General features: G+C 57.2%; 1 protein-coding gene across 13 annotated transcripts; it reads left to right on the top strand.

Annotated features, from left to right (window-relative positions):
- The first annotated feature begins 1,014 nt into the window (after window positions 1-1,014).
- On the top strand, window positions 1,015-49,105 carry ACOX3 (acyl-CoA oxidase 3, pristanoyl). 13 transcript variants are annotated; one of them, XM_030876810.2, is made up of 18 exons: window positions 1,015-1,111; window positions 8,068-8,223; window positions 8,534-8,764; window positions 9,628-9,702; window positions 10,196-10,285; window positions 12,675-12,818; window positions 17,538-17,626; window positions 22,977-23,073; window positions 24,903-25,085; window positions 26,756-26,878; window positions 28,399-28,519; window positions 30,582-30,704; window positions 30,946-31,059; window positions 35,740-35,855; window positions 41,241-41,415; window positions 42,548-42,615; window positions 45,135-45,221; window positions 48,373-49,105. In XM_030876810.2, the coding sequence occupies exons 1-18, from the start codon at window positions 1,094-1,096 to the stop codon at window positions 48,490-48,492; spliced, it is 2,130 nt and encodes a 709-aa protein (XP_030732670.1). In that variant the 5' UTR covers window positions 1,015-1,093; the 3' UTR covers window positions 48,493-49,105. The 13 variants fall into 13 exon arrangements, 12 of the variants coding, with proteins under 12 accessions (XP_030732670.1, XP_060154900.1, XP_030732672.2 ...); XM_060298917.1 differs by having other exon boundaries at window positions 8,590-8,764; XM_030876812.2 differs by having other exon boundaries at window positions 1,057-1,297.
- Window positions 49,106-69,334: the final 20,229 nt, after the last annotated feature.

A 69,334-nucleotide genomic window follows, 5' to 3' on the forward strand; every position in this document is an offset into this window, starting at 1 on the left:
GCCTGTAACATTTGCCACGAAGATCAAAGCTTCGGCGCTTTCTGTGTGCATCTCATACAAAACCATATTGAATTGCATAACTCTTTCCCAATACCGTTCTCAGCTGCCTACTACTTGATGTAGATTTACTACGGGGAAGGAGGTTGGTACTTGTGGTCCTGGCAGAGCTGTGACAGGACCATACTTGGTACCAAATCATCACGGCCCATCCCAACCCAGTGACCTGGTGACTCCTTTCCAACCACTCTTCTCTGGATCCTGAACTGGTAAGGGAGGTTGTGGTTGTGGGAGAGAAAGGAGGAAGGGGATAAGGAGAGACAAGTGGCCAGAGTTTTGGAGGAGACTTTAGTGTTAACAATGTGTTCAAATAATTGCAGTTACCAACAATGGCCAACAGAGCAAATGACTCAAAATGAGCAGGGAATGGGTGTGCCTAACAGGGTGGAGTGGGACAGATGTCAAAAGGACAAGAGTGGGCGGATGGGGACTGACGGCAGAGCCCCAGCAGAGGACAGCCAGATCATCGTCAGCTGAGTTACCGAAAGAGCTTGCACCCCGCCCTACTGCTCACACCAGCTCCTGGCAGCTTTACCAGGAAGTAGCTAAGAAAACATATGCAAGACAGAACTCCCTTTCTCTTCCCCCAGGTGGCTCCTCCTATGTCGGTCTCCATGACATCTCTACCTACCCAGCAAAACAACCCTGAGTAGTGTGTGAACCCTTCTTCTCTCCCCACCTCGCCACCGCCCAAAAAGTCATTATGTCCACCCAATTCTACCTAGAGATGTCCAAAGCACGTTCCCTGCCAAACGCACGTCAAGCAGTGTCCTAAAACCAGAGAGGGAACAGAATCCCCGGGATTCTTCTGCAGGAAGGTCCACTGGGAAGATCGCCAGGGACCGTCGGAGGAAAGTGCCCCGCCTGCGCGCAGCCTCAGCGGCCTCTGCGCACGGACGCGTCCTGCGTTTCCCGGGCGACGGGGCGGGCGGCGCGGTGAGATGACGTCAGGGGCGGGGGAGGAGAACCGGAGCGGTGCGGAAGGCAGGGCCTGTCTGCGGCTGCGCGCGCTCTTCTTCGTCTGGGACTTCGGTCTATGTCCCGGGGACGAGCGGTGAGCGTCTTCTGTGTGCGCTGGGCGGTGCGAGGACTCGCGAGCCGGAGGGCCTGGCGCGTTCCGAAGGTCCAGCCCGCCTTAGCCCGGGAGCGTGGGGGCGGCACGTGCAAAGGTCCGGGGGCAAACGTGTGTCCCGCGCGGGATTGCTGGGCGCAGAGGCTGCAAGGGCCGGCGGCCGGGCGGGTAACTGCGCGAGACGTTTTGAGGAGTTACGACATTGTCCCCTGAGGTCACCTAAAGGGAGAATGATCGGATCCGCATGGTAGGGCCATCTCTGAAATTGTCTGCAAGCGGCTGTTGCCACAATAATGGTATGGACATTCCATGCCGGGAACTGCTCCAAGTGCCCCCGTGAATGGCAACAGCCTGCAGACTGGATACAGGACTAGCCTTACCGTGTTGTCATCACCCCCGAGAGGTGACGTGACTTTGCCAAATTCGCCCAACGCGTAAGCTCGACAGTTGGGATCTGACACCAGGCGTCTGGCTTCAGATCCTCGTATGTAACAGCTGAACCATCATGCAGTACTGTTGGTGACCTCAGGCGGCATTTTGCTGCTTAGAATCCTGGCATTTGGGGTGGGATGTGCCTGATGACAGCGTTAAGACCTTGGGCAATTTACTCCACTCTGACAAGCTGCGGTTTCCTCATGTGTAAAGTGAGAGTACTGATTATACTGGGGTTGCCAGCACCGTGGAGATCAACTATTCAGTCTCTGTTAGCAACGTGTGAGATTAACACACCCACCCACACGCAATGTTTGCTCAATAATTGGAGGTTATTATGATAGATGTAATAGGAGCAACGAGAAACGAAAGGGTTCGGTTGGCATTAAAGAGGTGCATTGGGGGGTGGGGGGGAGGAAGGCTTGGAAACTAATTGGACTATGGGGCACAAAGAAGGGAATTCCAGGATGACACTTGGGTTTATAGATCAACTAACCCTTGGGCCACTGGCAGCAAAGAACTGGCCCTGCAGGGGGACAGGTAGAGCCGGGGGCTGAGGGTGAGTTCCATGCCGAATATTCAGAGTTTGAGGACCTCTGGAACGTGAGAGGAGAGGGGTGTCCAGGAAGCTGCCAGTGAGCACATGGGGCTGGAGGTGTGGAGTTGGGAGCCCTTGGTGAATTAAGTCAGTGTAAACGGATGAGATGATGCAGGGCGAGAGTGGCTGAGGCCTAGTCTGCAAGGAGACAGAAGAGGAGCTGCAGAGGCAGGAGAAGTGTGGTGTTCTGGACCAACCAAGGGGTGGGGCCACCTGCAGGGAAGTCCAGAAAGATACAAAGTTCCCTTGGACTTTGTAGCTTGTGTTTGGGGGCACTTGGTCTCTGCCAAGAGCCGTGCCTTACTTTTTATTTTATTTTAAATTTAACCTGTTTATTGAGCTATAACTCATTGTACAATTCACCCATCTAAAGTGTACAGATCAGTGGTTTTCCCTATCCTATATTCACAGAGTTGTGCAACCAACCCCACTGTTTAATTCCAGGACATGTTCATCAGTCCAAAAGAAACCTTGGACACATTAGTTGTCACAATCCTTATCTTCCCACCTCCCCAGCTCCTGGCAGCTGCTAACCTTCTTTCTGTCTCTCTCTTTTTACCCTATCTGATCATTTCACTTAAATGGGATCATGCGGTCTGTCATCTTTCAAGTCTCACTTCTTTCCCTCAGCATCATGTTTTCAAGGTTCGTCTACATTGTAGCATATGCCAGTACTGCCTTCCTTTTTGTGGCAAATCACATTTCATTGTACGGAGAGACTACATCTTATTGATGAACATATGGGTTGTTTCTACTTTGGGGTTATTATACATGCTGCTATGAATATTCTTTGGATATTTATTTTCATTTCTCTTGGCTATATTCCTAGAAGCGGAATTGCCGGGTCATGTGGTAACAGTATACTTAAGGTTTTGAAAGATGACCAAATTTTCCAAAGTCACTGCACCATTTTACATTCCCACCAGCAATGTATAAGGGTTCCGGTTTCTCCGCATCCTCATCAACACTTGTTATTATCTATCTTTCTGATGCATGGCCATCCTAGGGTATGCAAAGTGGTATCTTATTTTGGTTTTGATTTGCATTTCCCTGATGGCTAATGCGGTTGAGAGTCTTTTCATGAACTTGTTGGCCATTCGTATATCTTTGGAGAAATGTCTATCTGAGCCATTTAAATTGGGTTATTTGGCTTTATTATTAAGTTTTAAGATTCTTCGTGTAGCCTGGGTACAAGTCCCTTATCGATATATGATTTTCAGATCTCTTCCCCCATTCTCTGGGTTGTCATTTCCCTTTTAAAAAAAAAATTTTTATTGGAGTATAGTTGATTTGCAATGTTGTGTTAGCTTCAGGTGTACAGCAAAGTGAATCAGTTGTATATATAGCCACTCTTTTTTTTTTTTTAAGATACTTTTCCCATATAGGCCATTACAGAGTATTGAGTAGAGTTCCCTGTGCTATACAGCAGGTTCTTACAGGTTATCTATTTTATATATAGTAGTGTGTATGTGTCACTCCCAGTCTTCCAGTTTATCCCTCCCTCCCCCTTGCCCCCAGTAACATAAGTTTGTTTTCTACATCCGTGGCTCTACTTCTGTTTTGTAAATAAGTTCATTTGTACCCTTTTTTTTAGATTCCACATATAAGCAATATCATATGATATTTGTCTTTCTGTGTCTGACTGACTTCACTCAGTATGACAATCTCTAGGTCCTTCCACGTTGCTGCAAATGGCATTATTTTGTTCTTTTTTATGGCTGAGTAATATTCCATTGTATCTATGTGCCACATCTTCTTTATCCGTTCTTCTGTTGATGGACATTTAGGTTGCTTTCATGTCCTGGCTATTGTAAATAGTGCCGCAATGAACATTGGGGTGCGTGTATCTTTTTGAATTATGGTTTTCTCCGGGTATATGCCCAGGAGTGGGATTCCTGGATCATACGGCAACTCTGTTAGTTTTCTAAGGAACCTCCATACTGTTTTCCATAGTGGCTGTGATAGTGACCAGGGTTCTTGGCCTTCCCCAACCAATAGAAATTAATCAGAGGCCAGACAAGAAATTCAAACAAGGCTTTATTGGGACCCCTGCTGCAGCAGAGGGGAGCAAAAAACAGGTACCCTTGCTGGCTCGCTCCCTGAGGGGGTGCGAGCTGCGTCCTTATATGGGGTGAGGGTAGGGGTGTGTACAGGGGTTGAGCCGGAGGGGTGGCTTAGGAGGTTTGCCCACCCCTTAGGGGGGTTTGAGCGCAGGGGGCGTGCTCGGTGCCCTGCTTTTGCTCTCACCACCCTGCTTTTGCTCCCGGCTCTTCAGAAGTGGCATTTGAGTTTTTTGGTCTTTTGTATATTTTGTCCAGAATTTGCCCCAACTGCCCATGCATGCAGTTATTTTTAGTCCCGTATAGTTTCTTTGTCTTTTGTTGCTCAAGGAGAGGTGTGTCCATGTGTAAGCACTGCAGCAAAGGGTCCCAGGTCCCAGGCCTGTCTCAGCTGTACCAGTTTACATTCCTACCCACAGCTCAGGAGGGGTCCCTTTTCTCCACACCCTCTCCAGCATTTATTGTTTGTAGATGTTTTGATGACGGCCGTGCTGACCGGTGTGAGGTGACACCTCATTGTAGTTTTGATTTGCCACTTTCTTGATGGTGTCCTTTGCAGCAAAACATTTTCATTTTGATGAAGTCCAATATGTATATTTTTTCTTATGTTGCCTGTGCTTTTGGTATCATCTTTAAGAAGGCTTTGCCTACCTTGAAATTATAAAGATTTACTCTTATATATATTTCTGAGTTTATAGTTGTAGCTTTTACATTTAGATCTGTGATCCATTCTGAGTTAATTTTTGTGTATGTGTGTGGCAAGAGCTCAACTTCATTCCTTTGCATGTGGTTACTCAGCTGCCCCAGCCCCATTTGAGAAAAGACTGTTTTTCTCTGTTGAATTGTCTTGGCACCCTTCTCAAAAAGCAATTGACCCTACATGTTAAGGTTTATTGCTGGACTCTCAATCCTATTCCATTGATAAATATGTCTATCTTTATGCCGGTACCACAGTGTCTTCATTATCGTCACTTTGTAGCAAATTTTGAAATCAAGAAGAAGCGTGAACCTTCCAACTTTGTTTTTCAAGGTGTTTTTGTCTATTCTGAGTTCCTTACACTTCCATATGAATTTTAGGGTCAGCTTTTTAATTCTTGCAAAACAAGCCAGCTAGAATTTTGACTGGGATGACACTGAATCTGTAGATGAGTTGGGGAATATTGGTATTTTAACAATATTAAGTCTTCTGATCCGTTAACAAGGGGTACAAGACTTCCGCCACCAGGGCAGTCTTATTTAGGTCTTAGATTTCTTTCAAAAATGTTTTATAGTTTTCAGAGTACAAGTTTTGCACTTCTTTTGTTGAATTTATTTCCAAGTATTTTATCATATTTAATGCTGTTGTTGATGGAATTGTTTTCTTAATTTCATTTTTGAGTTGTTCGTTGCTAGTATATAGAAACCAGTTGACTTTTTTTTTTAATATTTATTTATTATTTATTTAGGCTGCGCCAGGTCTCAGTTGCAGCACACAGGCTCTTTAGTTGTTGCATGTGGGTTTCTTAGTTACGGCATGCATGCGGGATCTAGTTCCCCGACCAGGGATCGAACTCAGGCCCTCAGCATTGGGAGCATGGAATCTCACCCACTGGACCACCAGGAAAGTCCCGAAACCAGTTGACTTTTGCTTACTGACCTTGTACCCTGCAAACTGGCTGAACTGATATTATTAATTCTAACCATTTTTTGGAATTTCTGTATACAAAGTCATGTCATCTACAGATAGAGATAGGTTTCTAATCTGGATGCCTTTCGTTTCATTTCTTGCCTAATTACATCGACTAGCACGTCCAGTATAGTGTTGACTAGAAGAGTTAGGGGACATCCTTGTCTCGTTCCTGATCTTAGGGGAAAGGCATTCAGTCTTTCATATTTAAGTACAATGATAGCTATGGGGTTTTCGTAGATGCCTTTTATCAGATTAAATAGCTTTTAGCAAACTATTTCTAGTTTATTGAGTTTTTATCATGAAAGGGTGTTCACTTTTGTCAAATGCTTTTTCTGCAACTGTTGATATGACCATGTGTTTTTTGTCCTCTATTCTGTGGATATGGTGTATTACATGAATTGATTTTCAAATGTTGAATCAGCCTTACATTCCTAGTATAAATTTCACTTGGTCATGGTGTACAATCTTTTCTGTATGTTGCTGGATTTAGTTTGCAAGATTTATTGAGGACTTCTGCTATATTCACGAGGGGTGTTGGTGTGTAGTTTTCTTGTGATGTCTTTGGTTTTGGTTTCAAGGGAATACTGGCTTAATGGAACAATTTACAGACATGTTCCTTCCTCTTTTTTTTGCGGGGGGTGGGAAATGGGGGGAAGGGTTTGTAGATTACTGGTATTCTTCTTCAAATGTTTGGTAGAATTCACACCTGAAGGCCTCTGGCTTTTCTTTGTGTGTCGTTTATGGATTCCTAATTCAATCTCTTTACTTGTTATAGGTCTATTCACATTTTCTGTTTCTTTATGAGTCAGTTTTGGTAGATTGTGTCTCTTGAGGGATTTGTCCATTTTATGGAGTGTACCGGACTTGTTGGCATTCAGTGGTTCATAGGATTCCCTTAGAATCCTTTTTATTTCTTTAAGGTCGGTAGTCATAGCCCCTCCCTGGTTCCTGAAGTGAGTAATTTGTGTTTTCCCTCTTTTTTAACTGGGTCAATCAAGCTAAAAGTTTTTTGTCAGTCTGTTCAAAGAACCAACTTCTGTTTTTGTTGATTTTCTCTTTTCTATTCCATACTTTGGGCTCTAATCTTTTATCTTCTTCCTTTCTGCTTGCTCTAGGTTTAGTCTGTGGTTTTCCCCAGCATCTTAAAGCGGTGCCTGAAGAGCTTGCCTTGGGCTCAGACTCTGGGTTCAGGTCCCTTCTCTACCACTTCTCAGCGGTGGGGGTTCCCAAAAGACAGCAAGCCTCCCTGAGCTGGGGTTCCTGCATCTTTCGAGAGGGCCAGTAGTACTTGGCTCACAGTTTGGGGGCCGTGTAAGCTGCAGTCTGTCGAGGCATCATCCCTGACACACAAGTGGGCGGTCAGATGTGCCCCTTCCCATCTTTTCCTCTGTCACACACACAGAAGACAGAGGTGCTTCACCAGTAGAGACCACTTTCCCATTGTGTATCAGCAACCTTGACCGTCATACTCAGAGTCCGACATCCTAGACTATTCTAATGTTTAACTAGAAGGACTTAAAGGTTCCCTTGGGCCTTAGAGAGTTGAGCTGGGGACTCTGCTCTCCTGGTGGCCCTCTAGGTCTGTGTTCACAAGCGTCTCCCATCCCTGGCTTCATTGGCCCAGGCACTGTGGAAGAGGAGCCAGTCTGCTCAGAAAATTCCAGATCGAACCTTTGGTCAAGAGAGCTGGGTTGCTCTGTTAGTAGAAGCCAGACATCCCCCATCCAGACTCTGGGCAGGCATCCCCCGTCCAGGCTCTGGGCGGGCATCCCCCGTCCAGGTGGGCTCAAGGGGACCCTAAGGGTGTGGCCAGAGTGCAGTGGCCAGCGCTGGCTCGACTCCAGGGCGAGGCTTCCTGGGCCACCGGTCTAGATGGCCCGGCGGGGGCAAGGTGTCTTCAGGCCAGGCTGTAGCACACAGAGCCCTGGACCCTGGTGCTTCACAGCGCCGGCCCTGGGCTGCCCTTTGCCCCCGTCCAACGCCTCATCACCTTGGTTCAGGAATAGAAACGCAGAGCGCTCACCTCCTCTCCGGGAGGATGGCCGTCAGCTCTGTGGCCCCCGCCGGCTGTCCCTTCACAGTCAGAGCTCGTTTGCCCTTCACAGCCTGCTGCACACGTGCCGTTGTTGGTGATGGTGTGAGTAGGACACGAGCTGACTTGGTTCATGTGTCTGTGCAGGTGGCGGGAGCGATGGCGCCCCTTGGGGAAGGGAGCGATGACCCTGTGCTGCCAGACCTGCCCCGGGGGCCCCTGCATGCGGCCCGCGCCCGCGCCTCCTTCCCCTGGAAGGAACTGGCGCTGTTCTGGGAAGGGCCGGACATGCTGCGCTTCAAGGTGAGGCTGGGCTGGGCGGCGCCGGGGGACCCTCGCGGTCGGGCAGGGTCTGCTGGGTGGCTGGGTCCTCGGCAGAAAGGTGGGGCGGGCCCTCGGGGAATCATAGGGAGCCGGGAATGCATGAACACAGAGGCCTGGGGCCCTCCGCTCTCCCCTGGGAAGGACTCTCATCTCTGTCCCTGCATTTCTGGGTTACACTGCACGTCTGAGGCCATGAGACATGGCCACGAGAAATCCACATAAGCCAGAGCATAGCGACATTCCATACTTTACCTCCAAATCAGCCATTCCGCGCCCCCTGCGTTTCCAGAAAAACATCTTCTTGGCGCTGGAGAACGACCCCCTCTTCGCCCATCCCCCCGACAGTCTCTCGCTGGAGAAGTACCGGGAGCTGAACTTCCTGCGCTGCAAGCGGGTCTTCGAATACGACTTCCTCCGCGTGGAGGACTTGCTGGGGAGCCCGCTGAGGGTCCTGGCGCTGATCCAGTGCCTGGGCATGTACGACTGGTCCCTGGCCACCAAGTTCTTCCTGCACACGCTGGTGAGTCGGCCCCGGGAGAGGAGAGGAGAGGTCTCACCCCGCACCCCCGGGGCCACGACGGCTCTCTGTCCACTGGACCTAAAACACACTCAGCCTGTGAGAGGGAGACAGGTGCCTTTGTGGGTTCGTGGTTGTCAGCGTTTGCCTGCTTCTAAAGTTTTGGGAGATCTGTGCGTTGGGGAAATATTCATTTAAAGAGATTTCTAGGAAATAAGATAGGAAGCAAAAGCAGAGATGAGAATGTGGGGGCAGATCTTGTGACTTTTAGTGAGAAGGCCAATGTTTTTTCAGCCATTTATGCAAATATTTACGCGTTAAGTCCTTGGATAAAGTGCAGTGCTGTGAAGTTACAGCCCCATAGGAACAGGAGCGTTGGGAATTTTGCTTTATACCAAAAAAGAAAGAAAGGGAGGGAGAGAGAGAGAGAAAGAAAGGGGAGGGGGGAGAGAAAGTAGGTCAAAGGTGAAGCCTGTGTTTCTGCCTCAAATACATGGGTAGAGCTGAACTTGAGAAGGCGGCCTCATCCACGTGCTGTGTGAAGGAAAGGTGGGCTCACTCTGCCCTTCCTGCACCCTCATCCCTCATCCAAGCCCCATCTCCTTGCTGTTCATGGACCCTCACAGTTCAGTGTAACTCACGTAAACTGCTTGGGACAAGGACCCAGGTCTCGCCACTCCACGAGCTCAAGGCTGTGTCTCAGGGGACCCTGGACCTTGGACACCAGTGCCCTTACCTCTGGGAACCTGATGACCTCGCTGTGGGATGCTGTGGTGCTGAGGGACCATGGTAGGGTGGGTGTGAAGTCCCAGGGCGGCGGCACTCATTAGCTTCCACCTTTTTACATCATGGTGTTCTGTTTTCAGACCTTTGGATCAGCGATCTACAGCTCTGGTTCTGAAAGGCATTTCAAATATCTTCCAAAGATCTTCAATATGGAGGTCAGTTGAGGGTCGTGGTAAGTCGTGAGCTCAAGTCCTGTTCCCTGTTCCCCTTAGAGGTTTGTGGAAAGGGCAGCTTGCAGCAGGGGGTAGGGATGCTCCTCTTATCTCATGATGTTTTTAGGCTTTTCACCAAACAGCTAAGGCTGTTGTTTACCAAACTGGGGTGTGCCACATCCCCAGCATTATAGGAATTTAGGTTTTCATTATCGAGGTAAAGCCTTCCGTTCTCTTCTGCTGCCCGGGAGCCATTCTTGCCACCGTGCTGACTTAGCGAGGCCGCCGTCAGCTCTTCCAACCTGCTGTTCTCACAGGCGGGAGCTGTGGCCGGCGGCCGGCACGGCAGGACGGCTCAGTAAGGTCACTGGTTGTTAGATAGGAAATGGAGATTCGGGGCTTTGATGGGGGGTTTAGGCCGTAAGGGAAAGGGTGTTGGCAGGGCCCCTCCACGAAGGGGACCCTCGCCTTACATCATTTTCTGTTTCCACATTAGATTTTTGGATGTTTTGCTCTGACTGAAGTGAGTCACGGGAGTAATACCAAGGCCATGCGGACGACCGCACACTACGACCCCACCACTGAGGTAGGTGATACCCGCCCGTCTGTCTCTGGGCTTCGAGCACATGAAACGTGGTGTTGTCATGTAATGAGACCAGGAAACCCGTCTTTTTACGTGAGTGCACACTGAGATCTGTCACGCAGAACACTGGAGCTTAGGAGAGAAAGGCTGTGAGATGTGAAACCCAGTCCCACCCGGAAATCTGTCCTGGTTTGCATTTGGGTGGCATTTGAATGTGGTGAAAGCACGAGCTACCATTTGGTACAATTTATTTCTTTGTTTACCAGGTTTGGTGTTTGATTTGTAAACCGTTCAGTCTGCTCCTGCTTTGTAGAACAAACAGTAAAGAAGATTCCCTGTGACCCTTGTCCCTCTCTAGCTGTCTGTCTGCATCCCCTGCCTGTGGCCAGGCTCTTTTGGGCAGTGGCCCGGCCCCTCCGGTCCTGGCGCTCCTCCTGCATTCGTGGATTCTCGTGGCACATGTCCGGGCGACCCTGGCCGTCCTTGCTGTCAGAGGGCGCGTGCTCTAGAGGAGGCGAGCCTGTGAACAGATGGGGTCGTGGTGTGTGGGGCGGACGGCAGTGAGGGAGGTGGAGAGGACGGGGCGTGCGGGGGATCTGTGACCTCTGCTGCTCGCGTCCTGCGGCCCCTCTCCCATCACTGGTGTCGGGCCCCTTTGCCCCCATGTCTCCCAGAGGCCCGCATCCTTCTACCACTTTCTCACGGTGCTGGGATCTGGGACCCTTTGGCCTTCACCCGCCCAGTTGGTCGTGTGGTTCGGCAGAGCCCTGTGCAGCAGAGTGAAGCCGTGTCCCGTGCGTCTGCTCAGCACGCGGCCATCATTCATGGGACAGCGCCGGCCGAGTGTGGGCTGTGTGCCTGCCGTGCTGCAGGCTGGGGGCTCGAGGATGAACCCGAGGAGCCCCCGGCAGAGCAGGGAGAGTGGAGCAGTGGACGGGGGTCACAGTGGGCGCCCGCAGGCTGCCGGGCGGTGCCTGGGAGCAGAGCCGAGGGTCAGCCATGCTTTCGGGGCTGAGAGCAGGCCACGTGGCCTCTTGGGTTCTTACCCGTCATTTAAGCCACGACATACCTTTGTCTGCACCCAGGTCTTTCTGGCTCTCGGCCTTCTCTTTCCTTGGCTCCCGTGCCCCTGGGCTCTCGGTGTAGGGGGAAAGGGGGGCTTCCAGCTCTGGCGCAGAGAGGTCAGTGCCTGGTGGCCTGGTGGCCTGGGTGGAACGCGGACAAGCAGTTGTTTTTGACCCCGTTCCTCTTGGCGTTTGTCCTTAAGTGCAGATCGGTCAAGATTAGGATACCCGAGCCTCCCACGGGCCGCGGGTTGTGTTGGTCTAGACAACGGGTATTTGTTGAGCACCTACTGTGCGCTAGAAGCTGCGGTGAGGGCCTGGACTCACAGCGGCGAGCAGGCCGGTGGGACTCTTATGCTTGAGGGGAGACGCCGATGGTCACCGGCGTGGAGAAGCTGGATGTGCCAGGGTTGTGGAGACGCGGGGGCAGGGGGGGGTGAGGAGAGAGTGTGGAGGGTGCGGGGAAGGTGTCTGTATATTATCTCATGCAGTAGCACACGTACAGTTTATAAAATCATACACACCGCCGGTTACAGAAGGGAATTCTCCCTGTGAGCCCTGCAAGAACAAGGGAAGCGGAACTGGAACCGGCCTCCAGGGGCCTCGGGAATTTATGCAGAGGTGACACGCTCTCCGCTGCCCGCAGGCGCGGTCCGTCCAGTGACCAGGACGCCCTCTCCTTGGAGTGTTTCCCGGGCCCTCCATTGGGGCGCCTCCTGGGGGCAGCCCCCAGCCCTGCTTTCCTCTTGCTCTCGTGCTCTGTCCTGCCTCCCCAAGGCCCCGGCTGTGTCCTCGGAGGACCTGTCCCCTCCTGTCTGCTCCTTCTTTAATTCCTGTGCTTGTCTGCCTCGTGCTCCTGGGCTCGTGGGGTGTCATCCCCCCGTCATCTCTCCCAGCCTGTAGGTGGGAGAGACAGGGCGAGCAGAGGGACAGAACGTCGTGAATCAGAGGTGGATGAGGGGTCAGGCAGGCGTGAGGCAGAGGAGGGGACCCGTGCCTCCTCCCAAAGGCCGTGTTCAGGGGGGGCTTGCTGGGAAGGTAAACGCTGTCGGGCGTTGGCAGCTTCCAAGGTATTTTGCTTATATTTTATTGTTCGACATAATGGTCATCGTTTTCCATAGGAAGGTGCTTCTTTAAGCCGTAAGACCCAGGACGTGCTCTGTGTAAAAGCAGGGCGACCTGTGCCACGCAGGAGATGACCTGCAGCCTCTTCTTACTCCTGCCTCAAGAGATTTTGAACAGAGAAAATCGAGTGTGTCAAAGACAGAAAGAAATTCCATGTATTCCCCAGTCTCCAGCTGTAACTTTAATCTTTTTCCCTCGTGCAGGAACTCATCATACATTCCCCTGACTTCGAAGCCGCCAAGTTCTGGGTTGGCAATCTGGGCAAGACGGCTACGCACGCGGTGGTGTTTGCCCAGCTGTACACGCCGGGGGGCCAGTGCCACGGGCTGCACCCCTTTGTCGTGCAGGTAAGGGCAGGTGTTACCCAGGGGGTGTCTGGCCAGTCTGGAGACATTTTCATCACAGCTGGGGACGGGGTGCTTCTGGCATCTGGGGTCCAGACCAAGGGTGCCTTAAACACGCTGTAGTACACACGACAGCCCTGCTGCCAACCCCCACCAGAAGCCTGACCCGCCCCAAATGTCAGTGTGCAGCCGCTGAGAAACCCTGAGCCCAGGATCAGCTGGCGGGGGGATCTCCATCCTCCTGGGGGCCACACTGGCATGGTGGGACGCCTGTCCCCATCCCCCAGGCTCTGGTAGCTGGTCTCAGGGGCTCCAGGAGTCCCGACGTGAAGTCTGACTTGGGGGCTTTCATGTAGCCCCTTCCTGGGTCACAAACGGAGCTTTGGCCATCGGGGGTGCCTGGGATGGCCGGCCTGTTTCCCGCTGCCAAGGGCGGCTGCAGTGTCCCTAGACTTGGAGCTCTGGGAGGTTCTCCAGGACCTTTCTCTCTGGGCTGACTGGATACTGAATGACACCCTGCTTCCCCCACCCCCAGACCCATTCTGACATTTCTTATTCTCAAAGACTTTTCTGACGGGGACGGTGCTCTCATGAGAGAAGAAAATCATCATTTTTTTTTAAATTGAGCTGAAATTCATGTAACATGCAATTAACCATTTTATTTATTTTTAAATTAAATTAATTTATTTTCTTGGCCTCGCTGTGTGGCTTGCGGGATCTTAGGTCCCCGACCAGGGATTGAACCCCGGCCCACGGCAGTGAAAGCGCAGAGTCTGAACCACTGGACCACCAGGGAATTACCAAAATTAACCATTTTAAAGAGAACAATTTAGTGGCATTTAGGGAATTCACGATGTTGTATCTCTCTAGTTTCAGAGCGTTTCCTTTCTAGAAGGAACCCCGCGCTCATTCAGCACCGCCTCCCTGCCCCCCTCCCCAGCTCCGGCAGCCAGTGGTCTGCTTCCTGTCTCTATGCATCTCCCTCTCCGGGATGTTTCATATAAAACGCATCACGCGTTGTGTGACCTTTTGTGTCTGACTTCTTTCTCTTCACGTGTTTTTGAAGTTCCTCCACGTTGCAGCCTGTCCCAGAACCCCCTTCCTTTTCGAGCCTGAATGGTCCATTATGTGGACGGTCCACAGTCTGTGTATGCATTCGTCCGTTGATGGATGTTGGGTGGTTTCACCTTTTGGCTGTTGGGAGTAATGTCACTGTCAACATTCATGAGCAGTGCCTGTTTGCACACCAGTCTTCAGTTCTTCGGGGTATGTACCTAGGCGTGGAATTGCTGGGTCGTATGGTCATTCTGTGTTCAATTTTTTGTAGAATCCCGTACTAGTTTCCACCATTTTACATCCCCACCTGCAATGCCGAGGGCTCCAGTTTCTTCACAGCCTCACCAACACTTGTTATTTTCCTTTTTCCCCCCATAACCACCCTAGTGGGTACGAAGCAGTATCTGGTTGTGATTTTGATTTGCATTTTCTTAATAACCAACAATGTGGAACATATTTTCCTGCGCCATTTGCGTATCTTCTTTGTCAAAATGTCTATTCAAATCCTTTGCCCTGTGGAACCAAGCAGGGACTGAGAAAGCAAAGGCTGTTTGCTCAGAGCTGGCTGAGCCGGGGATCAGCCTTCGTCAGTGTTATTGGCAGAGACCCAGAGGCAGGCAGAGGCATGGGCGAGCTTCCCAGTGGAGAACAGGGGGCTCAGGGTGCCCTGCTGGGGGCTGGGGGCCTGGGGGTGGTCTTCAGGGTGACTGAAGGGGGGGCATCCCGGGTGACTGGTCAGAGGGCAGGCGGGGCCTTCTGCGGTTGGTCCCGAGTCGGAGGCAGGACGACGATTAGGGAGGCCGTCAGTATTGATCGAGTCCTGGCCGATTGTCCAGCGGTGGCTGTTTGGCCTCCTGGCTTGTCACTAGAGACAGCAGTCTGCCCTCCTGCAGGTCCGACTCCCAGCAGACTGGCTCCCGGGGCTGGCGGCTGCAGCCCGAGGGTCAGAGCCCTGCTTTCGCACGTGGTCTGGTCATCGTCCAGTTGTAGTATGTTCAGACCCTCAGTTCCTTTCTTAATCGGACTGTTTGTGATTTTTGGCGAGTCGCAAGGGTTCTTTATATATTCTGCATACTAAGCCTTATCAGATGGTTGGTGGGCGAATATTTCCTCCTGTTCTAAAACTGTCTTCACTTTCTCGATAACGTCCTCTGTGCACAAGGGCTTGAATTTTGACGACGTCCAGTTGACCCATTTCCCTTTGGTGCTCATGTCCTTATTTTTCAATTTGCAATGAACCCCTGCAGACCAGGTGTAGTTTTTGATACCTAAGGCAACCATACACTGTTTCTGGAGTATAGATTTGTACCCGAAGTGAACTTCTTATGGAAATCGGACTTGAACGCAACGTCTTTCAGTGTCTCCGGCTCTTAGATTGTAGAGCCATGGTGTTCTGGATTCTGTTACACGTTGTGCTTTAAACACTCAGTAGGATGTTGCGGGCCTCCATCTGACATATCCTCTCTGTGTACTTAGTGCATATCCAGGGCAGGCTCGAGGGCGGCATGAATCCTGCCCTCGTGGAGTTTACCGTCTACTCAGAAAGAGAGGTTGAAATAAGTCATCACAAAACTATTTAATTAGAATGTGCTATGTGCCACAGGTCATTAGCTGATGAGTGGAGGGGTATAATTTTTTTTATTGGAAAATTCAACACGATTAGTTTAATACAGTGTAGTGGCTACCGCTATTTAGGTACCAATACTTCTTTTCCTTTAATTAAAAAATTTTTGTGGTTTTTTTTTATTGAGGTATACTTGATTTACAACGTTATTTTAGTTTCAGGTGTACGATACAGTGATTCAAAATTTTTATAGTTTTTACTCCATTTAAAGTTATTATTAAATATTGGCCACATTCCCTGTGCTGTACCACGTATCCTTGTAGCTTATTTACTTTACACGTAGCAGTGTGTATCTACCAGAGGGCATAATTCATTGCAGGTTTGTTATATCACATCAGGTGGACAGTCTCCAAATATTATGGGAAATGTTATACGTAAATTGATACAATTTAATACTTTTGAGAAGAGGAGACCATTAACTTAATTCTGGTTTTGACTTTAGTGAGCGTCCTTTCCTTGATTTGAGAGGTTAACGTGAAGTTTGTAAGGACGATGTTATCATTTCTTTCTAGATGAACTGAAAACTGGCATTAGCAGTGTTTTTCTGTTTGATTACTTGAAAAATCACTAACTGTTTTATATATCTCTTCTCCTCTCCATCTTTTTTGTTTTGTTTTTGTTTGTTTTTTTTTGTGGTACACGGGCGTCTCACTGTTGTGGCCTCTCCCGCTGCAGAGCACAGGCTCCGGACGCGCAGGCTCAGCGGCCATGGCTCATGGGCCCAGCCGCTCCGCGGCATGTGGGATCTTCCCGGACTGGGTCACGAACCCGTGTCCCCTGCATCGGCAGGCGGACTCTCTACCACTGCACCACCAGGGAAGCCCTCCATCTTTTTTTAAAAACTATTTTTTTCTATTTCATAAGGATTTCAAGAGTTTTTATCTGAATCTTCACTGAGCCTTATTGTTTGTCACTAGCTTTCAATTTTATTTTATCAGTATTATAAAGTTCAACTAAATTAGCTAACTTCTCCACTGAAAGAAAGAAAAACTAGCAATTCATACAAATAGCTAAATTTCTAATAGTACAAATTCAGTAGTTCTTTAACACGGAGTTTTTTTTCAGCCTCCGTGCCGTTGACATTCGGGGCTGGATAATTCCATGCTGCGGGACCACCCTGTGCCCTGTAGGATGTTTAGTAGCATCGCTGGCCTCTGCCCACTGGATGCCTATAGTACCCGCCACTTATGACGACCCAAAATATCAACAGCCATCGGCAGATGACCCTGGGAGGGGAGGGTGGCGCAGTCACGCCTGGTAGGAATCACTAAAGGTCTTTGAGAACGAAACTCCATACTGTCCGCTTAGACCGCACGAAGCGAGGACCAGGGAGCCCGCTGTCTCTGTGTGTGTTAGTAAGTATATCTACTGGAAGCTCATTTGGGGGAGCAGAGATTTACAAAAGTAATCCACAGCAAGTATGTGCACAACCATTTTGTCATTTCATGAAAAGCCAGTGGAAAGTCCTCCATCGAAAACGTGACTGGGAGATACCTGGCCGCCTCCAGGCAGCACGTACTAATCAGCTCCTCCGTCAGTGTCCTGGGGCCACCATAACCAAACAAAGCACCACACACTGGGGGCCTGGAACCACAGAAATTTACTCTCCACAGTCTGGAGGCCAGAGGTCTGAAATCAAGGTGTCAGAAAGGCCACGCTCCCCCCGGAGGCTCCATGGGAGGGTCCTTCCTATCTCTTCCAGCTTCTGGTGACCCCAGAGTTCCCGGGCTGTGGTCGCTTCCCTCCCGTCTCTGCTTCCATCTGCACGTGGCCCCCCTCTCTCCATGCCCTCTCCTCCTCTGACTCTTGGAGGACAGCGGTCATTGGATTCAGGGCCCACCCAGGTAACCCAGAGTGACCTCACCTCCAGATCCTTAATGATATCTGCAAGGACCCTGTCTCCCAACAAGGTCACATGTTTGGAGGACACTTCAACCCACGGCAGCTACACAGAGGGAGCCTGTGGCTTGGTCCCTGGGGGTTTTGAACATTTTCATCTTGATTCTCGTGTGGTCATCAGAGTTGCCATCTGTGGTTTGCAGATTCGGGACCCGAAGACCCTTCTTCCCATGCCAGGGGTGATGGTTGGCGACATCGGAAGGAAGCTTGGACAGAACGGTCTGGACAACGGGTGAGCGCGCACCTTGTACTTGACGGTCGCTCCTCCAGGGGTCATTCCTCAAGGCTGCCTGCTCAGCACGTCCCCCCTGTGAGCCCACCGGCTCCCTCAGTGCTGTCCCCGTGCCCTCCCAGGCTCCTGCGGGATGTGCCTTACCTCTGCACTTGAGATCATGTTGGGAAGGGCCGGGTCCTGTTTGTACTCCAACCTCAGGAGACATAAGTGGCCCCAAGTGCAGAGCACACAGGCTTCTCCCCGGCAGGTGGCCGCTTCAGCTCTCAGGCCAGGCTCAGGCTGGACACCCGTATCCCGTGGGGCCTCAGCCTGTGACCTGGGCCTGCTCCCCGTCCTGGAGCTCAGGCACCCAACAGGTGTCCACGCTGGTTCTGGGGACAGAGCCGGGTGCCGGGTAGCGGGGGCAGAGTGGCCTGAGATGAGACCTGGGCTTGGGGAGCTGGAGGGGGGCGGGTGGGCAGGGGAGCCACGTCAGGAAGGGCCTTGGAGTCTCCCTGAGGGATTCCCGGGCTCATTCATGGCATGAGTTTTGGAAGCAGATCTGGGTTCAAATCCTGGGTCCACCTCTGCCTCTTTGTGTTATCTTGACCAGCTTTCTTGGCCCTCTCCTCCTCTGTAAGGTGGGCATGATGTCCCCAAGCCGGGCCCTCTCGTAGCCCTGCCTGGGGGCCTTTGCTACCTGTCAGTGCTCTTATCACCTGCGCCTGCGGGCGGGACTCACGTGCCGTCTCCCGGAAAGCCTGGCTGCGCCCTCCTGTTCTCCTGAGACGCTTTCTACCTGGGGGGGAAGCACAGCCGGGGGTTCCTTAGTCGTGCACCTCACGCTGCGTCTCGGGAACGTTTGCATACCTGCCGCTTTGTCGGGGGGCAGAGAACAGAGGAGCCCGCCTCGCTGTAGTTGGAGCCCGCTGCTTATCCTGACCCCGGTCATTCTGAGTGTAAGTCAGGAGCAGCAACTCATCTCCGAGACAGAAGCTGGGCCAGGTGGTCTCCCACCACCCTAAGCGTGGAGAAACCTCCTTTCAGCTGTCCCCCCTCCCCAGAGGTAGGGGAGCTGGGGGCACAGAGAGTGTCTCAAACCTCTGCTTGGACCCTCAGAACAGGTGGGGCCCCAGCCTGTACCAGAGAGGGCGGGAGAACCATCGATTTTCACTCTGTGTAGCTGGAGGAGAAAACGGAAGGATGTTGCTAAAAAGTGAAACCAGAAACACACACACACAGCCCTTCTAACCTATACCTGTCTAGAGCTTTGAGTGCCTCTCTCGCTGGCCTGTGAAAAGAGCCTGTTAATTAATGCTGGAGCCTGGGGTGGGGGGAGGAGGGTGTCAGTTCCCTTCCATCACTGCTCTGTGCGGGTGCATGGGGCCCCCCCGGCAGGGATGGGTCATGTGGCCTGTGGTCCTTGGGGCAGGGGAAGCTCTGCAGCCCTCAGGGCGAGGCCGCCACGCGGCTTGGAGTGTTTGAGAAGATGGACCCGATCTGGCCGAGGTGAGTCAGCGTCAAAGAGGACCATGCGGGAGGTGGAGGTGGAAGGCCCCGTCTTGCTCTGGGCCCTGAGCACGAGCGTCCTTTATTAGATCCACGCGTCCCATTGTGGGACCCGGAAAATGCGTGTACGGTGACTCCATTTGTGGAAGGGTCTGTGCTCACACATAAGGCCGGGCAGGTGTGTCTCCAGGCGCCTGGCGGTGGGAAATGACCCTCCAGCTGTGAACAAGTGCTGCTGGGTCACTGCTGTCCAAGGAAGGCCTTGGGTGAGGTCACAGATCTCCAGTCCCCATTCATTTGCTTTTACAAGTTAGAACCTTTAACACTGTTTTGGGACATCCGTGAAAAACTCTGCCCTTGGTCCTCCAAATCAAGTCCCGTTTTATTTATTTTTATTTATTTATTTTATGTTTTAACATCTTTATTGGAGTATAATTGCTTTACAGTGGTGTGTTAGTTTCGTTTCAGAGACTGTTAGTCCCGTTTTAGAGACTGAGTATTTGTTTCTTATTGCGATGGTCCCAGGGAGTCACACCAACGTAGCAAAGGCCCTCCTAAATAAACATGTCGCGTCCGAGGGGCAAAGCTCTTCTGAGACTCAGCAGTGCCAGCCCGGTGCCGCCAGGGGGCAGCATGGCGACTACCCTGAAGCCGGCTCAGAGCGGCCCCCCCAAACCAGAGTCGCCGTTCCCATGGGGCCACTTGGAGGCCAGCAGACAGGACGTGGAAGCAGCCGTACCCTGCGCCTTTGAAAGTTCAGTGGTGCCTGGGGTCCCTCGGCCGCTGGGCTGGGGCTGGGATGTGGGCCAGGGGCGGTGACGCAGGCAGTGCCCGCCCCGCCAGAAACGCAGCTGTCCCTGCCAGCTTCGGGGCGCACGCCCAGCAGAGGGCGCGCGGGTCTGAATCCCTGGCTTTCCTTGTTTGCAGGCCACTTGCAGAGCAGGGTCGGGATTGAGATCTTTTATTTTGAAAAAGTGGTCAACAGTTCATAGGTAGGTCACAAGGATTCGTGAGTCTGTGGGAAGACTGTGTAGAAATCAGAGGCAGACGTAAATTGCACGGATTACTTTTAGCCAAATAACTCTAAAAGCAAATCAGTAGAGATCCCTCCAGTGAACTGTTGGGCCTCACCTTCAAGGTGGGCTGCGGGCATCCTCACACTTGCTCAGAGGTGAGGCGGGGAAGCGTCTCCAGAGCGGCTGGGAGGACGTCCCATGAGGCTCTGGGGCCCATGTGGGGCTGGGGCAGCAGTGAGAGGCCCCAGGAGTAAGGAGGCCACCGGGACGTGGAACGGGTGGCCCAGGAGGAAGGGGGTGCGGGGCCTGGGGCAGGGTCTGCCGCCCGCAAGCCCCCCAGCCCTGCCGTATGCTCACGCTATCGTGTCACACGCACACCCCGCGTCAGATACGACCTGTGCGGCCCCCCGCCCCCTGCCCTCGGGGACACTGGGGATTGTGACCAGGCTGGCCAGCATCGACTGTTCCTGGAACAGCCTTTGCCACATGGCAGTGCTCAAAAGAGAATGTGTAAAATTTCGATTTCAGTTAAGCTCCAGCGAATAGTTTTGCGCCTATAAATACATTCCGCCTTGTTCCATCCCTGTGTGGCAGGGAGGGTGAAGATTTTCCACTCCTTAAAAAGGGCGCTCTCAGTTGACAGCATCAGACTTGTGAAAGCATTCCTCGCCTTTCAAGTGATGAGCTGGACCAGACCAGGGACGTCGGCACTGAGGCCGGGCGTTCTAGAGATGTGGGTCCCGGGGCCAGTCAGAGCCGCCCCACAAAGGCCCCGATGGGTGGCTCCCTCCAGGCAGTGCCTTCGGGTGCTCGGGCCAGGCCTGCGTTTCACACGCCGGAGGGAGACCCTGGCCTGGATGCTGCTGGGGCCCTGGTGGCCTCACGTGCAGAAATCCTAGTCGCTTCCGAAGGAGTTTGGGAGGGGCCCCTCCAGCCGCCCCACGCCCAGCCCCGGCTCTCAGCTCTTCCCCAGGTGCACTGGCTGTGTCACCCCTCAAGGCTGCCCCGGGACTCGGGGTTCTGTGGAGGTGCACCAGCGCCCTAAGGACAATGTCTCGCCGCTGTTGATTCATCCCCGGCACTTAGGACGTGTCTGCTGGGTGCCAGGCATGTGGCCCCCTTATAACAGGGTCCCTAACGGCCACCGAAAGGCAAGTGGCTCAGTGGGCAACATGGCCAGGACCGCCATCTAATGGTGCTGTGGGACCCCTGGGTGCTCACCTCGGGGCAGGCGTGGGAATCGTGGCAGGCATCTTGGAGGAGGTGGCAGCGCTCTGAGGGCCGTCGGCCCTGAGGCCAGGAGAGGGCCTGGCCGGCTTGACGGTGACAGGCAGATGTGACCCAGCTACAGGCTACGGGCTACAAGGAGGCAGCAGCTGACAGGGGTCCCGCCGGAGGGCTTACCACGTTTCCCTACGGGTTTAGATTCTGTTGGTCCCAGGGACCCAAGATTCTCGTGCCGGGTGTGACCATTCCGAGCTGAGGTTTAGACAGGCCTCTGCTCCCGTGTGCGGGACAGGGGGACGAGGTGGGGTCTGGAGAGAGCCAAGGGGGAGACTGTTGCAGGAAATGGGACAAGAAGAGGCACAGACCATCAGGACACAGCTCGGGGTGGGGGTAAGCACCGTGGCTCGGACGGGGGCTGGGGAGCCACACAGCCTGGGATCCAAGGAGGAGCTGGGGGGTGGTACGCGGAGCTGCCCCCCTTCTCCGCAGGGCGCTGCCCTTCTCCCCAGAGCTGCTTCCTCTGGTTCAGTAAAAGAATGTTCCGTGTGACATCGAAATTGCTTAGAAGTCAGATAAGGCGCCGTCGGAACTATTGATATTTTAAGATGGTTTGGGTTTTTTTGCACAGTGTCTGTACCGCCCGTTACTTCGCATAACCTTGTTCCTGCGCTGTCGTGAGATAGATTTTCCTTCCTGACAACCACAGAAAACACCTTCGATTACTGACACACGCGTGATCCCCAGGGATGCGTGTGCACGCGTGTTCTCAGCGCTCAGGGAAGCTGACTCGCCTGCCCTGGAGCCCTAATGGGATGGTGCAGTACCCCTGTTTGACTCGGGACGTTTAAAACCTCAGTTTGCTGACTTTGTCACTCCGTGTGTGGACTCTGGTGTGGGAGCCAAGTGTGAGAACCGGAGATTCTCATCTTTATGAAAACGGTCCCGCCTTTTCTGCTGAATGACCGGTCCCAGGTGTTCTGGCCGCAGCGAGCGAGGACGTTTCCTCCCAGCATGTAGTGTAGCGGGAGCCCGCGTGCAGCCCTGAGGCCCGAGCGCCGGCGGTAGTGGGGGTGGGGGCTCGCCTCCATCATTACCAACAGACGGCCGCTTTATCTCACGCAGAGCCCATCACTCACACCGCCTTTTGCTTACGCCTGCTTTTTTGGCTTAAAAAATTAGTTGAAATGTCTTGTCTACTGGTGCCTTCTCTCTCCTGCGTTTTTGTTTTGTTGTGTTTTGTTGGGTTTGTTTTTTCGGTCTTTTGGGGATTATGTCACCTTTTGAGCTGTGCTTTGCCTTTTTTTTTCTTTTTTTTTTTTTTTTTTTTGCGGTACGCGGGCCTCTCCCTGTTGTGGCCTCTTCCGTTGTGGAGCACAGGCTCCGGACGCGCAGGCTCAGCGGCCATGGCTTACGGGCCCAGCCGCTCCGTGGCATATGGGATCTTCCCGGACCGGGGCACGAACCCGCGTCCCCTGCAGCAGCAGGCGGACTCTCAACCACTGCGCCACCAGGGAAGCCCTGTCCTTTGCTTTTATTTGACTGAGTTTCAGGAGGGAGAGGAGATAAACCCCGGGGGCCGACCCCAGTTTAACCAGAAGTGCTGTGTCTCCACACAGATTTGCCATGTTCCACAAGGTCAGGATTCCTCGCCAGGACCTGCTGAACCGCTCAGGAGATATCACCCCCGAGGGCACCTACGTCACCCATGTTAAGGTACAGCTGCCTCCAGGCCCACAGGACACCCACCCCCTGTGCTCAGAGGGGGAGAGTCACCACAGGAGCCCGTGGCCCGTGCAAACCTGTCTAGGATCAGGTCCCAGTGCCGCCAACAGGGACGGGAGTGCTTGGGTCGGCCACACCCCCAGGGCCCCGAGCACGATGACCTCCCCCCACCCCGCCCCTGCCAGCCCCCCGGCATTTCAGTCAGGGAGGTTGCCCCCGCCGGTGCTGATTCCCACCAGGGGCTTAAGAGTGAAGGGTCGCCTTGTGGGCTGTGCACCAACGGGGGTGACAGTGTCCTCTGGTGTCTGACCACGCCCCTAAGTTCATTGAGTGTAGACATGCAGTGGCACGGCCCCGGGCGCTTTCCAGACGTGGCCAAGTCAGGGTAGCTGAGCCCTCCCAGGCCTGAACCCACAGCCGGGATGACGCGTCCCGGCAGCACGTGTGCGTGTGAGAACCCCGCCTGACGTTGAGCTTCGGCTGCTTGGAGCCGAGAGAACAGGGCTTCAACGAGTGTGACGGGTACCTTCAGATGACGAGAGAAGCTAGAGGTGACACGGGAAGCCGTTCAAGAATGGAAACAGCGCTATAAAAAATGAATGAAAAGTACGAAAGTAAGTCATTGAGAGAACCCAACAGATGGGGTACCTACAGCGGGAGAGTGAATTAGCGGTTGGAAATCAGAGTGAAGGAGGCGGCAGGAAAGGATGGAGAGAACCACGGGGACAACGTTTTGCAGAAACGATGAAGATAAATGTCTCTAAAGTAAAGAAGGAAGAAAACCTTGACAGAGGGGCCCATAGAGGGGGAGTCAGGGTCTCCCATCCCACACTCACTGCGGAGAAGTGTCAGAACCTCGTAGAGAAGATGCTGAGGCCTTCCAGAGACAGGATGCTGGGCCAACTCCCACGGAATAGAAGCCCCTTTAGTCTCAGAGTTCTCCGGCACGACGCCGAACGCGAGAAGTCAGTGAGATGACGCTTCAAACCATTGAGGGCTGACGCTTCTTCGAAATCCAGCTGGACTGTCATTCGTGCGTGAGAACAGAATCAGTATTGTCGGCCAGAGGCTCGACGTGTTGCCACACAAATACCAGCGTGGACATAATTTTGGAAGAAAAGTCCGAATAGTAAAATAAGTGAACCCAGGAGGAGCAGCAGGGGGTAAGGGAGGTGCACGTGATCGGATAACTGGGTGAGCCTTACGGGCAGAGGTACCCAAACGCCGCCGACGGCCCTTAAAGCACGAGCCACTGTTGGAAACAGCGATAAGCGCGTTGCGATTTACAAGACGTCAAAAATAGACGCACAGGGGCAATTACCCGGTTTCAGAGATCACAGAGGACAGCAGCTGACCATCACACCGCTTGGAATGGTGGTTTGACGGACCGGGAGGAATCCCAGGTGGGGGGCGAGGGGGTGGGGGAGGAGCCTGGTTTATAAACGAAATGTCGGTGCCAGCCATGCCCTCTGCTTAGGCTCCTGCGTCGCTCTCGGCACAACTGTCCGGTCCTCGCTGGGATTGGGAGCGGGCTTTGTACTTCCCGGTGGCCGTTTGCAGGTCTCTGCAGATGGTACATCTGCCCGGGGCCCCGTCCTCCTGTCACTAGGCATCCTCTGTGCCTCCCCACAGCATCCCGTGATGGGGACGCCGGCCCCCATGCAGCTTGGCCTCCTGGGCCCAGGGGCCTGTGCCTGGGGCGCCCTGGGGGCAGGGCCTGGAAGTGTTGAGTGAATAAAGGAGCGCCCCTCCACGTCTGTGCCCGTCCCCAAGGCAGCCTGCGGGTCCCAGGTCCGCCCTCACCTGCCTTCCTCCTGCAGGACGCCAGGCAGCACTTCAGCGAGTCCCTGGGCAGCCTGTCCTCCGGCCGGGTCGCCATCGCGGGCATGTCCGTCGTGAACCTAAAGCTGGCCGTGTCCATAGCTCTGCGTTTCTCAGCCACCAGGCGTCAGTTTGGACCAACAGACGAGGAGGAAGTACTGGTGCTGGAGTATCCAATGCAGGTACAGCTTCCGCAGGCGTGAGTTCACTTTCTTTCTGCTCCGCGTGCAGACATACCTCCTCTCTTAGGTCGCTGCACCTGGGTTGCTGGTTGCTGATCAGGCCTCTTCAGGAGTTAACAGAGGGCGTGACACTCACAGGGAAGGAGTGCGGCGTCTGGGGCCACACGTGGTCTCCATAAATGGTCTTTAGTTGAACAGGAGCGTGTGCGACCAGCAGGAGGCGCTGTGGTGAGGCCGAGGGAGCAGGTGTGCGCGCTCGTCCCACCTGCGGGACCCTGAACGTCCAGGCCACACTCCAACGCGCTCGTCCCATCCCTGGGAAGTGACCCCGGGACACAGCAGCTGAGGGGGCAGCACTGTTCGTGGTGACGTCCTCTAGCAGAGGGGACGCTCGCCTTCCGGGTCCTCCGAGATGAGGCAGCCCTCGATGGCAAAGGTGCAACTCAGGCTGGGCATCACCTGGACGCCGGGGCGGGGCGGGGGACGCATTTTATCACAGCGAGCCCCCCCCGGTGCCCCTGCGGCCCCAGCCCTTCCGTGCGCACCATGCAGCTGCCCTGCACACCAGGTGGGCTGGGGATCCAGGTGGGTCCCCGAGGCTCGAGTCAGTGGCTCCTGCCAGAGTCAGCAGCTAAATCGGACCCAGGTCTTGGCCAGTTAGGCCTGAGCAAAGGTGTATCTGAGCGCAAGTTTCAGGAAATTGTAACTGAATCGAAGTTGTTTCTTTTAAGACTTCTTTTACTATGGCCGTGAACCTGTTTTAATACCAAATAAACAAGTAAGGAAAAGCCCAGTGCCTGGCTCATGCCGGGCTGGCACACAGTGTCCACCACACCACCAACCCCGTGGCCTTGGTGAGGTCACGGCACGTCCGACTGGGCATCAGGCCTGGCTCAGCGGTCACGAGAGCCCACCTGAGCCACATGCTTGGGCTCCTGACCCCAGGTCCGCCCCCTCCCTGCTGTGTGTCCTTGGGCAAGCCACTGAACCTCTCTGTGCTCTAGTTTTCTCCTTTGTAAGTTGGGACTGCTGATAATACCTCTCTGCGAGTGGCTGTAAGGATTAAATACGTTAGTGCATGAGAAGCAGTTGGCACCGTGACCACACCCAGGAAACGGCAGGTGACCACGGTGCTGCCGACGGCGGCACCTGTCTCCCAGGTCCTTTCAGACTCCGCCCCCTCCATCCACGCAACAGCGGATGTGCGCTGGTGAAAGAGACACCCTCCCTCGGCTCTCCATGAGCCTGTTTCCCCGTCTGGCTCTGGGGGTGGTCGCTTCATTCCCCGTAGGCTCCCAAAGCCCAGGCATCGCCTGGGGGGCTGGGCCCCACGCTCAGGCACGGCCGCCTGGCTTTCTTAGTTCTCTTGTAGATCAGCATTTGCTCTGGCTCAGGGGTCACGTGGATGGGAGAGCGGTGAGGGGGCCGCGCAGGGTGGTGCACGCGGCACAGTTTCTCCTTGAGTGGGGTCATCAGGGTGGTGCGGGAGACCTGGCCGCACTGGAAGAGCGTTGGGGGGCAGGTGTCACGGGGGTGGGTCCGGGAGACGTGCGGGACCTTCTGCAACGAGTGGGGACGGTGGGCAGCGGGTTCCTGGTGCTCCAGCCCCGGAAGGCAGGCGGGCCCTGGGGGCACTTGGAGGCCTCCAGGCAGGGACTTGTCTGTTTCAGCAATGGCGTTTACTCCCGTACCTGGCCGCGGCCTATGCCTTGGACCACTTTTCCAAATCTCTCTTCCTGGATCTGGTGGAGCTTCAGCAAGGCCTTCTGGGGAAAGACCGGAGCGCCAGGCAGGTGAGGGTCTCCGCTTTTCTCCACAGCATTTATCATCCTTTAAATCTCACGGGTTGGACAGCACAGATTCAGCCTTTCTTTCAAAACAGCCTCGGTGTGTGGATTCGCGGGGACGAAGGCTCCGTCCGACTTGACCCGTGGGCTGTGTCCTCTCGGAGCCCTCGCTGCGATGGGAACGTGTCAGGCACGTGTCCACATTCCCGATTCTCAAGGATGTGCTGACACGTCTCCCGGTTCCCGTCTGTGAGTTCAGCTGCTGTTCCCCTCTTGAGAACATGATGGTTTTGCAAAATCCGCATTACCGGCCCCTCAGTCGATTTCACGGTTCTGATCCCTTTGTAAACAACGCGACAAAGGTCTGCATCCAGCTGACTGGATTTGACTTGACAGGCGGGGCTTTGCTCCAGAAATGAGCGTGCAAACCCACTGAGGTCGGCCCCTTCGTAGAAAGGGGTCCTCCGCTAATTTCTGCGTGGACGGTTCATGTGTTGTTTCTTTTCCCCCCTTACGCTGCCTCCTGGGCAGCGGTGAAATGGGAATCACACCAAGGGCGTCTGAAAACTGATTAGGAATGCTGCAGATCGGGGTTACGCACCACGCCCTGAAAAGCCTGTATCAAATTAGCACGTTTTGGAATATTCAGCGTAAACATCCAGGAGTCCAGAGGTGGGGCGGGGGGCGGGGGCTTGCCGGCAGTGTGCACCGCTGAGCAGTCAGGCCGACCGTGACGACCGTGACCCTGAAGACCGTTTCATCAGGAGTGCAGGGTTACGCGTGTTTTTTCTCCCCAGCGTGAGTCATTGAACCTTTTGCCAGCGGACAATGGAGTTGTCCTGTTAAAAATGTTTTGACGTGTCGTCGAGCTCTGTTCTTTCTGAGACTCAGTGCTTCAACCAGGCACAGGTTATAAGGTAGGCCTTCTTCGAAGTTGAAAGCGCTGGTCAAACAGCCCGTCATTTCGCGGGTGTGTGTGTGTGTCTCTCTTGTAACTGTTTGCGTTGAATATCGAGTCGAGGCGAAAGAGTATTTACCGGACGTGTTAAGGCTGGGGATGCTGGCTGGGCCTCCGCGCAGTGTGGACCGAGTGGCCGTGTCTGTGCAGGCCTCTGGGGCCGCCTGCCACCCTCTCCCCCGGGGGCAGCGTCTCGGCACCGCCTCCCACCCCTTGGGTTTCTTCTTAGTCTCCGCTGCAGACTTCGAGTAAACGGAGTCATAACGTCATGCTCTTCTGCCATCAGCCTTCCCGCTCGCCCGCGCTCCCACCCCGTGTTCACCGGCTGGGCAGAGCCGTGGTCGTTTATTTTCACTGTCGTGGAGTTGTGTGACTGTACTGCAGGGTATCCCTGTTTACTTGAATCCTGTTTTTTAAACTAAAATTGGGTTTCTTTCCTTTGTAGTTGTCGGGTACCTCGGATTAGACTGGAGGGGACATGAGCCTCTGAGGCTGTGCTTGAACTGACCCCTGACCTCTGGGCTCGGAGCCTTTTTTCACCTGTTCTCGTTGGCTTCTCTCTCCCAAGGCAGAGCTGGGACGCGAGATCCACGCCTTGGCGTCGGCCGGCAAGCCCCTGGCCTCGTGGACGGCCCAGCGCGGAATCCAGGAGTGCCGGGAGGCGTGCGGAGGACACGGCTATCTGGCCAGTAGGTTTTGGGGACACGTGGGCTGGCCTCCTGTCCTCTCCCGCACCATGTGGCTCACGGCCAGGGGTCGGCAAACGACAGCCTGCGGGCCAAAGGCCGTCTCTGTGGGTAAAGGTTTTTGTGAATAAAGATTTGTTGGCCCCCGGGTCACACCCATTTGTTTACACACTTCCCGTGGCCGTGTTCCCACTCCACCCGCCCAGCAGAGCCGTCTCAGCAAAGCCTAAAACATTGACTGGCTGGGGCTTTCCCGAGCGGGTTTGCCAAGCCCTGCCCGAGTCCAGTCCCTCGGCTCGCCGCTACCTGATGCTCCTCGGTCGGAATCCGGGTGTCACGATGCGTGGAGACCGAAAACCAGAAGAGGGAGGAGCTTATCTGTTCATCTGAATTGGAACCTTTTAGTTAATGGCTTTGGCAGTAAACTGGCAGCAGGTTTTGTTCCGAAGAAAAATTCTGAAACTTAGAAAAAGAGAGTTTGCTTTTATTGACACTGGCAGTCGGTCAGCTGGTGGATGGTGGAGAGAGGGGGAGACCGACAGCCCGGGGCCAGATCCCGGCTCTGCCGGTCACGGGCTTCGTAGCCGCAGGCAAGCTGCCCACCCTCACTGCCCCTCAGCTTTCGTCTCCGTAGAATGGGACTAACGATAGGATAGCACAACGGGGGGCTTTGCAACGGGTAAGTGAACTACCCCACATGAAGGGTCGAGCACAGTGTCGGCATAGGGCATGTGCCCCGCCATTTTGGTCTGTTATTATTATTGTTATTATCGTGGTCGTCATCATTACTGCAGCTTACCTGCCTAACTCCCCGTGTGCTAGTCTCTTCAATAACTGATTGGTTAAAGTCTGGTTACTCAAAGAAGGCAACAACAGAGCTGGCAGAGACTTCCTTGACAGTTTATTCCTCCGGAAGCCTTTTAGGAGCTTTTAGTAACCGGGACGTGTCCCAGTTACTCCTCGTGCGGGGGCGGCAGGCGGGGGGGCCCCTCCCCTCCCCACACTCCACGTTTACTGACGTGTGGGTAATCATGGGGCTGCAGACGTTACTCATCCATGTGTTTTGTCCTCTGTGCAATGCTCTTTGTAGTATTTGTTTGTTGTTATAGGTCATATAGAGATGCTATAAATAGAAGGAGGAACTTGAATCACGCAGCCCTTCAGACAACAAAAATGACTAGAGGAAGTGTCATCGTCATCACATAATACAAACAGGGCTGAAGCCAGTGAGGCCCAACTCAGCAGGAATAAATGTAAAGCCGTTTATCTAGATTTAAAGTTGCAAATCATTTCTCTAAGGGCACTCTTAGCCCTTCACGTTCAGTGGTCTAACTGTGGCATGGGCAGCAATTCAGAGGAAGATGATCAGGGCGTCATAGGTGACCACAAGCCTCGTATCTGCTGCTGAACGTCTTACACCCTCTTGGGCTGTTCATAGCAATACGTGAGTGTGAGAAGTTAGGGTCCTACCCTTTCTCCCATCTCAGCCTCACACGTTTGGAGAACATTCTCCGTCAGAGGATGGAAACCTAGGTGGTGAAGATCTGGGAAGCATACTTTATCAAATCTGCAAAGGAATTGGGTTATTTCGCTGGTAGGAAAGACAAGAGAAAAATGAGAGTTGTCTTCAGATATTTGAAATGTCTCGTGTCCAAAGAAGGGTTCCTTCAGTTGGAAAAGGAAGAAGGGCACCCTCCCGCCGCTCAGGTAGTCAGCTCTGTCAGTGACCCCACTGGAGGGCGCTTTGCCAGGTGACCCGAGAGGCTCGTGGTAGGGACAGGGATGCTGATGCCAGCGGATGCTTCTTGAGCGCGGCCCTGGGGCTTCCCGGGGAGCCACCCGCTTCTCTTCCCGGGGACCTCGCGGGTGTCACCAATATGTCCTTAAAGAGGGAGCAGCCGGCTCCCGCGGGTCGGGGGTGGAGCTGGCACTGGGAGCAGGGCGGGAAGTGCTTCATCCGGTCAAGCCGGGCCTGGGACCTCAGAGTCCCAGGTGGCAGCTGGGGGTTGGGGGGCACTTCCCACATGTGCACCCCCATGACGAGAACGCTGGGGCCTCCTTGCAGTGAACCGTCTGGGAGACCTCAGAGATGACAACGACCCGAACTGCACATACGAAGGCGACAACAACGTCTTGCTGCAGCAGACCAGCAACTACCTGCTTGGCCTGCTGGTGCGCCGGGACCAAGGTGAGCAGGCCGGCGCCCCTGCAGCCCAGTTGGGGGCGGGAGGGTGAGGTTCCCAGGCCCCCTTGAATTAGCTCTTCTGTCAGGATGGACTCTGGGTTTGCAGGAAGGAAATGTGTGATCAAATGGGGATGGACCAGCTTCTGAAGTGATGGGCTGGGGCAGGTGGGGTCCTTCCACCAGACATCCCCTGGGGTGGGGGGTGGGGTCCCTGGCTCTCCCGAGTCACTGGCTGTGCTCCTAGACGGTGCCCGCATTGAGAGCCCGCTGAAGACCGTGGACTTTCTGGAAGCCTATCCCAACCTCCTTGGCCACGGGTTCGAGGCTTCCAGCCCTGAGGACTGCTTGGACTCCTCAGGTAAGTACACTCCCTCCGTGTCTCCAGGGTGCACTGTGCCTGGCAGAAGCTGGAATGGCAGCCCATCTGCCAGAGAGCAAGGGGTGCTGGGTCTGCTCCTGGCCCCCCACCGTGTTAACGGTTGTGATTTTAATCGCAAAAACCGCTGTCGAGATGCTGTGTGTTCCACGGAACGCTGTTAGCGGAGAGCCTTTGGCGTGGCAGGAGGGCACCTGGCTTTACAGAGTGTCTGTGTCCCCCGGGGGCAGGTCGCTGGGTCCTCCGGGTGAAGGAGCCGCCCCCTCCCTTACTCGGAGGATGGAGAGCATGTGACACATCGCAGCATCAGCAGCTGCGGGCACTGGGCGTGCCGTCTCTGGGGGACCCCGCCGGGCTGCACCGCGGCTCACGTCTCCAGGAGAGGAGACCACGGCTGCCCAGTCCACCCCAGTGCACCCCAGTGCATGTCAGCGGCCGGAGCAGGCGTCAGACCCGGGCTGGGCTGACTTGCCGGCTGTCTCTCCTCCACCTTCTTCATCACCATCATCATCCAGAAACACTGCTGCTAGTAACTGCTTCGTCTCCCTCACCACACTTCGTTACAGCTTTTCTGACAATAACGCACCTCCTTTATCTCCCTTTTTAAAGTGCTAAGAGGACACAGGGACACACTTGAAGATCTCTTTCTGATGCTTACAGAGCTCCCCAAATGTTGCTCCAGGAAGCCCCCGGAAATGACCTAATCATTCTAATAACATCAACCCCACCGGAATGTTTTCCCCTAATACTGTCCCCCACTGTAAAATCAGAACGTAAGCACGTGGTCTGCCAGCTTCAGGAGGTGTCCGCTGTGCCCGCTGTGCCCCTTCCCCGCTCGCTGGAGCTGTGGACGCAGGAGCTGTGTTGCGCGCCGGCCATCAGGAAGCACGCCAGGGCAGCGTCATCTGTTTTTCCTGTGGGTGCTCTAATTTCTGCTCGTTCCAACAAAGTGAAAACATTTTCTGGAGCAAAAAACGCAAACAAAATTCATTTGACAAAAGGGGCTTGGCGTCCAACACTGACGGTCGGGAGCCCACAGCCAGCCGTTCGTCTCCAGGGCATTCGATCATGAAATCCCACACCTCGGGGCCGGCCTTTGTCTCAGCTGCATCTTGGGTAAAAAGTCCATAAATGACATATGACCCTGGGGCTCTGTAGGGCTGGACACTCAAGACCTTTCCAGTATTGAGCGAGGGCTGTCTGCAAGGTCAGGAGATTTTTCCTCCAGGGATTAAAAGGTTTATTTGGAGAGGGAGGGGCCGGGTGGGGCAGCTCTCTGTCTGCTTCCTCTGATTTATGTGCTGAGGATGCGTGTGTGCTGAGGATGGGTTTAACAAATGGTCCTGAGTGTTGAGGAGCTGCACGTCGCTTAATAACTGAGGCCCAGTTTTTTCCTTTAGTTGGCTTATTTGCAAAAATATTAAATAATTGGAGTTCAGCGTGTTGGCTGCTCTGACCATTGTGTATACACACAGGACAGTAGGGTTGTGTAGCATCACGTGTTCAGAGGGGTACATGGTGCGGTCAGCACACCGCCCAGAGGTTGGAAGCTCAGGGTCTGGAGTCAGCTGTGTAACCTCGAGCTAGATGCTTAACCTCTCTGAGCCTCAGTTTCCCCTGTAAGGTATCAAGAGGGAATGCGGTACCCCCCGCCCTCGTGGGCGGCTCACCGCCATGAGCTGGGGCCCTCCCTTGGGAATGGTGGGTGCAGAGTGACCCCTGTAGCGCGAGTTAGCTATTTCCCAGGAAGGCGGCTTGCAAGGTGGGTCTTGGAGGTTCAGAGCCGTGTGTTTGGGGAGCAGTCAGCCAGCCACACAGGAGCCGTGGGGTGGGCATGGTGGGAGAGCAGGTGGCTCCCACACCTGGGGCTGTGTGCCAGCCGAGGATCTGGGCCAGGTGGCCAAGCCTTGCTTTCTGGGGCGCACCTGGGCCAGAGCCCCACTTTGGAAGGCGTGCTCTGGTGCCGACGCAGAGCAAGGCTGGACTCGGGAGAGCAGCCAGAGGACCAGAACCCGGGCAGGGGCAGCACAGGAGAGAGCGACGGGAGCTGGGTGAGGGCACGGGGGACGGTCGGGGGGATGGTCAGGTGGTACGTTCGATGGAGGGCCAGGTGAGAGACCCCCTGGGGGGTGGGTGCTGGTGAAACTGGGAGTTCAGGGGTCCCACGTTAAGTGCCCGGTGGGCGTGTCGGGGAGCCCCGACACTGAGAGGCCAGGCAGGTGGGCAGACCTCGGAGTGATTGACCGTAGTGACAGTGGCCACCCTGGGAGCGCGCCTGGGTGGGAGGAGCCGGCGTGGGGAGACAGGCAGCGCTCAGGGCCTTCGAGGGGTGCAGGGGAGCGGCCAGGGGAGCCCCGAGGAGGCCATTTGTGACCCAGGAACCTGGGAGGGACTTGGGGACTGAAGTTGAAGCAGCATTTGTCTTGGGCCGTCAGCAGCCCCCAAGCAAGAGCGTTACCGCCCACCTGTGCCGGTTTCCCCCAGTTTGCTCCCGATGACTCCTCACGCCCAGACGGACTCTGCGAGCGGCCCGCACGCCGCCGGCTGCGATGGTACCTTTTGTGTGCTCGCTGGGGGCTCCGCCCTTCCGTGTGAACACGGAGCGGTGTGACCCGCTTCTCTGTGAAACACTAAAGGCTAAACGTGGAATTTCTAGGAAAAACGTTCCAGCAACTCACGTATCAAGCTTGCTTCTCACTCGGAGCACAGAGCAAACCGTGAACTGGTTGCTGACGTCAGCACGGGGGCTCCACGTGGTGCGGGGCCCCCGGGGAGCCGGGTCGCTTCTGCAGGGGGTCGCCTGCCCGGGCAGCGTCGGGGAAGAGTCCGGAGGAGCCGCGCCTGCTGCGTCGTGGGATGGTGGGGCCCCTGGCTGGGGTCAGGAATTAGCCTGAGAGGCTGCTGGCCTTGGTGACTTCCTGGGTTTTGTTGCCACGTAAATAGATCATGGAAAATCTGAGTCCCCGTGGCGCCCACCTGTTACCGTCTTGGTGACGGTCCATCCGGCAGGAAGAGTTTAGCCACAAAGACCCTGGGACACACACGCGTCAGAGTGGGCCCCGTCGGCATCAGAGCTGGTTTCCAGTGTCCACCCGGCTTTTCAGGGATGTCCTGAAGGGCAGCGCCCTGGGCCGCTGGTTTGTGGGTGTCCCGTGGCACAGGACTGGGTGTGAAAACAGCAGGAATGTGTCCTGGACCGAAGCTCACTGCCCGGGTGTGGGCGGGGCCGCACTCCCTCCGGAGGCTCCGGGGAGGCTCCCTCCTCATCTCCGCAGTTCGTGGGGGCTGCAGGCATCCCTGGGCTTGTGGCTGCGTCCCCCATCTCTGCCTCTGCCTTCGCACGGCCTCTCTTCTGTGTGTGCGCTTCTCCTTCTTCTCATTGGATTCAGGGCCACCCTGATCTAGGATGACCCCGTGTTGTCACGTCATTCCATCTGCAAAGACCCTGTGCCCAAGTAAGGGCACGTTCACAGGTTTCAGGGGGTTAGGACATGCCCCGTTCCAGCCACCCCACCCGGCAGGCCTCTGGGAGGGGTGCGGGTCCCAGGTCCGCGCCCCCGCCCCCCTGGGCTCCCTGAGAACAGCTGTGTGAGCTCGGGCTGCTTGCGGCCTTTGAGCCGATTCCTCAGCCCAGTGACATGGATCGTCTGCTCTTTAATCAAGTTCTCAGCTGTGCTGTGAGGTAACGGATACGACAGCGTGAAACAGTCGGGGGTCCGTAGCAGAACCCGTAGCAGTGGGTACCATGCGTCATCTTCCCAGGGAACGGGCTGTGTGACATCGAAGGAAATCCCAGGTGCCCCGTGTCCCGCCTTTGTACCCAGACCCAGTTCGGCCAGATCCCACCTGGGAGTCTGGAGCTGGGAGCAGCTGCAGGCCCCGCGGGCCTGGGCGCCCTGGCTCTGGGCCCTCTGCCTGGGTCGGGCGGGAAAGCGTGGACGCAGAGCCACGTAGCCAGGTCACACTCCACACCCCTACCCCGCTCGCTCGCTGTGTGCCTGGGCTCGTCCTCACGCCCTGTGTCCTTAACGGAAGAGGCGGTAGCCGTCCTGCCGGGCAGGCTGTTCTGAGGTCGCCGAGTCCTCGGAACTAGCGGAGATGTGGCGAGAAGGACCCACAGATGCGGGTGAGGCGCTGGGGCGTGGGGAGGAGGACGGAGGTCTTCCTCCAGCCCCTTCCAGCCCATCCCTGTCTGTCTACACCCCTGCCGTGTGCTTCCTCTCTGCACTTCAGGGCTCTCGGGTGAGGGGGGCAAGGCGTCAGGGGAGCCGGTGTGAGGTCCAGGGCCCCAGGGCCGGGCTGGCCAGGTGGACAGGGCGCCCCTCCTCCTACCGCCTGCTGGAAAGTCGTCCGGACGTCCGTGCAGATCCGAGTTTCTTCCAGACTGTGTATCCTCATCGTAAATGAGGTGCTTGCCCCCAAAGCGCCTCCGTGACCCTGTGGGCTCTGTGGCTACCAGAACCATGGAGAACACGGGCTGGCCTCACAGCAGAGCCAGGAAATACCCTCACCTGGGCCTGTCCCAGCCCGGCCACCACCCGGGCTGTGCCGTGGGCAGTCCCTCAGTTTCCGCACCTGTAAACTGGAGAGCTGAGTTCTCGACAAGGGTGAGACGCCCTACGGTGACATCGGTTACAGTTTTCTCCGTTTCTCGTTTTGAAGTCCCGCTGGCGGCATACGAGTGGTTGGTCTGTTACCTGCTCCGCGAGAGTTATCAGAAATTAAATCAAGAGAAACAATCGGGAAGCAACGACTTTGAAGCAAGAAACAACTGTCAGGTACGTGTTTGTTTTAAAAGTTGCTTTTCTAATGATTCGCTCCTAATTCCCGCCCCGTCGTGTCCTTGGTGAGCTGCATGTCCTGGTGATGGCAGGCCCCGTTGCTCAGCCCCTGTGACCTCGGGCGCTTGGCCTGACGTCTCCGCAGCTTGGTTTGCTGTTGGGACGGTGGCGCCGCCCCTGCCCCGTGTGGAAGAGGTTGTGGGCATCATATCGAAGGCCCCTGACAAGTGTGTGGCCCGTCGGCCAGAGCTGTGCTGGTTGGAGGGGGGACCCGGGGCTGTGGGAGCCCGTCAGCCACCAGGGTCCCTCCCGACCAGCAGAGTGACGGCTCGGTGACTCCTGTGAGGTCCCACCCGCGCTCTGTCTGCATTTGCTTCTGTAGTCATTGTGCTTCTCTCCAAGGAGGCTCGGTGAGATTGGCCCAAGGGCAGCTCTGGTTCTCACTCTGGGACAGGGCTGCCTCTCGCGTCTGGAATCCGCAGCACAAAAACAGCCGCTCTAAACACCTCTTTACGCGGGATCTGGGCCTGCTGTGCCCCGTGGGCCCCGTGCATCCACAGTGACGGGTGTCGTTCGGGAAAAACGTAGCCCAGGAAGCTTCTAAAACTGGTGTCGTCCCTTCGCCTTGGACACGGGGCGATGGAGCCTCCCCCGATAGCCTGGGGCCACGTCTGCCCGTCACCTCCGAGGGCCCCGCCCCCTGTGCTGCGAGGGACAGCTTCACCCCCTTGAGCAGGTGCAGTCAGAGCAGAGCAGGCATCCGGGGACCTGCCGGGCGTGTCTGCCCCAGGAAGGGGGAGGAGCACACAGGGATGGGGCTTCGCTGGAAAGGCTCCGACCGAGGGCGAATAAACCAGGATCAAACCTGTGTCTTCAATGAATTCAGCAGACGTCAAGGTGGGTGAAACCCTAGTTCAGTCCAGGAACCTGAGAGAGGAGGTGTGAACACGATCCTTCCACGTGGGCTGGGGCCACGGCACCCTCGGTCACTCGGACACTGACGGCTGCGGAGTTCCTCCTTTCTCTGCATTGTAGCCCAAGACCCCGAAAATATGGAGGACACAGAGGTCGCCCCTTCCCAGCACATCCGAATCCCGCAGAGCTGCCCAGAAGGTCACCACAGGTCTCGTCCGAGCCGATCTGCGACACCGCCATGCCCGCCGGCCTGTGCCCGGCACCTGCACACACAGACAGCAGAACCCGAGTGTGTGGCGTGGTCGTTTGAGAAGGAATTCACGTAGACCTTCGACTGAGAACTTGGCAACGGCACCTCAGTGAGCCTCGTGGCAGAGGACAGGAGGGGCCAGCGTACCCAGCCTGGGTCCAGCCAAGACGGGTGTCCCTGGGGAGAACCTCAGAGCTGAGGTGCGGCCAGACGGAGTGGCCGTGATGTGTACTGGAAGGCGGCCGCGGGGCTTGGAGGGGAGGGTGACCCGAGAGGGGGGCTGCGTTCTCCAGACCTGGTCTGGATCACGGAGCATTAAGTGTGAGCGCTGGGTCATCCTGACAGCTGAGAGCGCCTCAGAGCCCTGGGACAGACGTTCAGGGTCCTGTGGAGATGTGGTCCCCGCCCGTATGGTGATGGGAGCAGCAGGAGAGCACGAGAGGGAAACTTCAGCAAATGTTTACGTGCCCTCGGCGGGACGAGCTGCTCAAGTATGACAGGAAACTCAGAGGCTGTGAAGGAAGAGAAAACTGGCAGCTCTGACTACACATACGTTCACCCTTTCTAAATAGCAGAAGATACTACAAGCAAAGTCAGAAGACAGATTCCAGGCTGGGGAAGCATGAGACGTACGTAACTGACGGTAGCAAAGAGTTCCTACAGGTTGAGGGTCAGCCTGGCCTGGAAACCAGCCTCTGGCCCGAGGTGGCAGCCACAGCAGTCGCTGACCACGAACCAGGGCCAGGGATGCGCGGGTCAGAGGACAGTGTCTGATGGACGAGGGCCACTCCATGCGCTGCCAGCCGAGGCTGTGAACTACTGTGCCCTTTGGGGGAGATCACTGGCTGCTTTTGTGAAAATATAAAGTGTGTTCACGCTTTGACTCACCGGGGGGTAGGGGGGGACGTTGATAAACTTTTCTTTATCTGCTCCTGCTAGTAAGAACTCGCAAGCATTGAACCCAAGCCAGCTGTGACCCCTGAGCCCAGCTCTTTCCCCCACACTGCACGGCTGATGTCCACGCTTGAACAGTTCAGAGTTTGTTTTTTGCCTAAAATATTTATTACTTGGTAAAATGCAAATATACTCAGAAATCAGAGCACACCAGAAACTGATACCTGGATCCGAATTTTTTCCCTGGGGCTGTAGGTTTAGTGGGGGTGGGGATGCCTGGGAGGGAGGACCGTGGCACTGGGACCAGTGCAGGGAGAGGGGAACGGACCTTCCTGGCCTCACACGTCGGACTGCTGGCCTCTCTCTGGAGCTTTTCGTGGTTACAGAGCGGCAGAAACATTGAGTTTGGACCAGCTTGTGCCGTGGCGGGTAGGACCACCCCTGAGTGTTTCTGTCCCCACCGCGGCCCCAGAGTGGACACCATAAGGACCCTTTGTGGGCACTGGCCCATGTCTGTTAATAGCGTGGTCAGATCTGCTGGCGGCAAGGACAGGCTGTCCGGGAGAAGCCAAGGACGGGTACTGCGTGTAAGGATTTGGGCGGGAAGTGGAGGGCGTGGGAGCTGGAGTGAGGCCCTCACCCCTACGCATGTTCGGGCTGTGTGATTTTGGGGGACCTGTCCGTGCATTGTGGGGTGCCCAGCAGTACACCAGGCCTGTACCCACTAAGATGCCAGCAACACCCCCGAGTCGTGACAACCAAACTGTCTCCTGACGGTGCCAGATGCCCCAGGGCGCAAACCGGCCCCGGTCAAGGACCCCTGAGTCAGTGGAACCTCCCGTCTGGAGCGGGGAGCTGATGGGAAGCGGAAGCAGATCCGTTCTCTGTGGCTCGTGGAATCTCGCCTCTGCCATGTCTCTCCCTTCAGACACCTCCTGCCTGCCCATGGCCTGGCGTGGCCATCACCCTGCATCCACGGGACCACCCAGGCCCAGCGCATATGCTGCCCGTGCACTGTGCTCTCCACGGCTATTAATGCAGGTTCTCAGGCAGCAGGGCAGGTGGCCTGACGAGCGGCCAGGAGAGCCAGCCAGCCCGCCCCTGGCGCCCAGTCAGCGGGGTGGGGAAGTAGACGTGGGCTCCTGAGCCCGCTGCTGCGTCGGGCGTCCTGGGCACGGAGGTCGCGGTGGGGCGGACCCCCAAAGCCCAGGTCCCCCAGGCGGCTGATGGCCTCATCTGAACATTTCCAGAAGCACACGTAGCAGCTTCATGCGTGTCCGAGTCCTGGGATTGAGACAGAGTAGAAGAGCAGCCACCATCACAGCAGCTTCTAGGACCCCGAGCAGGTGCTGGACACGTGAGATGCTGTCTGACGCCCCTCCTGGCAGCGCTGGAGGCTGCACCCTGATGCCCCCTCTTCTCAGACCAAGAAGCTTGGGCTTGGGGCGGAAACCGCCTGTCCACACGTGCACATCTGGAAAAGCCGAGTGGATTTGGAAGCTGGTCCCCTCGACCCTGAATCACTTCTGCGTCAGTGACTCAGAGCTCAGCGGGGCTCAGGATGCGTTTTCCGGGTGGCGAGGTCAGAGGTGGCGCTGCCTTACCAGGCCTGCACCAGCCGATGCCATAGCTGAAATGGACGTACGCCACTTGCACGGGGAAATAAGATGAACGCAATGTGATTTCATACTAGAAAGGCCACGTGGTTGAAAAGGAGAGAGTGAAGTGGAGAGCACGGAGAGTTTGGATTCAGTTCTGAGCCCGGCCCCTGGGACTCGCAAGGCCCCTCACGCAGAGCGGAGCCCACAGCGCGTGAGCACGTTTAGGGGTGCGGGTGGTTACTGTAATGACACGCTCTAGCGACGTAGTGAAGGGGTGGACACTGGGGCCAGCCTGCCTGGGTTCAGCTATGTCTCTACCTCTTGCCCGTTGCGTGACCTTGTTTCATCCGTGGGGTCCGGGGAGGATCAAGGTGATAAACTGCTGGCTCTTGTGAGCTTAGCGCCTGGCCTGGGGTGAGGGTGGGGTACTCCCTGCCCACCTCCGCCGTCAGCTTCCCTCCTGGGAGGTCTCCTCCCCCAGCCTCCCCCAGCGCTCACCCTCCAAAGCCAAGGGCGCACACTCCACAGCGTGTGCGAGAGGGAAGGGGACAGAGCCGCTCTGAAGGCCCCGGGCTGGCCCTCCAGGCCGGACACGGGACGCAGGATGTGTGCCCTTGCGGCTTCAGAAGCCCAGCGGGGTGTTGGGGTCGGACGAGGCAGACTGGCACGAGGCCGGGGAAGCGTCCTCCCCTTGAATTTTCTCCTGAGGGCGCCTAGTCTCGGGCAGGCCCTGGGAGAGCCTCGGCCTCGGAAGTGACCAAGGGACGACCCAGTGTTTGCTCTGAAAGTCGAGGGCAGGCCTTGAAATCATAGCCCCTGCCCCTTGGTGCCTGCACCCCCTTCCCCCTGCCCCCCGCCCCGGACCGCACTCTGGACCACAGTCTGTTGATTCTGGTCGACGGTCGGGGGCAAAGTAGGCAGGCACTGAGTAAAGGTCTTCACCCTGCCCCGTCCCCGGTCACCTCCTTGCTGGACTATTTTTTTAATTACACAAGCAACACATGCTCATTATAATAAATCAGGAACGCATCTATAATTGTTCTAATAAAAAAGCAGTAAACCGATCAATTAGAGATGGGGAAAGAAAAGCTGACGAGCAAAGCTAATGATTAGCAGCAGATGTTTTGGATATTGGTTAGAGAAGCAAAAGCTGGGACCGAAAGATCCGTGGTGACTTCCTGCTTCCACACACAAAGCCAGCATCGGAACTCACACGCAAGTCAAACTCGGCCGGGAACGGCTGCACGTCTTGGCCCCTGTCCAGTGGTTGCCTTATTCCTGGACGTGATAGGAGAGTGGGCGAGAAAGGCTGATCTTTAGAAACTTGGGAGGCAGGGGCGTGGCCACGCCCTTGGAGGAGCTGACGTCACTCTCAGGTGAGTCCCCGGAGTAGCCTTGTCCATGGCCCCGCGTACAAGAGAATTGACCTTGTGCTCTCAGGGAGCCCACCTCCTGGAGACGCCACTGGCCGTGCTGGACGAGCCCGTCGTGCCTGTGTGTTGGCTGTGGGGTCACCTCGCGTCCCAGATGGGACTGAGCTGAGAGAGGTCGCCGGGCCTGAGGTCCAGAGCTGCTGCAGCTGGGCTTGTGTTCCTGCAGGCCTTTTCATGGTGCTTCCCCAGAGGCACTGCCCGGCCCCGTCCGTCCCCTGCTGCACTAATGCTGCTGGCACGCAGACCTTGCTGTGTGTTCCCGAACGCCGTGTCCTGTGTTCTGTTGCAGGTGTACTGCTGCCGCCCCTTGGCCCTGGCATTCCTGGAGCTCACGGTCGTGCGGAGGTTCCACGAGCACGTGCACCAGCCCGACGTGCCACCCCCGCTGCGGGCTGTGCTTGGGCGGCTCAGCGCTCTCTACGCCCTGTGGTCCCTGAACCAGCACACGGCCCTGCTCTACCGAGGTGAGCCCCCTGCCCAGGAGCTGGGCGCCCTCCGCTTTACCCAGGAGACTCTGCTTTCCCCATGTGGTGCTCCTTCCGTGCCATTTTCTGAGCACTCATCACACATTGAGTGAGGAGCCCAGAGGCCACAAGAAGAAAAGCACAGCAGAAGGGTGGCGCCCACAGGACCGAGCCCGGGTTGCTGGGGCAGCACCCCCAGGAATGCCCAGACTGGGGATCCGGGAGGGCTTCCTGGAGGCGGTGATGAATGGCCTGATTCCTGGAAGATTGGTGGGAAGGGGGTAAACCTGAGTTTCTCAAACTTCATTTTCATTATTATCCCCCAAGGAGCCCTTTTAGACGTCTTTTCCTAACCACCCCCATGACGTGTTAACACTACAGCTATTCTGTGTATCTGTTCACGTTCTGTGCGTATATCTGGGCTGTGTGAGGAGTACACTTTTCCCCTCCCCCTTGCCAGGAACCCATGTTTTCCCTCTTGGGGCTGGTGTTGCCCCTGGGAGGTGGTGCCCGAGGGCTCCCGGGTAGAGGGAGCAGTGGGGTGTGGGGCGAGGCGCCCACCCACTCCGAGTGAGCGGGCGCCGTTCTCTGCGGCAAAAGTCAGACAAAATCAGTCCCGCAGCAGAGTCGGGGCCTCCTCTTTAGGCCTGTTGGACGGCACGGCACAGCCCGCCGCATTGTAGGAGGTGAGGCTGCGGGGCTGGGTCTCGTGCCCAGCCCCTGGTGGCTACAGACGCCCACATGCCCGCAGGTGCAGCTGTGTGCCCGCAGCCCCTGTCGGCCCCCAGCACAGCCTCCTGCCACCGCCCGTGCCGTGCTCTGCCTGCCGCCGGCCCTGCCCCGCAGGTCTCCCCCCAGCCCCCCAAGGCCACCTTCCTGGGCTTCAGCCTCCCCAGCTCCCGGCTCTGACCCCCAGCACAAGCTCAGTGAGCTGGCGGGAAGGGGGACACAGGAGCCCAGCCCTGGCCGGTGCCTTTCTGTGAACGGGTCGCAGCGGGGCTCGGGCAGCAGTAGCGAGGCATTTTCACACAGAATGGGCTCTTTTGGAAAGCTGTTTCAGCATGTTTGCAATTTGTGGGTAACTTGGGAGTTAGGGTAGCAGAACCCAGAGTAACCAGCGCTCTGCTTACAGGTGGCTACTTTTCTGGTGAACAAGCAGGTAAAATGGTAGAGAACGCCATCCTGGCCCTGTGTGCCCAGGTGAGTTGAAATCCCCTTATATCCTTATACGATTTCCACATTACACACGATCACCCGTATATTAACGTTCACTGACCTTAGCTTCCCACTCGTTTGTGTGCGGGCAACTGTTAGCACAGCCGGGAAACTTACAGAATGTGCTTATGTCAGAAATTTCAGGACGCGTCATTTTCAGAGACTGTCGTAGAATCTGTACACATTCAGCTTGCTCTAATAATAATTTTTTACAGCGATATCGATAATTCTCTCCAGCATTTCATGTTAGCCTCCAATTTTAGTTCGTTTCACGGTATTTTCCTTTTTTATTGCATCCTTCTACCTTTGTCGCCCAGAAAAGTCAGATGGCCCCAGCGCCACGTCACGTTCTGAGGGCACTCTGTCCACTGGAGCTTTGTGTGGGGGTGGACGTGTTCTGGGACGGCGCTGTACCATACCATCACCACTGGCCACCTGGGGCTGTTAGAATGGCGGCCAGTGTGACCAAGGATTTTTAGTTTTCTTTAATTTTTTTTTAAACCAATTTATTTATATTTTATTTATTTATTTTTGGCTGCCTTGGGTCTTCGTTGCTGCGCACGGGCTTTCTCTAGTTCCGGAGAGCGGGGGCTACCCTTTGTTGTGGTGTGGGGGCTTCTCATTGCAGTGGCTTCTCTCATTGCGGAGCACGGGCTCTAGGCATGCGGGCCTCAGTAGCTGCGGCACATGGGCTCAGTGGTTGAGGCTCGTGGGCTCTAGAGCATAGGCTCGGTAGTTGTGGCACACGGGCTTAGTTGCTCTGCAGCATGTGGGATCTTCCCGGACCAGGGACCGAACCCATGATCCCTGCATTGGCAGGCGGATTCTTAACACTGCACCACCAGGAAAGTCCAGTTTTCTTTAATTTTAATGAAACAGTCACGTGTGTTGTGGCTGCCGTATCGGGGGGTGCAGTTAGAGGCATTTCTCTACTTTTGATGGTAAGACATGAACCAAAGTCCCCAGCATTTTGCCCAGTGTCTCACACGACGGGTGACAGGCCGCTCCGTTTCTCCCCTTTCAGGGCTTTCAAGTTGATGTAGTTCTAGGTGATGCCTCTGTGGTTGACATTAAGGCTCTCCCCGGGTTTGTTTCCTAAGCGCCCATCTCTCCCCACGTGGGCTCTGGGTAAGGGTGTCTCTGTGATCGTGCTGTGTACACAGACCGCATTTACTTAAACAGGAGGGGGTCTTCCTTCGTGTGTTCCACAGGTGGTGAGTGGCCATTATTAAAAATACAACCATCGGGGCTTCCCTGGTGGCGCAGTGGTTGAGAGCCTGCCTGCCGATGCAGGGGACACGGGTTCATGTCCTGGTCCGGGAAGATCCCACATGCCGCGGAGCGGCTGGGCCCGTGAGCCATGGCCGCTGAGCCTGCGCGTCCGGAGCCTGTGCTCCGCAATGGGAGAGGCCACAACAGTGAGAGGCCCGTGTACCGCAAAAAAAAAAAAAAAAAAAATACAACCATTGTTTTCCTTGCTCTCAAACGTGACACTTACACCACGGAGCTGGTGGCTGGCGGTCCTGGGCCATAATGCAGCCCGAGCCACCTGGCAGATCCAGGCTCGTCCTGAGTCGGGGAGGCCAGGGTCGGCCGGGGGGAGGGCGCCAGCTCCTTCCCCGGTCCAGCCATTCCCTTGGGCATCGTCTGTGGGGCTGTCCTCACCGTCACAGCAGAGGGGAGCGTGAGACAGAGACCCTGCGGCCCACAAAGCCGGGCTCTTTCCTGTGGGCCCCCTACATTAAACGTTGGCCGACCCCGGTCCAGGCTCGTCTCCCCTCACCCACCGCGGTGCCCGGGGGTGTGCGGAGCCGGGGAGCAGCCTCTGAACCACAAAGCGGGCTGCACTTCCCTGTTCCTGTGACTCTTTGCTCAACGGTTGCTTTCATACGTTGTTCAAGTCGCACCCGTTCCAGCGTTCTCTTGAGTTCAGCCACGGCATTTCACAGTCATTTTAAGAAAATTGTTTTTTGCATTTCAAGAAAATGCTTGGGAGTCTTCTCATATAAATTCCACTTGTCATATTGAAGAATAATTTGTATAATGGGACGGGAGAGTAATAAAACTACTGGGAACCGAAGAGCGTTGGAATGATGGCTTTTCCAGGTGCTCATAAATGCTTTTTCTCTTACATTTTTTTCCGGACATATTTTCCTCTGTTGGAACAGTAATTGCCCAGATAAGTCAGGGTTCAGAGACAAACCTCTGAAGACAGTTGCCAATTAATGAGCCACAGAATCGTCAGTTTTACGAGCGGTCCGTACCTTGTTGAAAAAAAATAAAACATTGGAAGTCTTGAGTGGATAGCAACATGGTGAAAATATTCAGACACACACTCAGCGAACCTAAAATCCAGGCCAGTGAAAAGATAGCACTTTAGTAACTGAGCCACATGGGCCTGCCCGCCGGAGTTACCGTTGCTAGTGGGCTGTAGGCTCTGTTGCTCGGTGGTCGCCATGGAGATGCCGGGAGTTGCCAAGTGTATGGACTTTGTTTTCCAACAGCTGAAAGACGATGCTGTTGCCCTGGTTGATGTGATCGCCCCTCCTGACTCCATCCTGAACTCACCGATCGGCAGAGCTGACGGCGAGGTAAAGAGCAGAGCCTCCTCCCGTGGCGGCTGGGGCCGCTGCAGTCAGGACCGCGAGCCGGGGGCTCTCTGGGGCCTGATGGTAGTCGTTGCAGAGCCTGAGATGATGCCGTGGCCCGGGAGTCTCTGGTCACACGTGGGCAGCGGGGAGGGAGTGGCTGAGAGACGTGGGGGTGGTCACGGGCGGGTTAGCCGTCCCCCAGCCTGCCCTCCTCCGAGAAAGGGGACGGCATTGCCGCCCTCTTGGGCCGTGATGCCGAGGTCAGCCCGAGCCTGTGCCACGCTCGGGGCCCTGCAGCTTCTGGCTCTTTTCACGCTCTCCTGGGAGCCTCTCCACCCCGGGTCTTCTGACCGGCTCACGGCACTAGCTCGTAACCCCTCACCCTCTGCCTGTGCTTCGCCGGCAGCCCGCACGTGGCTTCCCGAGCTCCTCTCTCGCCCCTCCTCCCCACGCTCCACAACGATGGCTTAAAAGCAGACCTTGTCAAACAGCTGCTCTGATGGAGCCCTGCACCTGAAATGGCACCCAAATCCCTTCCTGCGTCCCCAGCCCACGCGGCCTGACCTCTGCCCCGTTCTCCAAGGTCATTTCACACCGCGCCCCTCCCACCCTCTGGACTAAAGTCTCACTGTCCTCCTGTTTCTCCGTCGTACTGGGCGCTTTCCCACCCCAGGGCCTTTGCACCTGTGTTCCTGTTGCCGGAGCACTTGTGTTCATTCTAAGCGGAATGCCGCCTCTTCAGAGAGGCCTTCTCCGGCCTCCAGCTGAAGGGGCACCCCCAAGAGTGGCCCCACTTTGTCCTGCTGTGGGACCCTCACGGTGCCCACGGGTGTCCCTACCTGACCTCCTCCACCACGTGGAGACGCCCGTGCTGGACGACACCCACGGGTCTGCTCAGTGCCTCCCACTACCTGTGGGTGGCTGTCCCTGTGTTTCCATGGAGATGTGGCATTTCACAGTGTTGAAGTCACGTGCTGAGGTTCCAGGGCTGTCGTGTTCTTTCTGCTGAGACTTCTGCTGACCCAGGAGACTGAACGTAGGGTGCTAGGAACCCTCCGTCTGTCCCCAGGGGACACTGCAATCAGTCTGGGGGGGCAGGCGCCTGGACCTCTGACCAGCCCAAGCCACACCTGGGGTTGGGACAGGAGTACCAGGCACTGGGGTGGACAGTTCGGACGAGTCCCCCATCGAATCAGGACGGTGGGGACCATACATCTGTGGAGGGCCTGCCGTCCTCTGGCTGCACAGCTGGGCGGGGCGTCCCCGCTCACGGTGTGTGTTACCACATCCACTTCGCCAGGGAGAAACCCAGCCTCCGGAGGGGCCGGGCGAGTTGTAGCGGAGCCAGGATTGGGGCCGAGATGGACCGTCTGGAGGGAAGGCAGGAGAGAGTGAACCCTGCTCTTGGCTAGGGCCCCCGCGGGAGCACGAGGACGACGTGCTGACAAGCCCACGGGAGAGGGGCTGGCCTCTGCGACACAGGTGCACGGGAGCGTTAGCCCCGAACAGGCGGCGCCGAGCGGCTCTGCAGAACACGGCCCTGGCTCGCGGGCGGGCGGCGGAGGAGTAGGGGAGGGCCGTCCCATCCCGTCCTGTCCCGATACCGGGGCCCCGGGTTCCACGCTGACACCAGAGCCAGCCCGAGGCTTCACCCAACAGGGTGCCTGACGCAGTGTGCATTCCTCCTAGTGTTAAGGGCTGAGGTTTGAACTAGGTGCTCCTAGGTAAGAAATTCATTTATTTTATTTTTAATGTCAGGCATTACTTTTTATAAATTTATTTATTTACTTATTTTTGGCTGCGTTGGGTCTCCATTGCTGTGCGCGGGCTTTCTCTAGTTGCGGCGAGCGGGGGCCACTCTTCGTTGCGGTGCGCGGGCTTCTCACTGCGGTGGCTCCTCTTGTTGTGGACCACGGGCCCTAGGTGCGCGGGCTTCAGTAGTTGTGGTGCGCGGGCTTCAGAAGTTGTGGCGCACGGGCTGTAGAGCGCAGGCTCAGTAGTTGTGGCATGTGGGCTCAGTAGTTGTGGCTCACAGGCTGTAGAGCGCAGGCTCAGTTGTAGCACACAGGCTTCAGTAGTTGTGGTGCGTGGGTTCAGTAGTTGTGGCTTGCAGGCTCTAGAGCGCGGGCTCAGTAGTTTTGACACGCAGGCTTCAGTAGTTGTGGCGCACGGGCTCAGTAGTTGCGGCACACGGGCTCTAGAGCGCAGGCTCAGTAGTTGTGGCTCACGGGCCTAGCTGCTCCGCGGCGTGTGGGATCTTCCTGGACCAGGGCTCGAGCCCATGTCCCCTGCACTGGCAGGCCGATTTTTAACCCCTGCGCCACCAGGCAAGTCCCAGAAATTCCTTTTAGATGAGCAGGCACAGCTGTAGGAGATTGAGATCATCAGTAAGTGAAGCGTAACGCTCCGGGCTGTGCAGTGTCGCCTCGGGTTGATGACCTGTGGAGACAGAGCGCGTCCTTGCGTCTCCCTGGGAGCCAAGAATAGCAGAGCGTGGGCAGAACCGCTGAGTGTGCTTAGCAGGTGCGGGGGAGGCTGGCTTCTTGAAAGCAACATTTGCCAGCATCAGCCAGATACGAAACCGGCCCCTTCCCTGTCTCCACGGACCTCAGCCTGGACGCTGGCCGTGCTGGGAGCAGGGAGGCGTCAGGCGGCTGCCCGCCACGCTCAGGACCTTCCTCGAAGATAACAACCGAGAGCAGTTCCGCCTGGGGGGCCCTGAGGCGACGGCTAGCTGGCCCGCTCTGCACAGTCTGACGGGGCAGGCAGAGAGGGGCCAGTGCGTGCCCAGGCCCTGTGGCCCAGGGGACAAGCCGTCACGCTGCTGCTGGGCTGCACCGCCGCCTACCAGCCAGCAGCCACGTGGGTGCGAGAGAAACGTCGACTTGCAGAATCCACCTTCCAGGAGAATTTCCAAAGCAAAGGGCGAGCGGGGTGTCTTCATCATTAAGTGTACATTATTGTCCTTTATAGTTGCATTTTCACAATTGTTCTCTACCGGCAAAGACTGATTTACATAAATTAAATTTAAATCATCTTAAAATGTTTCCACGAGTGACCGGAGAGAACTTCCTGGGTGTTCACAGTTGCACTGGCACACTCAAAACCTTTCTTGTTACATACACGTGTGTTCTGTCTGTCTCTTCTGCAGCTCTATAAGAACCTCTGGAGTGCTGTGCTGCAGCAAAGCAAGGTGCTAGAGAGGGCGTCGTGGTGGTCGGAATTCTCTGCCAACAAGCCCGTCCTAGGAAGCTTGAAATCCAGGCTGTAGTCGCACTGGCTGGCCGTGATGCAGCCGTGGAGACGTGGACCTCGAGTTCAAGTTCTGGAGGCCCCAGAGACGGCTGCCGCTCTCCGAACCCACAGCTCTGCCCTTGCCCGGCTGCTCGTCCCGTGGAGCCCAAGGCGGGCCTGGCTCATCCTGGCCTGCCCCCCACCCCGAGTCCCAGCAGGACGGGTAACGCCTGAAGGGCAGGGCTGATTCGCTGGGTGAAAAGAAAACCTGTAAGATCATTTCTTCCTGACGGACTGAGCGCTTTTTGATAATTAGAACTTTGTACGTTCTATTTTCATATGCTGATTGTGAAACTGGTCGCTGGTGATTCGGGTCGGGCAATATTCTACCTTCATCTGAGACTTCTTACAAGGCTGTGCTTGTAACACTACGCCCTGTACGATGCCAGTCTGATTCTTCGTTCACTCTGGTTTGACTTTCTCATGTAATTAAATTCTGACCTTACTCATTTGCACCAGGGACCACCCGAATGACATAGTTGAAGATTTTGCAGGAAAAGAAAATCAGTTTTATTACTTTGTTGTGTGGAACTGGAAGCTTCCATCAAAGAAATGTTTCCAAAGGGAAAAAAAATGCATAATGATTTGAACGTCTGGTCATCCTTAAGTTCCGACCTCCCAGCTGTGTACTTCGTCACTTTGTTACGTGAAGTGGTTTGTTCCTACAGGCAATGGGACACCCATTGCTGCCTGGCTCCGCGTGGGGGTGGGGGTGCGTTTCTCCGGGTCCTGAGCACCCTGATGGGGTGGCTGGGGGAGACAGATGGAGGAGGTTGATGGGTGTCTCCACCTGTCACTCGAGTGTCCCAGGTCAGGACGATGGCTGGTGGGTGGGTTCTCACTCGACACCCCGTCTCCGTTGCCCCTGGCCTCGGGGGCAGGGGAGGGGCCGTCCTGTGGCCTCACGAAGAGGCTGAGATGGAGGATGGAGGCTGACCAGGTGCGGCCCCCTCACCTCCTGTGTGTGCCCGGGACCGGCTCTGCCTTCGGCCTCCAGTCCTCTTGCCTGGGCGGAGGGTCTTGTCTGAGGACCAGGGGCCAGCGGGGCCTCAGAAGGAGCTTCACGTGGCTCCAGGCCGGCCCTTCTCTGCAAATACTGGGCTGCACAGAAGCCGGCCCTCCGGGGGAGCCCTTGTCACGTGGTCTTTGTCTGTGAGCGCCCTCAACACCTGGCCGTCGAGGGCCAGGGGCCGCACGGACGATCTGCTCCGTCCCAGGGCTGCCTACGTGGCGTCCCAGCCCCGGCTCCCTCCGTCCTTCCTTGGCGTGTCCCTCTTCCCTGACCGACCAGCGGCCTCTGTGTGGACACGGATGTGGTGTTGGCAGCGGACTCCCTTCCCACCTGGTATCTGAGCCAGGGGGGCCTGTCCCTTGCCCTGCTGAACTGTCAGTCGTCTGCCAGCAGGAATTATGTGACAAGCTGCCTTTACCACGTGCATAGCCCGGTTCCCTGGACAGCACAGCACTGACTGGCTTGTAGTCGGTCTTCCCATTGGTCTGGAAGCTCTTTGAGGTCAGGGACCAGGTCTGAATCACCTGTTTCCAATTCCCAGCTCGAGGGCACACACGGGAAGTGCTTGACAAGTGCTGGAGGGAGGCGTGGATGGGGGGATGGGGGGATGGGGGGATCAGTGGGTGGAGGGATGAACGAATGAGTGAATGAGTTGCATGAAAAAACGCATGAATGAATGAGTGAAGAAACGAATGAATGAATGAGTGAAGAAACGAATGAATGAATGAGTGAAGAAGCGAATGAATGAATGAGTAAAAGAATGATCGGGGTGGATTTAGAGGCTGCTGAAGGAGGGAGGACCATTTTGGCCCCAGTGCCCAGCGATGGCAGGTACGGCTGTGGTCCCAGTCACTCCATCGAGTGGGGCTGCTCTCCTTCTCGTGTGAGATTCGGGCCTTCCTGTCTCCACCCTGGGCTCGTGCTGTTACTTTGAGCCCATGCTGACCCCCGCCCACCTTTCCAGCTCCGGTACCGGCTGCAGCTCCTGGTCAGCCCCATTCCAAGGCAGTAGCCAGGGCTCTCTACCCTGGGTGGGGCTGCCTCCCCTCTGGATCCCTGGGACCAGGGGTGGTCTCCTAGCTCTGCCCCTCACAGGGCGCCACCAGTGAGGTGCTCCGTGGAGGGAGAGGTGAGCAGAGGGGTGGGCACGTCCTTCACACTGAAGACCAATGACATCCCGTCTACAGCAGACAGGATGTGTGGACCACTGTGGAAATAATGCGGGAGTACAGTGTGACCAGACAGAGCCCACCAGCCACTGAAAAATCCATTTTTCATCTTGCAATATCACCGCAGTTGAAATTCTTTAAAAATCATCCCAAGGGAAAAAAAAAAGCCAAAGCCACTGCTCCCCTCCAGCCCTATTAAATGAGCAAATGCTATTTCCAGAGCTACTCACTTGCCCGTCTCAGTAACCAAGTGTTTTTTTAAGGAGTGTGTTTCTACTCCTATGTAGAAAATCATGTATCAAATGACAGAACGCTGGATAAAGGCTTTGTGAACACAAACGCGACTTGGCCAGGGAAGCAGCAGTGGTCACGCTCAGCCTCGGTCATTGAGCAAGGAGATGCTGACCGTCCACGAGAACGTACAGGAAGGGAAATGCAGAAGGGAGGGCCGGGTGGGAAGAGCAGCCCCGGGAAGGGGCATCCTCGGCATTGGCGGAGCTCAGCAGGGAGGACTTGGAGTCCGGGGGTTTCCCTTGTGACCACACTGCTCCTGCACCTTGGATTTGATGTCCTTCTTCCCCAAAGTTATGGCCACACAAGATGTTATGGCCGAATTGTGTCCCCCCAAATCCATATGCCAAAGTCCTCCCCCCAGCACCTCAGAATGTGACTGTACTTGAAGATGGGCCTTTAAAGAGGTGATTAAGGTAAAATGAGGTCATACACGTGGGTCCTGATCCAGTAAGACTGGTGTCCTTATGAGAAGCAGGGGTCAGCACACAGACACGCACAGAGGGGTAACCACGCGAGGACCCAGGGAGAAGACGGCCGTCCGCAAGCCAATGAGAGAGGCCTCAGAAGAAATCAACCCTGCCCACGCCTTGATCTTGGACTTCCAGCCTGCAGGGCTGTGAGGAAATCAGTTTCTGTGGTTTGGAAGCCCAAGCAAGGAAGCGCACAGGACCCATTCCCGTATGATCTCTGTGAGCCCAGACGGGCCAAGTGATCCCACCTGTTTCAGCCGGTGGCTCGGTGGCTGGTCCAGGGTCCCTCTGGCAGCGGGCACTCTGCGCCCAGAGCGTGCAGAGCGCAGCCCGTGTTTCCGCTGCGCAGAGGGAAAAGGCCAAGGGGACAGGGACTGTGTGTGTGTTTCTGGGGAAATCGTGGGCATGTGGGCGCTGGCTGGCGTGGGACATTGAAAGGGAAGCCAGGAGGAGACGTGCGCAGGGCTGGCCTGGGGACCGGTGTCCAGGTGGCACCTGACTCACAGCCGGCGTTCCCCTGCCTGCCTTTCTCTTCCACCAGCCCCGGGGATGGTGGCCACAGTGAGGAAGTGGGCTCTCGGGTCAGGCAGCCCACAGTCAGGGGCTGGGAAGCAGACTCAGGTTCCCCGGCTCCAGAGCGCGCTGGCCTGCCACTGGGGAGAAACTGCAGGCCGTGTACGTCCGATTCCAGAGGTAGGGATCGTCCCCATTTTCCAGGTGAGGACACTGCTGCGCGAGAGCTCAGGTGGCCAGCCTGCAGTCCCAAGTGCTTCCACCGTCCCTCGGGGAGGGGCTCCCGGGCTGGGGGCTGCAGCCCCTCCAGGGCTAACTTTGTGAGTTCAAAGGTGGCAGCAGAACCGTCGTGCGCTAAGAAGAGGGTGGAAGAGGAGACCGGCTGCCTTGCGTTCTGTCCAGGTGGTCTGTGGTGAAATCGTCCTTCCAGAAGTTTCCTTCGTCCATAGCAGGGGCCTCGGGACCAGTGTGCTGGTTCTCTCTGGCGCGCTGGGTGGGCGGGTGTTCAGAGTCACACTAGTGACCGTGTTAGGAGTGGAAAGCAGAGTGATCTGGGATGATTGATCCTCCCCAGGATGGTGAGGAACGACGGGCATCTGGCCGGTCCCCAGGGCGTGCTCGCAGCCTGAGGTCGGGAGAGCCGCACGTGAGGAGCGCAGGTCTGGGGCCAGGCAGACATCCTCCCAGAGAGGGTGGGCATTTCCAGGAAGACGCCCTGCTCCCAGGGATGCCCTCGGGGAGGCGGGAGGCCTGGGGGCCTGGTGGCACCTCTGCAGGACCCTCACCTCTCCGTCTGCAGCCACGATGACGGTGACAGCTCTGCCGATGGTACCCGCCCCACCCCTACCCCCTTCCCCCCACCCCTGCCTGGCTGGCCCACAGGGGCCAGAGGCAGCAGAGACAACACTGCTCAGAAAGCGGTGACACCGGCCCAGCCAGGGGGACACAAGAGCCCTTTGTGGGGACGGGAGGGAAGAAGGTGCGGGCATCCTGCCCAGCTGTAGGCCTCAGACGGTGTCTGGTCTGTGTTTGCACGACGTCTTCCTACAGCCAGGCTGGAGAAGCACCCCTGCGGTCCGGTCACGAGGGAGAGGTTTCCTTGCTCTGCTCCAGGACCACAGTGGTCTCAACAAATCTCAGCCTTGGACCAGGTCCCACGCTTCCCTGAAGCAACCTTGAAAACTCCAGGGTGATGGGCTCGGAGAGCCATGAGCGGGACTGGGGCAGCCAACAGCCATGGGCACCCTCCCCGCCAGCCAGCTCCACCCCTCCCCCACCTCCACCCAGGCCCTCCCCCACCTCCACCCAGCCCCTCCCCCACCTTCATCCAGCCCCGCCCCCACCTCCATCCAGCCCCTCCCCAACATCCACCATTTATTGAACAAACGCCGCTAAGCCTTTGCTGTGTGCTGGTCTCTGAGCAGGTGAGTAAGTGGAGGTCGCCGTGGTCGCCGTGCTCGGAACTGCCCAGGAGGGCGCTGGCCGCTGTGGTGCCCTTTGCTGCGGCTCCACGTCTCCGCTGACGGGCTCTTGGGTGCTGTGGGGGCAACGTCCGGGACACCGTGTGCACCCAGGCAGTGGGCGTGGAGGAGACGCAGCACATCTGCCACCGGCACGGTCGCCTGGCACTTGCAAATCTAGCAGAGCCGCACACAGCCCTTGACCCAGGGCGGCCAGGGGGGGCTACTCCTCTGCGCACGGCTCCGCTTGGCTGTGCCGCGCGCTCCTGCACTGCGGCATCCGCTCTCCAGCCCAGGCGGTCTCTGCACGGCCTGACCCGGGGCCCGCGGCCTGTCCAGGGCGGCTGATCCATCCCAGATGCGGGACCCTGTCCGTCCCTTGTCACCGAGCCCTGGGCACTGTGGGAGCCGCCCTGTGAGGTCACGGCTGTCCAGTTAATCGGCCCGACCGTGGGTCAGGTCCAACCCTGGGAGGCGGGCAGGGGTGCCTGCAGTGGGGGCGCTTCTAAGATGGCCCAGGCCCCCAGGGCGAGCGAGGGAAGAGAGGCCCCCTGGTAAACTCTGACAACTCCTTTGGCGAATTCCCAGCGTCCTGCCAGGCAGTACATTAACCACTCAGGGGCCACCGAGCTCCGGTCCAGAGCCGAGCTGCAGCAGACGGTCTGCCACCTGGTGCGCCGAGGCTGCGCCAGGCCCCTGAGCTAAGCGACCGCTTGAATCCCCCACTGCCCCAGATTTCAGCAGGTGTGCTCAGCGAGGCCACGAGGCTCACCCCAGGTCACGTGACAAGGCCTGTTGCCTCGGGTCCCCAGAGCCAGCGTCAGGACGGGGTGGGCAGGGCCGGGCAGCCTGGGTCTCCCTCCCTGCCAGCGCCGGGAGGATGGAGGACTGTGGTGAGTGGGCAGGCGTGCCTCCACCCCGAGAGCCTGCAGAGGCAGACAGAGGGCCCCACGCAGCAGGACGGGGACCTGCGGGGAGCGCCATTGCCCTGCAGGGCTGGCACCATGGGGCCTCTTAAAGCAATTTTTAAAAATTTCACTAAGCCACGATGACCATGCATCGACTCGCGCCAGACGTCCGGGCGAACCCGCCCCGCCTCCCTTCTCACGGCAGCCGCTCATGGCTCTTGCCCAGTGTCCCTCTGTCCCAGCCTCACGCCTCCACTCTGCACCCCCACCTAGCCCGACTCCTGTCTCCCCCGGGCTCCCCCTGCCCTCAAGCCAATGCCCCTTCCAGCCCCTCCGCAGACTGTTTGCACAGGCTTACCCTGGACCCTCGCGAAAGCCACTCTCGGGGACCCTCCTCTGTGCTCCCAGCGCTCTGCCGTGCCGGGCACAAGCTAGGGGCTCTGTCAACAGCAGCGGAGTTTCAGAAGCTCTGGCTGTGAAGGAAGCTGATGGAATTTCACGACTTGCTACCTTTGTGCAAACCTCCCACCGCGGCAGAGCCCATGAACACAGTCCAGCTGAAACCACGGCATTGTAACAGAAATCTTAGCCTAAATGGATCAATAGTAAGCCTCGGGTGCGAAGGGTCACACGGACACGCGGGGCCGCGGCCGCCTTCCTGATTCTCGTGTGCCTCTCACCAGACTCGGGGCTGGTTCGCGGACCCACGTGTGCGCGATTTACAGCTGTCATCTCCTCTCTGCGGCCGGGCCTGACAGGCCTGCCTTCCCAGCCTGCCTTGCAGCTGGAGACGGCTGTGTGTTTCGGGCTGAATTCTGTCCCAAAATCCATATGTTGAAGGCCCAGCCCCAATACCTCAGAGTGACTGCATTTGGAGTTAGGCCCTTTAAAGAGGTAATTAAGGGAAAATGAGGCCTGAGGGTAGGCCTTTAGTCCAGTATGACTGGTGTCCTTGTAAGAAGAGATTAGGACACAGACAGGGACAGAGGGGTGAGCCTGTGAGGACACAGGGAGAAGGTGGCCGTCTTCAAGCCAGGGAGAGAGGCCTCAGAAGGAACAACCCTGCCCACACCTTGATCTCGGACTTCCAGCCTCCAGGACTGTGAGGAAATAAACTTCAGTCTGGTTCTGGGTTACGGGGGCCCCAGGAAACCAGCACACCATGCCTGGTGGGTCTGGGCGGTGAGGTGTAATCAGAAGTTTGGGGGCGGGGTTTCTGGGGGAGGTTTTAAGAGAGGGATAAGCTCTGGGAAGCCCCTCTGCCTAGCCCACCTGCCTGCCTGTCAGCATCGGGGAAGCAGGTGATTCCGGGTTGAGGAGAGCGGGTTCCCGGGAGCGCTGAACTCTCCCCCTCCCTGGGGCATCTCCTAATCCCTCCCCCACCCCATCCCTGCCTCCAGGTCAGGCCCCCTGGGGGCCCCCACAGCTCCCAGCCCAGCGGCCCAGCGGAGGGCGGGGGGCGAGAGGGGGGCCCCCCGTGCCGGAGCGGCACCATGGGGCTGAGCGGACCTCACCTCCCCTCTGCACCCCAGCTTCCCCATCTACCAAAGGAGCGAGTGTGAACTCAAAGCTCTACCCTGGGCCTTCCAGCTGACATCATCTCTCTCTCTGTTAAGGGTTCTTTTTAAAATCAGAAAAACAATATAAGCACATCCTATAAAATTCTCAGCTCAAGGAAGAGAACCCCCCCACGGCCTGAGCCACACGTCTCCAAACGGCAAATCCTTCATCGTGGGGCGTTCTATCCCGCACCTGCACCTGCGGTGGGTTTTCTGGACGTCGTTACACTCCGGGGCTCACGTGGTTTTTCTTGTTTCCTCTGTTAAGATTTGATTCTAAGTGTTCTCCACGGCACCGTGCAGCGCTCACACCCATCTTTTCAAGTGGCTGCGTGATATTCCATCCAGCACGTAGGGCCACGGTTGCTGTAGCCAGTTCCCCGTGGTCGAATGTGAAGGCTGTTGTCTGATTCCCCCCATGACAAATGGCCCAGTGAGGGGTGGACAAGGTCATGTGCGTGTCCTCCCCTGTGTATTTGGGATTATACGGTGCCCTCCCAGAGTGGGGCTCCTGGGTCGAGGTCCATGCACGTTTTTGATGTTTACCGGCTCATACACGTTTGCTTTTCACAAGTCAGCAGTGAGGCTTGGGGGTGCGGCTGTCAGCTTACCCTCCCAGTGCAGGCACTGCTGCTGCAGGACATTTAAATTTAATAGGTGGGCCAGGACTAGAGGGAGGCAGGGTGGACGTGGAGAGCGCTGGGCGGGCCGGGAGCCCCGGGGTCCCATCTCACCCACCCCGGTGGCTATGGTCAGCTTACCCCTCCGCTCCCCAGGTCCCGCCCCAGGGAAGGGCACAGCTGTGGGAGCCCCAGCCAGACACCCTGGGGTCACCGCTGGCCCCTAGCGACCTGGTCCTGACGAGGCCCCGGGGTGCCCCCTCCCTCAGAAGCCCCTCCTCTCCATGCCCACCCATGCACCTCTCTGAGCCAGTGCCCATCACCTGGGCCTGACGGAGAGGACTCCCCGCACTCCCCGCCCCTGGGGGCCACAGGAGAGCTCCTTGGACTGCATTCAGGGTCCTTCATGGCAGCCTCCACGGCCCCCCTCCCTTCTCCCCTTCTTGCCCCTGCAGCCCAGTCACCTCTGGCCGCTCACCAAGCCCTTGGCCAGCCTCGGCTTGGACCCCCTCTGAGACCTTCCCCTGCCTCCGCCCCCCAGGACACCCACCATAGCCCCTCCCTCTCCGCTTCATCTCAGAGGCACGTGGGGACCCTCTTTCCGGCACTGGTCGTGGGACAGCAGAGGTGGAGGGCGAGGGAGGTGGGGACTCCACCCCCAGCCTCTCTGGGCGGCGGTGACGTCAGAGCCCAGCCTGCAATCCCAGGCCCGTATTTCCGGGCCCGTACCTCTTCCCCAGTCCCGCTGCTTCTCGCCCCTTTTCTAGAAAGGCTGGACCCAGATACCCGGAGGGGAGAGAACTTGTGTGTTGACATCAGGGGTCCCGACCCCCACTCCCGGGATCAGGCAAGCGACACGAACCGCTGGTGCCTCAGTTTCCACACCTGTAAAATGGGGCGGCCCCGCCTACATGGCAGGGCTCCTGGGAGGGTTTGAGGAGATAGTGGGCCGGGCTCCTGTGAGACGTCTAGCAGGTGGTGACCAGCTGCTGCTGTGCAGGGTCACAGTGGGGGGGACGGTGCCGTCTGGGGCTCTGGGGGCATGGGGGGTGGCCCCAGGCCTGGCAGATGCTCAGGGTGGAGCCCCAGCTGGGGCAGCTGTGCACGGGCCCTGGGCTCAGCCCGGCCTGGCGAGCTGGGCTCCACAGAGCACACTGAGTGGCTGGTCTGGGCTCGGCGGGAGGCCCTCGTCTGAGAAGGCTGAAGGGAGCTCGATGTCATGCCGGCCTGAGCCCGAGGCCTGAGAGGGCAGGGTGGGCATCCTGCTGGACGGGGCAGCACGGCCTCCCCCAGGCCTGCGGGAGGGGGTGGCTCTGGGGCCTGGCCCTGAGTGTATAAGCCGGGCCCGTGGCATCGGAAGTTTCTCCAAAACGGCCATTCTCTCCTGGCCTTGCAGCTGTTTTTCCTTAAAAAGAAAAACCCAAACCCAAACCAGAACAACCGAGTGGGGTTTCAGCGGCACGTTTGCCAGGCCGCTGGCGGACACGTGAGCAGAGCCAACAGCTGCGTTGGAGAAAGTCCACCTGACAGGGCCCTGCACCCACCCCTCCAGCTGCAACTGCTGTGTGGCGGGCCCAGGGCTGTCCTCCCACAATCCCGCCAGGTCCCTGGGAGGACAGAGGGGCAGCTGGGGTCTCCTGCTCAGAGCCTTTGCACAGGCTGTTCCCTCTGCCTCCCACACCATTCCCTTCGTCGTCCTCCCAGCAGCTCCTCTTCCCAGACCGACCCTCGCTCTGCCTCCCCATATCCGTGGCCCAGGTGGCCCGCCTGCGTTCCACAGACACCTCTCTCGCGGAAACGCGCTCTTGTAGAAGACGCGCTCTCTCGCGGAAGTCGGCTTTGTGGTTCCCCTCCAGGTTCCTCTAGGCTCGCGTGTGAATGACAGTGTCCGTTTAACACTTGCAGGACGGAGCCCTACCGCACTGGGTACCTGGTAACTCCTGAGGCGCAAAGCTGAGTGGCCAGGGCCCGGCCTCTGCAGATGCTCCTTTGAAGCGGCGTCCTGATTACCAGGGAGGCGAGGCATCCTTCCTGAGGCTCTGCTGATGTAAGTCACTGAGGGTGCACAGGCAAGCCCACTCGACTGAGCCACACCTCCTCCAGGGAGCCCTCCTGGGCCCCTGGGTCAGCACCCCTACTCTCTCCATCAGAGCCCCAGCCCCCCGGCTGGCCTCCCTGCCTGCGCGTGCCCCCTCTCTGATGCTGTTGTAGGATGGGGGCACTAAGGGAGAAATCAGAGAGCACTGCTCCTACAGCGCTGACATCCCCGTGGGGAGAATTAGATTAGAGTGTAAACAGTAAACAGAGCATGCCGTGTGCTCTGGGGAAAGTAAAGGCGGGGCGGGGCTAGGCCGCAGGCAGCAAAGGCGGAAGCAGGGAGACAGGCAGAGGGTCCCACAGGGACCCACCAGCTGATGGTGGCTCCGAGCGAGGTGGTGGGAAAGTTCTAGGTCTGCAGGTGTTCAGATGCTTCAGATGGTGGTAGACAGAGGGGTGACAGCCGGTCAGTGACAGTCTCCAGGAGGTAGCCCCTGAAGGGATAGATTGACTTTGAGGGGGGCCAGGAGGCAGATTCGGATGGGCCTGAGCCCAGCCGTTTGTCACCTTGTGACCTGGGACAGGTGACGAGTCCTGAGTCTGCTTCCTGACAGTTCAGGAGACACGCATGCCGCTGGACAGGTCTGGGCGCATCCCCCGCGCGGGAAGCCTTCCACCTGCAGATCCGTGCTTGGTGCCGTTCCCCTGAAGCCTGGTCGTCTGCCACATCCCCGGGCACCGCTTCCGGGGGCTCCCAGGGGTCACTCTGGTCCCCCAGCTCCACCAGCGTGGCCCAGCTCGCTCCTGCAGAACTCCCTGCCCCTGCCCAGTCCGGAGCTCGTGTCCCTGGGCCTCGGGGCCCTTCACCTGGGCATCTCCCGGTCCACACCTGCCCCACCTGGGAAGGAAGAGACGCTGGGAGGGGCGCCCAAAGAGGGGGTGCCCGTAGTGGAGTGTGGTTCTGTGTCCACAGTGGCCTGGGATCCTTCCCGTGAGCTGCGCCCTGGGCTGCAGCCGTCAGCAGTCCAGACCCCAGCCCAGCGTTCACTCCCGGCAACGTCCTTCATTCAGCTCTTTCTACAAGACAAAGGAAGCTCTTTGGAAACACCTCACGTAGGGGTCGGGCATCGTTTCTGACTTTGAGGACCTGGTATCTCATCCCCCAGGTGGGCACTGGGTCCGGCAGGCCCGCCTTCCCTCATCTCTCCCCACCTGCCCTGGAGCCTGTTCCCACCCCGCTGGGACCAGCCAGCTCCCGGGTGCATCCCGTCCCCGAGGGGCCCCTGGTCTTCTTTCTCTCCACCAGACCCTCACCCCTGCTCCTTCTGTCCCAGGTGATCTCAGCCTGGGGGTCTCCTCCTCCCAGAAGCCTCCCCTGATCCCACCTCCCTTCTGGCTGTTAGGTGCCACCCCCTCACGCCCCTCCCCTTGCCCCTGAGCTGATAGGTACCACCCCCTCATGCCCCCTCCCCTTGCCCCTGAGCTGAACTTGGCCTAGTGCTTTCTCTTTAATATCTGTTTAAGAAACAAGTCTAGAGTGCTTGTCTCGCCAGGCTCCGTTGGAAGCACCCTACAGGTAGTAAAGTATTTCACCTCCAGTTACTCTTCATTCACAGAGGAGGAAACCTGAAGCCCAGAGAGGGCAGGTCGCTTGCCAAGTGTCACACAGCCAGCCGGGAGCAGAGTCAGGAGGCAGATAGGCACCTGGTGCTTGCACCTGGCCGCCTGGGTCCTTGCCCGCCCACCGCCTGTCTCCCTGTGAGTGTGTCTGAGCCCCAGACAGCTGGTGTCCCTTGTATGTCACCAGAGGCCATGTCCAGACCAGCCGGCAGCCCTTCTGAACCCAGCTGGCCCGGCCCTGGGGTCAAGGCCAGTGCGTTTACTCATGGCTGGGTGAGGGGGGGTCAGTCACCCAGCTTCACTGAACCTCACTTTTCTCACCCGCAGGTGACACCCCAACCTTACATGATTGGGGTGTGCATTAAGTCCTATAAACCAGGTAGCCGTGAACTTTAACTTCCCAGGTATCTGCTTGAGCGCGGGTCCCAAGGGGGTAGATCTGGGGGTGCCACTGGCGAGCCCCCTGTCCAACAAGCTCTCAAGTGACACCCAGATGCCCAACTGCGGTCACACTCTGAGCAGCAAGGACACGGGCCCAGCACACCGAGGCCCCTGAGCTGGCCCCTCACCCCCCATGTCACTGCTGGGGGCAGGTTTAGGGACTGGCAGACTGAACCTTTGTGTGGCCACGGGGCTCACAGAGGCTAAGCGGAGTATTCACAGCTGTTGTCAGAACTGCAGAATTTGCCAGCAGCGTGGAGGAAACGATCCTAAAGCCCGAAAGACAGATGGGGCCTAGAAGCGTGACTCTGCACACACGCACGCACGCACGCACGCCCACACGCTCTGAGCGCTGCTTGTTCCCACGCTGGGGGCAGAGGGGCCAGATGTTGTGTTTTTCTCAGAGCACAAAGGAATCTCGGCCCTCGCTCCCGCGTCCTCCAAATGGCAAAAATCCGGTGTTCGTTTTGCATCTGGAAACAGGAGGACAGAGTCCCCGGGATGGCCTGAGGGCGGCCAAGTCAGCTCAGTTCGGGGCACCCGTGTCGCTCAGGCCTGTGTCCCCTCCCCTAAGGGTCTCCAGATAGTATCTAAGGGGAGGCAAGACCAGGTGGGGAAGCCCTGGGTCCCACCCCGCACGGCCTGGCCGCTGTGACTTGCCCGAGCATCTCGGGGCCCTGCTGCCAAGGCCCTTCCTCCGGACCTGCAACGGGAGGTGGACGTGCCCCATGGAGCGGGTACCCGCCACACTGCCTGGTGGTCTCTGAGATCCCCGTCTCCACCAGGGAACCCAGGGCCCTTGCCTCTCACTCGTCCTCCCTCCCCCGTGCCTCTCAGGCAAGGCAGGGTCTCCATCCGCCTCCCCGGGCCAACTTCCCTCCAGCTGCAGTCTGAGCTCTCGCTTATCCACGGCTCACAGGAAAACCTTTTCTTAAGTCTTTTAAAATCACAGTTGTATGTGCGTATAATCTAAGGAGTTAAATAATTCCCAGGGCTTCTTATAAAAAAACAACAACCCCTACCTCCCACCCCACCCACCCCAGTTATTCTTCCCCAGAGACGGCCACTTCCTCTTTTCTAAAAAAGTAATTCTTTTGGTATTTCTGCCTGTATTCCCAAATAACATTCTTGTATTGCTCCTTCTTGTTTTTTCAGCTGAATCAGGATCTACTGACTTCCCCTATGGAGAAGAGGCATAAATTTTCCCTCATCCGCTGCCCCTACCCCTACCACCTCCTTCCCAGCACCAGCTCTGCGATGCAGAGAGCGTGGTTTCAGTTACCTTCACACGATCACGTAAACGGAGCCTACGGCAGAGTCAGGTAATATACTATCATTACTTTTCCTGCCTTACCTTTTTCCCCTCTAGTTATCAATCGCTATGTTGTTTTATCTGTTTTTTTTTTCTTTATGTGCTTATTTTAATCCAGCTTCAGACCCTCTGCCTCTTGTCTTAACTCTCTAGACCGCAGACACATTGGGTGTCCTGCACCTTCCTTGGTCTGGATTTACTCCCTTGTCTTGGGAGCCTGTAGTCTGCTGGCTTTCCAACAAGAGTGCAGGGGAGAGTTCAACTGTCTGGAAAGGTCCATGCCATCCTACACTCGATCGACAGTTGGGCTGGCTGTCCCAGGGCATCCGTGCTGCTACAGCTGAATGCCATTGACTGGGCAGCTTAGAAACAACAGGCTCGGTGTCTGGCGAGACCAGCTTCCCAGTTCGTAGATGCCATCTTTTTGCTGTGTCCTCATGTGGAGGAAGGGGTGTGTGAGCTCTCTGGGGTCTCTTTTATAAGACCACTAATCCCACTCATGAGGGCTCCACCCTCGTGGCCCAATCACCTCACAGAGACCCCACCTCCCGACACCATCGCATTGGGGCTTAGGATTTCAACCTGTGAATTTGGGGGTGGGGGACACAAATATTCAGTCTATCGCACTGGGTATAAAATTCTAATTTGAAAATCATTTTCCTACAGCAGAGGGTGGGCAGAGGCCAATTTTGCAGGAACTTCTCCATCATCTTCTGGTTGCTATAGTATAACCGCTGTCAAGTCCAAAGCCATCCATATCCCTAATACTTCATGTGTGACCTTCTGCTCTTCTATTACTTATTCAAAAATTAAAGTGATTAAAAAAAATAATTGTGAACGCTCTCATTGGGCCCTCACGCCTGCATCTTTCAAACAGGCAAAAGCAAGTCTTGGTTTTAGGTATGTCCGGGGGAGCTGACAGGAGTAAATCTTGGCTTTAGGTGCTATCTAGTGTGGAACCAGTGGGTACTGTGACGTGAGGGGGGTGAACCTTATTGTCACGAATCTTACTCCTGTGGGTCTGTGTGCTGTAGATCTGGCAGTGGATGCTGCGTGGAGTGCCCGGCATGCAGTGGCCCTTGGCAGGGGGAGCGTCCAGTGCCATCGTCCCCCGCAGCAGGGCACCTGCGTCCTCCCCCCATCCACCCGCGGGAGCGCCCACCTGGCCCAGCCGCCTCTGCATCGGCCCCCTCCCGGGTCCCCACGGCCCTTCAGGTAGCTGACTGCGTGCATCTCTCCCAACTCAGGGTGGAGTGGGGAGCACATGAGGCCCCCGATGCTGCAGGCGACACTCGGAGGGAGGCAGACTCTGTCCCCTCCTCCCGTCTGCCTTGGGTTTGAGTGGGATCATGCTGGGTTGGGTTACAGCATGGGTTAGAAGGTGAAAATCACAGGGCCACCCTCACAGCCATGCAAACCAAGGTTAGGGGCTTGATCCCTTGGGCCTCAGTTTCCACACCTATAAAATGGGGAGAGGAGAGCTCTTTTGAAAATTAAAGCAATAACGAGGTATGCTTTGATAAGCACTTAGTGGCACAAGGTGGGTCCTCACACTCACCGTCGGACTGTCTGTCAAGGAGCCAGGGGTCCTTGGTGGGCCTAACACTTGGGATACACGCCCTTGAGGCTCCACCTAGAGAGGGGCCGTGCTTGTCCCCAGGGAGCTGGAGCCTGATGCAGACCGCAGCCCCCTTGTCCCCGAGCTGGAGCTGCGGCATTCTGGGAGGCGGGGGACTCCCGCCGGGAACGGCTGGGCCACCCGCTCCCTCTGATTTTTCATTAGGACTTGTCACCTCCCTTACCCTCCCTGTTGGGCAGCGTCACGGCTTACAGTCCCCTTGGGACTGTCCCAGCCCAAGTTCCGTCAGCTCACCAGGGTCAAGCCGGGGGACCTGCACCTCCCAGAAAGGAGATGGAGGAGGGCCTGGCGTGGACTCGGGGTCTGTGAGCCGGCCTGGGCTGAGCCACGGGCGCTGAACCGGGAGGCCCGTGGGCCTTCCAGGCGTGGGTGAGGATCACGTCGGAAGCCTCTCTTGCAGGCAGGTCAGCGTGGCTACAGAGGATGGGCCCGAAGCAGAGATGGGCAGAGGCTGGAACCCTGGAATAAGGAGCCGGCCCTTACCCTGGGGACCCCAGGGGCCGCCGGACAGCATGCATTTCCTGGACGTGGGGTTGAGGGAGCGGGTGGTGTCCAGAATGATTTCTGTGACTGGGATGGGGCAGGTGGGGCTGATGGGGGGAGGGATCCAGGAGGTCACTGGGTACCTGGCCAGGTCCTCTGTGTCCCCAAGGCCTGCCTGGGTCTCCGTCCTCGGGATTTTCCCCTCCCTGGTTCTCCACGGGTCCAAGCCAGCGGGGTCCTTGTGTACTGGTGCCTTTGCAGGAGTTTTGAGCAGCGTTTCTGCCCCCTCCTGCCCCCTCCATGAACACAGTTTGCCAGGAGGGCGGTTTTCCTCTGCGTCAGCTTCGCCCTGCCTTTAGGGTGCGTGGCTGGGTGGGCAAAGCCCCCAGTCTCTGCTGGGCTAGGTCAGGGCCGACTTCTCCAGCGGACATAGCGCCCACATACCTGAGGGCCTGACAGGCTCCTAGGGGCCCCTGGAAATGGTCAATTTTAATTTTTTTAAAAATAGAATAAGAAGTGAAAATAATAATAAATACATACTAATGAATCTGGCCTGGATCACATTCATACTTGTACCAACACAGTTGTAAAACATAATGTTAATTTTTTTAATGAAGGAAGGAAGCCACGAAAGCAGAAGTACTGAGGTCGTCATACAGCCCTAGGCACGTGGGCTAAGTGGGGTGCACGTGGGGTGCACCCCTGTGCTTCCTCAGGACACAGGTCTTCAAATGATGACTTTCCGCTTCAGAAGACATTTACTGGGTTCATCTGGACCCTCTTGGTCACAAGGTGCAGAAACACAGCTCAAACCAGCTTCAGCCACAGGGTGACTGATTGACTCAGTGACTGATACGTCTAGGTGCAGGTCAGGATTCAGGCACTGCTGGATCCAGGGCTCAGACAGTGTTGTCAGGGCCCAGGCCTCGCCGTGCCTCTCAGACGGGCTCTCTTTTCTCTCAGCAGTCCCACAGTGCCAGCTCGGCTGCCCCGGTGCTGGAGACCAGCCCTGGGAGCCCCTGGTTAGCAGTGAGTCATAGTTTCTGTCTCGTGGGACAGGCGCTGGGCCTGGTGCATAAATGGTGCTCAAGCAGTGCTTCAGGGGCTGCAGTGCGTTGATCTTACCTGTGGGCGGGGCCAACCTGCTCCCTTCCTTCTACCTCCTCCTGCCAACCGCAGGCAAGGGGTCGTCTGAGGGCAACCTCCTTGGTTCCGGCAGCTTCTGGGTGGGAGGTGGCTGTGCGTGTCCTGAGCGGTGAGGACAGGTCCCGACGCCAGGCTGAAGTGGACGTGTGTCCTCACTCCCTTCCTCTGGGCGGCGGAGGCTCAGATGTTGCGTGGGGGATACGGTGCCTGCTGGTGAGCTGAGAGGAGGGCCGCCCATGTCTTCCTGGGGCTTGGACTGCACGGGGTGTGCGTGTGTGTGAGCGTGAGTTCAGTGGGTGGGAACCTGTGAGTCCGCCTAGTGTGAATGTGAGTTCAGTAGGGGTGTGTGTACTTGCTGGCTGGTGACCTCCTGGCTGCCCACTGCTGCAGCCCCCAGACCTGCCCGCCTCCCCCTCTCCCAGGGCTGCAGGGGAGGCCAGGCCACCTGGCACACTCCTGGTCGCCCCTCACTCCCGTTTAACGTGCCTTAGTGGCTCCTGCTTTAAAGGAGGAGGGGTTGGGAGTTCCCTGGCGTCCAGCGCTTAGAACTCTGCGCTTCCACTGCTGGGGCACAGGTTCAGTCCCTGGTCGGGGAGCTAAGATCCTACGAGCTGCGTGGTGTGGCCAAAACAAACCCAAAACCAAAAACAACAACAACAAAAAACAAAACAACAAAACAAAAAAAACCCAGGAGTGGTTGATACCGCTGTGATCTGGTCCCTTAGGTGCCCTAGGGAGACCGAGGCCTGTGGTCCCTCTGAGGCCTTCGGGGTCTCTCTGTGTGTGGGTCCGAGGCCACCCAGGTTCGCCCGTGGGCCCCTTCCCTGTGCAAGTCTCCTGGCCGTGCCTGGGCCCCTCGGGCGGAGCCCAGCAGGGAGCCTTGTGCACGGCTCCTACTGGGCCACGTGGCTGAAGCCCTGACAGCCCGCTGCTTGCACGTGTCACTTCCTTGCTGTCCAGACATGCCAGCCGGCTGACGACGGAGGCCCCACCTGCCCAACCCTCTCCGTGCAGGGCTGTCTGTCCACAGGACTGCGTGTGTGTCCGCGTGGTGTCTCTGGCTATGGGTGTTTGACTGTAAACAAGTGACGCCCTCTGTCCCTGTGACCTCCTCTTTCTGCCCACCTCCCTCAGTCCCCCGGGCAGGAGGCCAGCTCAGTTCTCTCTCCTGCCACACAGGTGGGGGGTGGTCCCACGAGGGGAGGGGGGTGGTCCCACGAGGGGAAGGGGCTGGGGGGTGGCCCAGTGCCCTCCACCTGGGCCCCTGCCTGGGGGAGCCAGCTTGCTGTGCCCCGAGTCTCCCCAAAGGCCTGCGCTCTGCACCGCCAGCCCCCCACTCCTGCACCCTCATCGTGTGGGCACCAGAGCCGGGCCCGGCACAGACACTACCTCACCCGCCCAGGGCTGCCAGCCGCAGGACCACTGCCACAGCCAGCCGGCCAGCCTAAGAGAGGGGACAGAAGTTCCTGAGTCTGCTTCGAGCTGGGTGTGGGATCTGGGTGGGGTGGGTGTGTGTGTGGTTCATGCCTCAGACTCACCCTGCTGCTCACGTCACGAGGATGGGGGGGGGCTCGCCCATGGGTGCTCTCGGAGACTCTTCATAGTGACCCTGTGGGGCAGAGCCCGTACCCATTTAACAGACGAGAAAACTGAGGTCTGAGAAGTAAACTGACCAATTCAGGGTCTCAGAGCCGTGGGTGGAGGGGCCGGGATGCGCTTCCCTGCCTTCTGATGACAGCAGGCCTAGTGACCTCCTGAAATGCCACCAACGGGCCTCAGGCTGAGTGTGGAGCCTGCTGGAGCCTTTCACTTGGTGAGGAGGTGACAGGTCGCTGTCTTCTGTGGTCCCGAAGTCAAGGTTGAGGCCTGAGCCCAGGGTGGGGCAGGCGAGGGGAGAGAGGCACCAGAGGCAACATTTAAGGAGGCCGGGCTCTCTCTCTCTCGGGTGTCGGCCTGCGAGCGGCACCTCCTCCAGGGCTGCTCTGGGTTCCTCGCTTTCCTTGCTGGTCCCCCCCAGGTAGGGGGTGGGCTGGGGGCTGGGAGGCATGGTTTGGGCAGCAAGGACCTGTTTAGAATGCGAGGACAGGGGACTCCCCTGGCGGTCCGGTGGTTAAGACTCTGCGCTTCCAGTGCAGGGGGCGCGGGTTCGATCCCTGGTCGGGGAACTAAGATCCCACATGCCGCACGGCACGGCCAAAAAATAAAAAGAATGCGAGGGCCAGCCGAGGCGTCCAGGACTCCAGGCCTTGATGTTCTGGAGTTGGTCTAATCTCACGCTGGGGAGTCTGATCTCTGGTTCCAGGAGCAGTTCTCCCCAGAGGGCTGTAGTGCTTAAACATTCTCAGACTTTAATTTTTGGTTAGATACAATTTGTTTCCTTCTGGTTTGAAGAATAACATAGTCTCATCAAACGTGCCACCTCCAGCGCCCTGAGAAGCAGCCTGCGGTCTGCACAGCAGCCCGGCTGACTGGGACAGGGGCCTGAAACCTGCCCTCCTCCAAACCCTCACCCCCCCTTCTGCCCCCTGCCGGCTTCTGGGGAGACGCTGACACCCCGGCAGGTCCTGGGTGTCTCCACCACACGGCTCCCTCACGTGCCGGCTCCGTGCAGGGTGCCATCCTCCTGGGTCTGGCGCTCAGGAGGTGAAGGGTGAGGCCAGTGGCTCACGCAGGGCTGGACTAGGGTGGGTGCCCAGGGCACAGGTTAACGAGATGCCCGCTCTCGGGGATGTGCAAGTGCAGAGGGGTGATTTGGGCATCATAGGTGCAGCCTGATGGGGGGGGGTCCGGCTGCTCAGCTGCACCTGGGCTCGGGCAGCCTCCAGGCTCCCTTGTCCCCCACACCCCGTGTGCCTGCCCGCCCCCTGTTCCCAGCATCCAGATCCTGGGCCTGGCTTGTCCCCTCCCCCAGGACCATCGTCTAGCCTCCTGCTTTCCCGAGACCTCACGGCACCCCCATCTCTCCTGGTCTCCCCAGTTCTGGCCTCCTCCCAGGTTGACACTCCTCCCGCTTCTCCATCTGCCTCTGCTGCTCCCTAGCCACTGGCCAGAGTCACTATCTTGCAGGTCTCCTGACTGCTTCCTTGTCGGGCTCGGTGCAGGGGCTCCTGGGGGGCACGGGCCTCCTGGGTCCATGTCTGGGTGCCCAGCGTGGGAGAGTCCCTGACCACCCCTCCTCCCTTGGGGTATCGCTGTTCCTCCCAGGGGCCTGGGGTTTCTCTAGAACCCGACTTGGGGGCCTGCCTGGCGCTGGGGTCCTGCTCAGAGGTGGGACCCTGGTGCTCTGTCCCAGCCCTGGGGAGTATTCGCTTGATGGGACAGGCATCGTTCCTCCATTCACTCACTCCTGACCTCTAAGTCAGGCACCACTCCGAGTCTGGGCTGGGGAGACTTGACTCTCACTCAGGCAGGAGAGTCTGGACTCAGAGATCGGGGAGGATGGGAAGGAATGGATACCTGTGAACTGATTCTGGAAAGACCAAATTGAACCAGGTTTGGTTGTTGAATTAAGTGACAGACAGAACTAGTCTATGCAGTTAGAAGTCAGCATAGATGAGAGCAGCGTTTCCCAAACTCAGGGTTGTGGACACCTGGGGCTGAAAAGTCCTCCATTTTGGGACCAACCTGTGCAGAACAGAGTTTTGAGCAGCGTCCCTGGCCCCTGCCCACTCGATGCCAGCAGCGCCCTCTCAGTTGTGACAATCAAAAGCGTCTGCGTGGGGCTTCCCTGGTGGCGCAGTGGTTGAGAGTCCGCCTGCCGGTGCAGGGGACACGGGTTCATGCCCCGGTCCGGGAAGATCCCACATGCCACAGAGCGGCTGGGCCCGTGAGCCACAACTGCTGAGCCTGCGCGTCCGGAGCCTGTGCTCTGCGACGGGAGAGGCCACAGCAGTGAGAGGCCCGCGTACTGCAAAAAAAAAAAAAAAGCGTCTGCATTCCTTGCCAGACGTGCCCCGGGGTCAACACTGCCCCAGCCAAGAGCCCCTGGACTAGAGGTTACCCCTAGGCATTCCTGGTACTGTTCTCTTTCAGATCCGGGGCTGGGTGCATGGCATGGTCACCTTGTGAAAAGTCACCAGCTGTCCCCTTATGATTAGAGCTTCTCTGTATGTACGTTATAGCCGGGAAAAGGTTCA

Source organism: Globicephala melas, chromosome 5, assembly GCF_963455315.2.
Source record: "Globicephala melas chromosome 5, mGloMel1.2, whole genome shotgun sequence".
NCBI lineage: Eukaryota > Metazoa > Chordata > Mammalia > Artiodactyla > Delphinidae > Globicephala > Globicephala melas.

Bases quoted from the DNA above. Each gene is read 5' to 3' on its own strand.
- ACOX3 (XM_030876812.2), top strand. From the start codon at position 1,094: ATGTCCCGGGGACGAGCGGTGAGCGTCTTCTGTGTGCGCTGGGCGGTG. The intron at 1,298-8,067 runs GTAACTGCGCGA...GTGTCTGTGCAG, and splicing joins AAGGGCCGGCGGCCGGGCGG to GTGGCGGGAGCGATGGCGCC. The intron at 23,074-24,902 runs GTACAGCTGCCT...TTCCTCCTGCAG, and splicing joins CCTACGTCACCCATGTTAAG to GACGCCAGGCAGCACTTCAG.